Here is a 72,089-nt window from a genome sequence, read left to right as displayed (position 1 = left end):
CAACCATTCCTGTTGTGAATAATAGTGCTCTTAACCAATTCGGACAACCAAACGGTTCCTGTTTCAAAAAATTAAACCAATAGCGCAAAATGGCTTCCTTTGCCCACAGAAACGCCTATGCAAAGTTTCACCCACCTAAAAAATGAGCGATGAAATTGGTTGTCCTTTTTTGTGGAATCGCACAGTTGTGTCTCGCCTACTACATATAAGATGGCAGCTCCACCGCGAGACTAGGCGAAAAGTGAAGGTAGAATTCGCAGTCATCTGGGAAGTGCGGTGCCTCAAATTGTGTGACTCGTCAGATGAGAGAGTTTTCGAGAGGCTAGAGCGGCCGGAAAGAGACTCCATCAACGCAAGAAACGTGGGAACTGCGAACGATTCTTGAGGCCAGCGGAGGCCAGTTACCCCATGGACCTGCCGATCCCTGTCATGTGCAACGACAAGAAAGGGCACCTGGTAACCCATGAGACACTGGCCATATGATGGAAACAACATTTCGAGAAGTTGGTAAACGGTGACGTGAATAGAGCTGTCGACAAAAACAGGAGAGAAATTGAGGAGGATGGACAAGCTGTGGATCCGCCAAGCTTGGACGAGGCTAGCGAAGCTTGTAAAGAGATGAAAAAACACAAAGCAGTTGGAAACGAGGAAGTGGGCATTGTGTTGCGTGCATTGTACCAGCGGACTGGATGGACGGACTTATTTGTCCAGTCTAAAAAAGGGACCTCCGACTCAATTATCGAAGCACAACCAAATGCTTACAAGATTCTTTCCCGCATCGCAAGGCGCCGCATAAACTGAGGCCGTTGCAGGAAATCTTTGTCAGAGAGTACCAGTATGATTGCGGGAAGGGTGAGAAACAATTCATTTTGAGCTAATGTATTTCGTAATAGCTTTAGCTTCGGATTCCGCGTACATGGCTAGCTCTTCTGGTAAGAACAATAGTACAGGAGGCTAAACTAGGTTGTTTTGCCGCTTCTCCGTGACCCGCTTCTGTCCTCGATGCCATCTTAATGACGAATTTGTTGATGGTTGAACAGTTGACGGAAATCTAAGACACATCGAGCGCAACGCAGCCCAACCTTTTTTTTTACTTTTTTACATAATTCCGTGTGCGTGACCACGCCTATTTGTTACGTTAGCCCTGTCCGTTAATGCACGGGATTAGTTCATCACATTATCATTCATTCGTAAACGAAGGCGCACAGCCAGTCCTTAAGCTGCTAACGCCAGTCATAAGATATTTAAATTTATGTTGTATATCTTATTAAAGACGCGTTTCTAAGTGAAAAAAAGTTTGTTATTGATTATTAACAAAATGTTTAGTTTTGAAGTGAAATTGAAAATTGAAGTGAAATAATTAAAAAAAATTAAAACTTTCGGAACAGGTTATTTTCGTGATTTTTAATGCAAGCTTCGGTTTACTATTCACAATATCAAGCTTTGTTATTAATATGTCTTCGAGAAAGCATATTCTGTTATAATATTTTGCCACTTTACCAACTATATCAACCATATCCAAATCAAAATGAGATATTGTGATATAGAGTTATATTGGAACTGGTTCTGATAATATGATGCTATTTTCTTCTGCTCGGGAGTACCCGTTAATTATGCGAGTTGGTACAGGAGTACCTATCGATCTAGCGGCTGCACTGTACCTTGCTGCACTGCCGCTATTTACATAACAGTCCAATGTAAAAGTCCTATGTTTTCTTGTTTTTGCGAAAATGGGTCCATTTTGGCATGCTCTACAAGAATAGCCATTCAAATCGAGGTTGTGCGAATCAAACCTTACTTTTTCAATGGCTATTCTTGAAAAACATGCCAAAATGGACCCATTCTCGCAAAGTTTACATAGGACTCGAAAATTTTACTTAGGGCTGTTATGCGAATTGCGGCAGTGCAGAAGTTTTGGAATTAGCGGTGGAACGCTGCTAGAGTTGAAGGAACGAAAATCATCCTGCAAGTGACAATTCGCAATGACGAGAAACTGAAGGAGCTTCTAAACGGCGTCACTAATTACCCAGGGAAATGTTCTTCCGAATATCCAAGCTGTTCTGCCTTCGCAGGAACCAGGAAAAATGCATTATTCAATTGATTTCGAGCTCTGTAGAAAATTTAGGCAACCGTCCTTTCAAGGATGATCACTAGCTTTCAGTTAAAGCAGTTAACGAGTTTTTCACATCTCAGTAATTTACAGTACACGTGAGTGTGCTATCAATAGCAAAAATTAACGCAATTCTTCCATTAGGTACACTTAAAAAAGTCAGTTAAAAACATTGTAAATGTCAACCTACAAGGAACAATAATCTCAACACCGTGTCTGAATGCAAAAAGAATAAAACTTTATTTTTATAGATTGCCAACCAAAAAGCGAATTAATAATATAAAAGCGTTTATTCGTCATGTTTGCTCGCAAATTGGGCTGTTGAGAAATTTGCATCAGTTGCGTTGCTCGAAAATTGCGAGTTACACAAATTAAAATCCGTGTGGGCTATTCAATGAAGAGTTACTTGATTTGAATGACTCTTTACAGAAACACTCTCAAAATAGCATTTGGTGATACCAACCCAATGAACAATTGTGTCATATAACAGCTTATTTTGCTATAGTTAGGCTGAAATCCGTTAAATAGCAGGTTTACAAGCTATAAATCAACAAACATGTCGGAAAGTGTGCGTATTCTCGTCAATTATGCGGTAGTGTCTTGGATACAACTTCCTACTATTATTTTTTCAAATTGAGCATTGGGGCCATTTTTTTCGCTTCTATCGACCAGTGTTATCATAATAATTACTATTTCAGAGTAATTATACAGTTCAACGAACTCAAAATATTTAGTTTCAAGCATTCTTGCTAATCTCAAGCAGTTTGGCGCCTTTCAAATTTCTAGGCAGTTGATATTTAAAAAGTTAAATGGAAAAATATGAAACAGCATGTTATTGATATTTTAGGTTCTGCATTGCTAGAATTGCTGGTGTACAAGAGTTTCGTGTCGTTTGCCCAGAATATCAATTTTCTACCGCCCAGTGCCGCCTTTAGACGGTCTTCAGTTAAACCTCTAAAAAGCTTCAATAAATACTTAAAAATGTTTATAAAGTTTCATAGTGATTTTCTCAAAGTCCGTCTGAAAACTAATTTGGCTAAAATGGATGGTTCAATGAAATATGATTCAATTTATTTGTTGTCAATCATAAGTAGACCATATTAACTACATTTCATTCTTAATTCACCAACCTTGAAAAAATATAAAATTTTGAGTGTAGTTTTTACTTTGTTATACCGCTTGGTTCACAAAACCGATCAACCACTCTTTATGCACCTCTATGAGACGATAACAACTGAAATCAATCGATGTAGGTTCAAAACTAATCGATAGCGATCGTTTTCGTTTTATAAAGAAACTTAAAGAGTGGTTGGTCGGGTATTGGTTATAACATGACATCATTCTATTCGAAAATTCCTTTTGCCATAGTTTGTGCGTCTATTACTGATTTAGGAGTAGGAGCATAAAAGTTCAAATTCGCTAAAATTTCTGTGCTGTTCACTCTTTGCTCAATTAGATCGTTAATAAAAGCTTTCATAGCGAACTCTCGTTGCTTTTTAAGACCATCAAAATTTATTAACAACATGCGACTTATAAGAAGTTAAAGGTAAAGTGGTCCAACCGTAAGGTTTTCGACAATAAAAATTGCTTTTGTATCATGATATCGCGACCAGACTACGTTGCAATATTCCAGTAGAGGTCTGACGTGTCCAAAGTACAATATTCCGTTTGTGTATGGATTTTTAAAATCGAATCTTTCAGTAAAAAAAAATTCTCACAATGTTTTACAATACAGCCAACTAGCATCATTTCTCAGTCCCGATGACATCATTTTCACTAACAAAACAAGCCAAAAATGGAAGGGTGAATTAAACTCTCGAAAACAGATATTTGAGGATCTGGGTCTTCCCCACGCCTTTCGCGTCATGCTTGAGCCAAATAAACGTTCAAGTATTGAGATCTGCATTCACTTGGCAAACCTTGAAATTGCGATTTTAACCGAGTTATTCCACTCTTCGATCAGACATTTGCGTACAAGAGACACACATAGAGAATACCAGTTTGGTTTTCGTTCGGCATCATCGATAAGAACTACGACAAATTATTATGACAAATTATTTACATGAAAGAATATGATATGCATTACTGAAGGTATGATTAGTCTTACTTTTGTATATTGATGTAAAAAATTGCAACAATTAACCGTTACCCCACAAGAGATAGAAGAAGTTTGTGGTCCAATCCAAGAAGCGGTGGCACATTTTCTCCGACTAAAACGAAATTGATAACAATTTATAAAGCTAAGAACTATGTGTTTTTGAGCTATTACCGGTAACCACAGGATGATAACCGTTCTCATCAGCGCTATAGTCGACGGTATATTTCGTACCATCGGGAGCAATATAGCTGTAAGAGCCGGTGATCACCAACACCCTAGCGCCATCTTCCAATTCCTTTATGAAACCACTCTGAGATACTGTGCGACCATCACTCAACACGTAACTTAAATTAAAACGTTTCAAAAAATTGAAAAAGACCTTCGAGTAAAGTACTACTCACCTCCAATTAAATTTTTCTGGCTCTTGATCTGCGAATTGATCAATGACTTCGATCTGGTCATTAGAAGCTGGCAATGGAACACCCAGTACGATATATGAGTTTAATCTCAAAACCACAACCGCGACTAATATCAGCCTCATTGCATGAAGTGCTTGTAGACTAGAGGAATCTTCCGAACGAAGATGTTCTTCAGTTGAAAACCAAACCACTTATGAACCATCGAAACCATCGTAAACAGAACATGATGAGCATTTTTTTTAATCTCAATAACGCACAGGCGAATCTTAACAAAGCCGGTTTTTTTACGACGATATTAGCGTCAAATGGAATTATCATTTTGTTGCAGTTATAATCCACAGACTGGATCAACTGAGTTTGTTGTTATTTGCTGCCACTGAATCCTTACTGTTTACGTATTTAAAAAAAGAGTTATAACTTTTTGATTCAATGGGTTTTCAATGAATCATTTGCCTCTTACTAGCATGATCTATTCGAACCAGACTTTTTGCCGTCTACGGAAGGACGCCTTCAATTGACGCCACCAGACTTTAGGTTTTATGTTTGTGGTTTGAGCCAAACATGGCAATCGCAAGTATTCAGTTCGGACACCAGTATGTCGTATTTTCGCTAGCAGTCTTTGTTCAACAACGTTACGAAACGGTCGCAAACGACAATTGGCACCTGCGAGTGTGGGACGTGAGACGACTAATCAATCTAGCTGACGGAAGGCTTTGGTTTATACCGGTAGTAACTTTCGCAGGGTCAGTTCAAAAGTGATATAAAAATGAGGAATTTGCTGTTTTGTTGCTGCTTTCTCCTCGCGGTTACTATTTGGCAAGTGCTTTCGAGCCCAACAGGTCAGGATGATGAAAACGTTGAAATTGTATCTGTTCTCAGCGAGCAGAAAGGAAATGGAACTATTTACGCGTAAGTTGCACATACCAAATTTTAATCACTGTGATAGACAATTATTTTGCTAGTATGAAAATTTTCTAGGTAGAATAATTTCGTTTTCCAGTTCAGTATCATGAAGTTTATTCCTAGTTTATCAATTTTATCGGAGTATAGTTCTGTTCAATATTGCAACATTATTCCAGAAAACAATCAAACAATTTTCTATTTTCGCAGACACATCTTATCGGATAGCTCGACGGTTCTTCACAAAACCTATACGAAAATCGTAAATGGAGCTGAAATCATAGTTCAAGAAGGCTCTTACTCATTCATTGGAAGAGATAATTTATATCACAAGGTTTACTACATTTCAGACGAAAATGGATACCAAACCAAAAACACAAGTAATTAACTAAGTATGTGGAGCAGATAATTGAGTTAAACTTTTTTCTATTCAATAGTATCAAACACGACGGATTTCATTGAAGATTCGATGTTGCCCCTCAAAGTGTTGGAATCTCTACTCGGAAAATGATAATGCATATTTCTGTGCTACGTGGCAGTATAGACTGCCGATGAAATGTTCCTGGAATCTTGTGAGACGACGACAACTACTAAAATAAGATTTCCACTTTTAAACCTATTTATGTATAATATCAAATACTATTAATACTATTAATTTATTCTTAAAATCAAATACATTAATACTATTATTATTTTGAGCGTCCAAAAGATCACGACCTTATAATAAATATCTTTGGTGGACAGCTTTCACAGTCGAGAGATCTAAACTGAACCAGTTTTAACTTTCTTCTAAAATAGGATGCGCTTTCCAACTAACGATGGTCACACTCGTTGTGAAGAAGGTTAGGTTCCAACTTATTGAAATAAAGAGCACTGAATTCAAAAGACGATGTTCTATGTTCTAAGGCGAAAATGAAAGCTGCGTATCTTCAGAATCCAATCGAGCGGTTTTGAATTGGTAGCTCAAGTTTTAAGATATTCACCAAAGAATTTTTTAAATGTGAAACATTCAATTTTCGAGGCATTATCCAGGCCTTATCTCATTCGTTGTTTTGCTTTCGTCTCGATTAGACGCAAATTTTTTATCTCCGTTTGAGTTCGCAAAATTACAATACACGAGTTATCGTACGGGTTTTTTTTTGTCGATTAGTTCTTGTGTTGCGCGATAACAATAGCCTGTGGTATATCGGCAGAAACATCTGCACACTGGTAGGGGCAGGCTACCCCGCCAGTGATTCGATACGCAGCTGATATATCAGCAAGAATAATTCTCCCGCACCGCTGTTACCCCGCTAGCAGAACGGACCACCATACGATCGAGCGAGTGGAAGTCAACTACAAGTGGCATCTACAAGGTCGCGGGTAAGATACGGCCACTGTGTCACAACACGAAGCTGGATCGTCATTGTTTGTTCCGCGGAGACACTCGATTTATCCAACTATCAGCCGTGAGGTCGTGACTTAGACGTTCGGTGAAGTATTACCTTTAGAATTTTTACTATTATTATCAATATTATTACTATGTTATAATATTATTATTAATATTACTATTGATATTATTATTATTGTTATTATTATCATAATTACTACAATTATTATTATTATTATTATTACTATTGTTAATAGTATTAGTATTACTGTCTTTATTTATTTGATCCTTTGTAGATTGAAAAATTGTTTTTAAAATTTAATATCAACTACTTCAACCCCCCCCCCCCCCCATATTTGAATATTTATCGTTTGTGTGCGGTAGAGCGTAACGCTCCCGCAAAATGGACGACATGCAGGTGCAACTTTTCCTGGATGTGGAAACAAACGGGGAAGAAATTGAAATTTCTCCCATCAGCTCACCCCTACCTTCCCCTGTGCCCTCCCCTTTGCCAAGTCCTGTACCAAGAGTACCGGAAGTACGGGTAAAAGCTTACCCAGATGCCGCTGGCGGGGCGGTCCCTACGATGTTTTTTTCCGGCCCATAAAGAAGCCATCGAATATTATTCAAATTGGCAAAGACCTGGCAAAACATTTTTCGGCCGTAACCGAGATTACGAAGGTGAGGCCGAACAAACTGCGTGCTGTCGTGAGTAGCTTGAAGCAAGCAAACGAAATTGCTGGCTACGAGCTCTTCACGAGAGAGAATCGCGTGTACATCCCTGCCAAGGATGTAGAAATCGACGGTGTGGTTACCGAGGGGAATCTCACTGTCGATGACATTTTGCGTCATGTAGTTGGCTGTTTTAAAAACCCCTTGATGCAAAGTGTAAAGATACTGGATTGCAAGCAATTGCATTCAGTATCCATCGAAGAAGGGAAGAAGAAATTCCTCCCTTCGGATTCCTTCCGAGTAACATTCGCCGGATCCGCGCTGCCGAACTACGTCAGCTTGGACAGGGTTCGTCTACCTGTACGCTTGTTCGTACCGCGGGTCATGCATTGCCAAAACTGTAAGCAGTTAGGTCACACAGCCACCTACTGCTGCAACAAGGCACGCTGTAGCAAGTGCGGAGGCAATCATGCTGAGAACGCTTGCAGTGGGGATACTGAAAAGTGTCTTTATTGCGAGGGAACTCGGCATGACCTTCCGGCATGTCCCGCGTACAAACAGCGCGAGGAAAAAATTAAGCGTTCCCTTAAGGAACGATCAAAGCGCTCTTTTTCAGAAATGCTTAAGAGGGCTGAGCCACCCTCGACAGGAAACATATTTTCCTTCTTGCCAACTGATGAGGGTACATCTGACGATCCCGTCGAAGGGTGTTCCTATGCCTTGCCAGAGGTATCTAGGAAGAGGAGAATGCTCAACTCTCCTAATCTTTCTCGCAAAGGTTGTAAGATAACCCCTAGCGGAATGACCAATAAGACAACACAAAAAGGAAGCGGTGAAGAGAAACCGAAGCAAGTACCCCCCGGTTTTAATTTCAAATCAAACCAGGAGAACCCACCGCTTCCTGGGGCATCAAAAACCCCTCGTGCACCCATTTCTCGATCAGAAGATAAAAAAGAAACAGGGTTCATAAAATTTTCTGATATTGTGGACTGGATATTTAAAACATTCAACATACCAGATCCCCTACAAAATATTTTTCTTGCCCTTCTTCCTACAGTGAAAACCTTTTCGGAGCAACTAGCAGCAACTTGGCCCCTCATTTCAGCTATCGTATCTTTCGATGACTAATACGGCGAAAGAGGTTAGGAATTTTATCACTGTATTACAGTGGAATTGCAGAAGTATCATCCCCAAATTCGATTTATTTTCTCATTTGATGAATACATACAATTGTGACGCATTCGCGCTCTGTGAAACCTTTCTCAATTCGAACGATCAACTCAATTTCCACGATTTTAACATTATTCGTCGAGATCGAGGCTCACACGGTGGAGGGGTACTTTTAGGGATCAAAAAGTGCTATTCTTTTTTCAGAATCGACCTCCCCTCGATCTCGAATATTGAAGTTGTTGCCATTCAAACGAATATGAATGGAAAAGACCTTTGCCTTGTTTCGTTATATATTCCCCCATCCGCGCGGATTGAACAGAAGCAACTCCTTGATATAGCAGAATTGCTTCCCGCACCTTTTATGATTTTGGGAGATTTTGACTCTCACTGTTCGCTATGGGGGTCGCTGTACGACGACAACCGATCTTCTTCAATTTGTAACTTGATCGACGACTTCAATATGACACTTTTGAATACTGGGGAAGCGACACGTGTACCTAATCCTCCAGCACGTGAAAGCGTGCTTGACCTATCCCTCTGCTCGACATCACTAGCGTTAGATTGCCAGTGGAAAGTAATCAACGATCCCCACGGTAGTAATCATCTTCCAATCTTTATATCAATTGCTAATGGTTCAACACCCCCGAACCCAATCAATATTTCCTACGACCTTACACGTAATATTGCTTGGAAGCGTTATGAGTCTATTATAGCGGAATTTATCGAGACTCACGAGGCACTTCCTCCGGAGGAAGAATACGCGTTCTTAGCTGGCTTGATAATCGACGCCGCGACTCAAGCTCAGACGAAACCGATACCCGGGGTAACGATTAGACAACGCCCTCCCAACAAATGGTGGGACAAAGAGTGCTCTGAGTTGTACGCGCGAAGGTCCGCGGCGTATAAGGACTACCGGGAGTACGGCACTGTCAACCTACTTCGAAAGTACGAGGCACTGGGCAGGCAGATGAAGAGCTTAGTAAAGGCGAAAAAACGCGGATACTTGCGGCGGTTCGTAAACGCGTTGTCGAGGGAAACAGCGATGAGCACTCTTTGGGATACCGCCAGGCGCATGCGGAACCGTGACGTTTCGAATGAGAGTGAGGAGTATTCAGATCGCTGGATACTCGATTTTGCCAAAAAGGTCTGTCCGGACTCTGAACCGGAACAGAAAACCTTTCGCGACGCGTTTATAGTAACTACGGAAGAGCCTCCATTTTCGATGTTGGAAATTTCAATGGCTCTCCTGTCGTGCAACAATAAGGCTCCAGGGTTAGATAGAATAAAATTCAACATGTTGAAGAATCTACCCGACTCTGCAAAAAGACGCTTGTTGAATTTGTTCAACAAGTTTCTTGAGCTAAATATTGTTCCGCATGACTGGAGGGAGGTAAAAGTCATTGCTATTCGGAAACCCGGGAAACCTGCCTCTGATCACAATTCATATAGGCCGATTGCGATGCTCTCTTGCCTCCGGAAATTAATGGAGAAAATGATCCTCTTACGGTTAGACAAATGGGTCGAAACAAACGGTTTACTTTCAGATACTCAATTTGGCTTTCGCCGGGGCAAAGGGACGAACGATTGCCTAGCGTTGCTTTCTACTGAAATTCAACTCGCATTTGCTCGAAAAGAGCAAATGGCTTCTGCGTTCTTGGATATTAAGGGGGCTTTTGACTCTGTCTCTGTAGAAGTTTTAAGCGCGAAACTTCATTCGCAGGGACTTTCACCAAATTTGAATAACTTTTTGCTCAATTTGTTATCAGAAAAGCATATGTATTTCTCACATGGCGACTCGACAACCTCCCGAATTAGTTACATGGGCCTTCCCCAGGGCTCATGTTTAAGTCCTCTCTTATATAATTTTTACGTCAATGACATCGATGAATGTCTTGCAAATTCATGCACGCTAAGGTAACTTGCAGACGATAGCGTTGTATCCATTACTGGTAGCGAGGCTAGCGATCTGCAAGGACCATTGCAAGATACCTTAGACAATTTGTCTGAATGGGCTCTTAAGCTGGGTATCGAATTCTCTCCGGAGAAAACTGAGTTGGTCGTTTTTTCTAGGAAGCATTACCCAGCTCAGCTGCAGCTCGTACTAACGGGTAAAATGATCTCTCAGGTTTTAGTCGCTGAATATCTCGGGGTCTGGTTCGACTCTAAATGCACCTGGGCTTGTTATATTAGGTATCTGACACGAAAATGCCAACAGAGGATTAATTTTCTTCGTACGATTACCGGAACCTGGTGGGGAGCCCACCCAGGAGACCTTCTAAGGCTTTACCAAACAACGATATTGTCAGTTCTTGAGTACGGCTGTTTCTGCTTTCGCTCCGCCGCGAACACGCACATTATAAAATTAGAGAGAATACAATATCGTTGTTTGCGTATTGCCTTGGGTTGCATGCAGTCGACCCATACGATGAGTCTTGAAGTGTTAGCGGGTATTCTTCCGTTGAAACATCGTTTTTGGAATCTCTCTTACCGGTTGCTAATTCGATGCACAGTTATGAACCCATTAGTAATTGAAAATTTCGAGAGGTTGGTCGACCTTCAATCTCAATCCAGATTTATGACTTTATATTTTGACTATATGGCTCAAGATATTAATCCTTCTTCATACGATTCCTCCAATGTCGCACTTTTAGCTACTTCTAATAATGCTATATTCTTCGACACCACCATGAAACAAGACATTTCTGGTATCCCGGATCAATTGCGACCCCAAGAGATGCCTAAGATTTTTTCCAATAAGTTTAAACATGTTAGTTATGATAAAAGGTTTTACACTGACGGATCTAATCTAGATGAGTCCACTGGCTTCGGTGTTTTCCACGAAAATTTTACCGCCTCCTACAAACTCGATGCTCCTGCTTCCGTGTACGTCGCAGAACTTGCTGCTATTCAGTACTCTCTTGGAATCATCGAAACCCTACCCATAGACCACTACTTTATCTTCACAGACAGTTTCAGTGCTATTGAGGCTCTGCGATCGATGAAGACTGTGAAGCACACCCCGTATTTCCTGGGGAAAATACGGCGGTTTTTAAGTGCTATAACAGATAAAAATTACCGGGTTACCTTAGCGTGGGTCCCTTCTCATTGCTCGATTCCGGGTAATGAAAAGGCTGACTCTTTAGCTAAGGTGGGTGCTATTGATGGCGATATTTATGAAAGACCAATTGCTTATGATGAATTTTATAGCATTTTGCGTCAGAGAACACTCAACAGTTGGCAATCATCATGGAACTCAGATGAACTGGGACGGTGGCTACATTCCATTTTTCCTAAGGTATCGACGAAAGCATGGTTCAAGGGGTTAGATGTAGGTCGGGACTTCATTCGCGTGATGTCCAGACTTATGTCCAATCACTACACGTTAAACACGCATCTCTTTCGTATAGGGCTTGTAGACAGTACTCACTGCGTTTGTGGCGATGGCTACCATGACATCGAGCATGTTGTTTGGTCGTGTGCCAAATTCTGTGATGTTAGGTCCGAGCTTATAGATTCCCTCCGGGCCCGAGGAAAACAACCGAACGTACCCGTTAGAGACATTCTGGGAAGCGGTGATCTCTTGTACATGACACAACTGTACTGTTATTTGAAAAAGACTGACATTAAAATTTAATATTCTTTTGTCTATTTGTCAGAATACCCGTATACGACGCTGGAGACACGAACACGAAGAGCCTAAATCTATGTTTAAAAAAACAAAAAAAAACACCAGTCGAAACACAAATAGATCGTATATCTTAATTAGCTTTAAGCAAGAATTGTATTTCCCTCCTCTCACCTTAAATCCCCACTAGCTCGTAGTCGGCCGCGAGAATAAAAAGAAGTCTCTTTTCCTTGCTAACGTAGAATTAATACGAATTGTACTTGGCTCAGTAAAACAGAAAATGTATCGTGCCGTGTCAAATAAACTAATTTTAAACCAATCCAGGCCTTATCTCTTTTTTCTCTTCACACACGGTTACTCTTTCTCTTCCCCTCTTCCTCTTTCCGCCTCTGTTTTTCTCTATCTTTGATTTTTTCTCTCTCTTTTTTCTCTGTTTTTCTAGTTCTCTATTTTAGTTCTATAGTGTTAAAACTTTGTTGATTTTACTTCTCCTTTTTTAATAGTACACTGTTGAATACTTTTATGAGCTGTAGTTTTCTGTAAAAGAAATGGATCAATTGTAAAAACATTGTTACTCATTATATTGACAAATGAAAAAGAAATCCTATTTTCAGAGATGCATGATAAGGAGAGGGCATTGGGCGGAAAACTGCTTGATCTAACTGTTGGGGGGAATACTTGTAGGAGAGTTTTCGATTGGATCAGGTATTTTGAATGTTTCCTAAATGTATTCCACAATCGTTGCTGAGAATTCGGCTGTGGAATGTTCTGTGCGTTATTTCACACAACCTGACGTTTCGTCACTGATCAGTGACATCTTCAGGGGAAAATATATATTGTCTGTTGCTTGTTAAGATGCTTTTTTAAGCTTATCGTAGCAACACTAATTGGGGCCGATTTCGGGCACATTAAATCTACTAGCTATTAGACCAGTGCGTGCTTCCCAATCTGTTTGGCTCCGCGGCCCCTTTTGCTAAACACAAAGAGCTCGGCTGCCCCTTTTGCGTAACACAGAGAGCTTCGCGGCCTCCCAGAAGAATTCCAGACACAGATTTAGCAATACGAGGCTGCATTTTTCAGTCTCATATCGTACTCCAAGTCTAATTTGTTTCACGTCTTGGTCCTAATACGTAGTAGAGTGTAAAATCTGCTTCCCCCGCTAGTTACCCGTCAAATTTATCAAAAGCTTCGCGGCCTCCTTAGATGAGCCTCGCCGCAGACCCCCGGTTGGGAACCAATGTATTAGACCTATTGCGATGACGGAAGGTAACGTATAAAATAAGTCGTTCTGCATCTTTGAGATTGCTTAACCGAAAATACACCTAACGCACAGCGTCTACAAAGTCAGAAAATTTCACTAATCCAAAGTTTCTTTGGTTAGGCGTCGTACACAAATTACGTAACGCTAAAAATCTAGATTTCAGACCCCCTCCCCCCATGTAACTATTCGATTAGACTCCCCCCCCTAAAATTACGTAACGCTGAACAGCCTGATCCCCCTCCGAAATTTTCAATATCAAGCAAACATCACAGTTACGTACCTGTTTATACTACCCTCCCCCCTACGTAACAATAAGTAACGCAGACTCAACCTTCCTCTCCCGCCTTCATGCGTTACGTAATTTGTGTACGACGCCTTATCTGGATGTACAAAAGGAACATCTAGAGTGTTTAATGTTTCTGGAAGTGCTCGAAACTCGTTTTGGGACTTTAACTTTTCAAGCTCAAGAGCAGTTTGCTTTTTTCTGTGTTTTTTCGCAGCACTTTTTGTTTCGCAAACATTGAAGTTGATCGCCATATTGGATTTCTTCGAAAAAATCGATTTTTGAACAAGTGCTCACCCACATACTTCGAAACCTCTTGCGATGTCTCGTCAGAGTATAAAACAAGAGTTATATAAAAATGATTAAAACTTGTTCGACGTTATAGCTGTCATAGAATATATATTTTAAACTAACCACACATTTAATATATGAGGTCATTTTACACCTTTGGTTAAATTTTTGAAAAAAATCCACCATCTAGATCTCCAGAAATCTCGATTTTAGCGTGTTAGTTAAAAATTTTCAAAACAATCGAAATTACATTAGCGTAATATCACCAAAAAAACGTCCGAAAACTTATCCAAGTCCTTCTTAACCAGAATGTAGTTGGCGTTGTTACTTTTATGATTATTCACAACTGACTTAGGTCTCCATATTGACTTAAATATGTTATTAGTATGGCTTAGTGGCACTAATTTAGTTTAAATGTTGCTTCCTGAGGAGTGAATGGGAAAGAATGAAATTCTACTAATGGTGTTTTTAATGAAGAAAAGTAGGCGGGTTTTGAAACCTCAAAATGTTTCAACTGCCTATTTTCAACGTAAAACGATATTTTGAAATTACCATCCTATCCTAAAAAAACATATATTCATCAAGATGGTACAAGAATTCTGCGGAATCTTCGTGGTAAACCGTCTGTCTTCGAGAAAGTTGCGACTCGTTCAGAACCCGTCAAGAAACTGCGTTCGGATGTTTTGGTCGAGATTAAAAGCGAGAACAAACTAAGCATGAGAGAAACCCTGGGTAACCTGTTTGATGTCGTTCAGTTGTCCAAAATCACAGTAAAGGTGGGATCTTCGTCGAATCAGGTTGATGCAAATTGCACTGATGTACTCGAACTAATAAACCGAATTAAGCATTCGAGACCAACTGCTGGTGATGATTTTGCAGTGAAAATAGGAATTGACGGCGGTAGAAACTTTCTCAAGATAGTTTTTTCTGTGATTTCTCCACAAGTAGAACATCTGGCTGGCAAAAATAACATACTTAAGTCAATTTGGAGGGTTAAGTCTGTGGTAAATTATCATAATTGTAACAACACCAACAAGTATATCTTGGTATAAATATTTGGGCTAGCTTTTGGATGAATTTCGTGGATATTGCAAGAATCGAATTATTAACTAACACCATAGAATCGAGATTTTTTGAGATCTAGTCGGTGAAGTTAAAAAAAATTAACCAAAGGAATTGACCCTCATACTAGGATTTGATGGACAATTATTTTTATAATATCGGTCCAGTGGGTACGCTACGCTACGGTACCGTAGCGATAATTGTCTTCTTTTGCAATAATGGCAATAGTGGCGATAATTGCAAAAGAAGGCAATTATCACCTGCTTTTGAATAACGTGTTTGTTTGAGTAATTCCATGAAGAAATTTAAAAGCTTCATCACTTTTAGTGAGCTGAGTTTTGACGAATAGCAAAGTGTTCATAACTAAATGATGAATTTGAGTCACTAGTGGCTTAGTAAACGGCTGGGCAGTGTGTGCCAGCGGTACAACCCGTGCTAGTTGATATAAAATAGTCTCCAGGGTGGTCCAGAGCATACTGCCCAGCAACTCCGATCCCTACCTTCACGGCAAAACGATCGGCTACTACCCCGCCACTTCGACATCGTTGCGCTTCAGGAGCTTTGCCGGAAAGGATAAATGTACGGAGGTTTGAGGCCTCAAGACACGACATTTCCAGTGCGACGCACCGAAAATCTACGATAGTTGCTCGCGTCGAGAGCATCAACATTGTCATTGGAAAAATGAACTGACCACCAGGTTGCGAAGAAATACGCGCAACAGCTCGAAGTGGTACTACCTACATCGGAAGGGCTTGGCACATCGCCTCTCGAGGACCATAGCGGTGACACTAGAAGGTACCGATTGCAGAAACGACTGGTAATACTGAAAATGCGAGGCAGTGGTGAATGAGAAGAACCGGACCTGGGCGATATACCTGGATAAGTCAACAAGGGATAACATTACCAAGTACAAACGGGCATGGAACGACATGACCACAATTCTCAGCCGAAAGAAGCGCCAGCAATAGGATCGCGGAAGATCTGCAAGCTGCAAGCTGACGATGCGTAGATGGGAGTCTCCGCGCGGATGCCAGCGAGGTGGTCAACGGGTGGAAGAAGTACATACTTCGATGAACACCTAAATAGCGATACAGCAAGCAGAAGCTCGATTGGAACTGACCGAGAAGCACCAGCAGCAGATGACTGAGCAGCAGTCCCCGATTTTTATGAACTTTGTTGTGATATCGAGATGCAAAAACGAACTACCGAGCGAGCTCTTTAGACATGTGCACTTCTCTAGTTTATTCCCAGGATCCCAGGAGGAAAAGCTACCAGACGAGTGGATGGAGGGAGTTGTCTGCCCCATCTACAAAAAAGGGTGATAAGCGAGTGTCGCGATCACCGTGACATCTCACTCATTAATGTCTCCTACAAAATACTCTCGCAGATCATGTCGTCGTCGTCGTGCAATCTGGAAAGCGGGAATCGACACGAGGGGCACGATTTTTATAAGGTCGGGTCCGCTTCAGGGTTTTCCGGCTGACTTTGACATTATAACAAGTATCTCTGATAACGTCCAAATCAAAAATGAATTCAGGTATAAATTTGGTTTATTTTTCATGGAATAGAATACCGGATACAGAGGATCTGATATTCAATTTTAAAACCGCCATAGCTTTACAAAAAATTAATCAGCTTCAACGCAACAAGTTTCATTTTACTGGGAATGTTTTCTACGAACTGAATTTATATTTTTTAACAACGGCTTTTTCCCGTTAACACGCAAGTTCATTAAGCAGGCAGTATGTGAGTAGAGGAAGAACGAAAAATAAGCGAACTGGAAATATGATACAGATTTGGAAAAATATACCGCATCCCGACGGGACTTGAGCCCGCAATCTCCCTGTCTCCGGCATGGTGTTTTGACCAATTAAACTACGGGGGACGGTGGTACTGTTCCACAATCTATATCGTATCACATTCCGCTGTCGACTTATTCTATTGCTCATCCCTAACTACACACACTGCTGTGCAAGCGTTATTTGTAGACTGAAAGGAATGTCTCATCACACACAGAAGAGTCAGCTGATGCTGATAACTCTTATAGACCTGTGTGATCGAGACCAAAGTCAGTCTGCGTCGTGCTTGCAAGTGCGACACAACTACGGAAGGTGCTCCGTACGGCTAATTTTTTCGAACTGAATTTATATTTTTTAACAACGGCTTTTTCCCGTTAACACGCAAGTTCAATAAGCAGGCAGTATGTGAGTAGAGGAAGAACGAAAAATAAGCGAACTGGAAATATGATACAGATTTGGAAAAATATACCGCATCCCGACGGGACTTGAACCCGCAATCTCCCTATCTCCGGCATGGTGTTTTGACCAATTAAACTACGGGGGACGGTGGTACTGTTCCACAATCTATATCGTATCACATTCCGCTGTCGACTTATTCTATTGCTCATCCCTAACTACACACACTGCTGTGCAAGCGTTATTTATAGACTAAAAGGAATGTCTCATCACACACAGAAGAGTCAGCTGATGCTGATAACTCTTATAGACCTGTGTGATCGAGACCAAAGTCAGTCTGCGTCGTGCTTGCAAGTGCGACACAACTACGGAAGGTGCTCCGTACGGCTAATTTTTTCGAACTGAATTTATATTTTTTAACAACGGCTTTTTCCCGTTAACACGCAAGTTCATTAAGCAGGCAGTATGTGAGTAGAGGAAGAACGAAAAATAAGCGAACTGGGTTCAAGTCCCGTCGGGATGCGGTATATTTTTCCAAATCTGTATCATATTTCCAGTTCGCTTATTTTTCGTTCTTCCTCTACTCACATACTGCCTGCTTAATGAATGTTTTCTAGTTTCTGTATTTTACTTGTAGACTAGATATGACCACCGGATACCAAAAATGTTTTGAGTTTTTTGAAGCGTGTGTCTAAATGTACATTCTTGCAACGCGTGATATTTTTTAACATCTTGTTCTTTAAAAGTTTTTCAATTTTCAATAAACCAGAATTCATTTCGAGTTCGGTACCCAAAGATTGAAAATCCGTCAAGAAACCATCAAGATATGAATTCCCAAGTAACATTCAGAATGCTTCAAGAGTTTATTCTGGTTTTGTTTTTGTTTCAAGTTGGTTTGCATTAAAGCTTTCGATTGTAAATAGATTTTATTTGGTAGTCATGAAATATGTTCTGCAAATAGGCTTTACAAACCTTCATATGCCTACCATAATACAACTTAGCTTCACAGTTTTAAAAACGGTCGTAAATTTGTATTATACTGACTTTTATAACAACCAAATAAACCAGAAATACATAACCCGTGAAGTTATATGATAGTCTCTCTTAAAGCTAAGATGAATTTTCAAGCTGTAATTTCCTTTTGTTATATAGCTTGTATAAAACTTGGTGTTCGGAACAAAGCCAGACGAAGGCCATGATAGTTTTACTTAGATTATGATATGCTATGTTCTGATCAAATTATGAGAATTGGTTATGACGAAGTTTTTAAATTCGTCCGGGGTTTTATTCTAAAACAACATGTCGTATTAAACCGAAAAATTGCAAACTTTTGTAATTATATCTGAAATCAGCATTTTCTTTTACGAGAATAACAAAACCACACCATTGTTTTTAAAATCTAATGATAGATAGCGGCATACATTTAACAAAATACTCATAATCATGGCATTTATTTATTTATCACCTTAGTTTAGAGGAATTAAATTATAATAATATATTGATTTCCTACCGAATTCCTGCGGCGCGTATCATATGAAATTCGTGGCCGGTTTCACCATAAATTTTTCATGGCATGTGTTTTCACACGCACGGAAACAATTTAAAGGCAACAATATATTCATTAATCAGTCAAGATGGAAATTGAAATTTACACACTTTTGTTTTCACGACACTGCCGGAAAAACCCCCTGTCATAGAAAAATAAAGCCAAGATAAAGTTCAATGCATCACGCTTAATTTGGAGAATATATCTCAAATAAAATTTCGAGGCACTATGCGGTAAGTAAACCAGGTTGTTTAAAACATCTGGTCTTATGTTGGAGCGTATATGAAGTTTTGATGACTGCAATAAAGCTGGGCCAACTAGCCATAACACATGTTTGTAGCTGTTGTAAGTAGGTTGTTATAACAACATGGTCGGCTTTGAAGGTTTTATGTTGCAGTTGTATCATATACTAAACAACTTTGATATGACCAATTTTGTTACTTGGGTTATTCAACTATTGGTGTTGCTTATAACAAAAGTTCACATCGTTGGACAACGTAATTTTATCCACCTAGCAAAAAAATGGGTGTTGTTTGTTGGGTACAATTTTCTTTGGGCTGACAATACCCTCGCAGAACTCAATGAAACTTTGAGGGTGTGTAGGCTTTATTAAACCAAGCAAATATGCAAACTATTTTTTGAAATTTCATTTGTCACCTGAACCTGTGCGGTTGTGATTTTAGCATCAAGAGGAAAATTTCGTTAATTTTGGGTACCGCTACACGAGAGTGTGTGAACAAAAACTACCCTAATTTTTGATACTCTCCGTAAGAGCGTGTAGCCAACATGTCAACTGCTCACCATTTGAACTGGATATCTTTCACGTAAATTAGTTTAAATTCGTACGTTTTGCGTTTGTGAACAATATTGTCGCGTTGATTAGGTTCAATGTTGTGCCTAGTGGTGACTTCAACGTTTGTTTTGGTCGACAGCGGAGGCAGCCATCGCGGTATATTGAGTTTAGCTTCGACCACGTTCGTGTCTCGCGAAAAAGCGAAGGTTGTCCCGCTGGCTCGTGGATCGTGTGCTACCGTTGTGTGCTGCTCGCCGGATTGGTAGCCAGTGTTTGCCACCCCAGATAATCGAAAAGGAGTGAAAAACACCACCCACCGAAGACCATTGAGGCGGAGTTGACGAAGTCACCCGAATTTAAGAAGCCACCAATGTTTTGTTTTTTTTTTGTGCTCTAGTATAGATCCGAAAATCCAATAGAGGTACTTCGCCATCCTGTAAAATAGGGTCAAATAGGGTCCGGACAAACAAAGCAACCCGAATAGTAGCTATTGTATAACTTTTTAATTAAAATTTGAATTTTTGCCAATTTTCCATTTTGTAGGTACTTGCTTTACTTTACTTTGTACACTTGCTTTACTTACTGCCGAACGAATTAGAGATGTCCAGCTTCTTCTGTCTTAGGCTGCCGTTCTCCAGTCTCCTCGTACACCAGCAGATCGTGCATCTTCTTCCACCCCATGGTAGCTATGGGCCTGATCTACATACTTGTTATTATTTTGCTCTGTGAAAGACATTAAAACCATGCCAAAACTGTTTTCGTAGAATCACCGTTTTTAGGTCAGTTTTCGTCCAGTTTAAGATGTGTTATTTTTCAAAGATGGGTAAAAAATGCTATGATGTTGTAAGTATTCTCTTTGTTCCTCTTGGAACCACTCAGGGCGAAACAAATCAAGACGAGGAAGATTATCAGCAAGTGCACCCAACGCAAACGGGGAACATTTTATTACTTCAGGGCAATTTTTTATTACTTATTGTGTCTTATGACTGCGCATTATACACTAATAGTAATAACCGAAAAGTAACAAAAATCATGACGGGTACACGCTTGTATGTGTTTCTGCAGGAGAACATACAGCCAAGCACCGCAATGCATGTGTTAGCAAAACTTCACCCGCTGCATTTGTATTGATGCAACGATCAGATTCATTTTTGTTCCTCTCATCCACACATAATGAGAATCTCACCCGTCAACCTCAAATGTCTAATTAGAAACACTTTCGTTTCGTCCCCCAGTATTTACTTGAAATGAAAATATGTTATACTGTAAGAACAGAGTTGCCGAAGTTGCGAATATTGCTCTGGATGGGTACGAGTTTAGTATTTTCAAACAGGTGCAAATGAGTTTCCATGAACCAATGAGTATGTGTTTTAGATATCTTGCAAGAAAGCGAATGTTTTCGTTTTTCTCTAACGCAGTTTACAGATCGAGATGTCATTTAAAGATGCATTTCAAGTCTTTGAAATCATCAACGTTTGCATACTCTATGACGGGGAAAATGCTGCTTGGCAGCTCTTGTCATATTCTTTCTCTATTCCGTATGCATACAACGAGCGAACTAATACACGCTCACCGGATGAATTGGAGATTGAAGGAACTTGTAACATGTGCAACATATGCGACGGTGTGTGATTTTTTTTTACTTGAGATGGAAAGGGAGCAGTTTTTGACAGAAAAAAATCTTGCATGTGGTTGAAACGACCATTATTAGATAGTCGTACTCCCGTAACACGTGCTAAATATATGAGAGTATGTGTTGTTAATTGACTGGAGAAGAATTTTATTGCCTTTTAAGTAATAGGTTTGTTACCTGAAAGGCAATTTTGCGCTATTGCTTCTAGAGTAATAAGGAAAAGTTTTGCGTGTGGCTTTTTCGTTAAATTATCAGCGTTAAAAATATGTTCATTGCATTCACAAATCTATTTATTCATTTAAAATTACAATCTTGGAGGGGATTTGTTAGGAAAGTATAGTTATGGATTTACGAACCGCTTTTATTGCACTGATGACGCTGCGCACCACCCTAGTGGCCGTCGGACGAGGATAGCTGCAGACATCCTGAGACTGGTAGAGTTGTTGTCCACGGTTGTTGCAGCGTGAGGGCTGCCGTTTTCCTTTAGACGTTCCCGGTTGATGGCACCTGGCAACGCAGCTCGACTGGCATAATCTCGCCGAGGTTCAGACGGGCGATCTGTCCGAAGCGGTCCAGACGGAAAATCTCCACTTCCGGCGTCACCAGGCGAGGCGACTGACGTACGTTCCGGTGATCCGATCCGAGTAGCGTCCGCAGGCGAGGATACTGACCAGAATGGCTCCAGTTTGTATTTAATTCACTTCACTTTATCAGTTACCAGACGCTGGTAACGACGACGACGGCTAATCGATCCAGAGCAGTGTTTTTCGGGTCACTTCAAAATCGTAAAAGAGACCTTACCTCGGTCCGTACAAGGCATTATATACCGTGATGTCTGTGTTGGGCAGAGTTGACGTCTTCGCCGGATTTGACAACTCGTACGTGAAATGCGCCCCCCTTGCTGATGATCGATATTTACGGTCGAGGAATGGAAAAATGACAAATAGGGACCAAGGGGGTTTGGGTATTTTTATACGAGAAATTCAAATTGTAATTTGTTTAGAGTATAACAGTTACTTCAAATGAACAAGAATTATTCTAATAATAAATAAAAGGTGTATCAATTTAATCTACGGTATTTGAATGCCTATATTGAAATACTAGGAAACGAATATTGCTCTTATATTCTAAATTAAGTTTTGTAGCCTAACTGGAGGTTACAATGTGACATACTCTCAGAATTTTGATATTTGGGTTTGAAACATAATGGCGTCGAAAAAACATCGAATATTTTCGATTTCATAAAAATTAAAAATGACGCCGTTGTTGCCCTTTAAAATGAATGGATCCAAACTAGGGGAAATCTGATTCATCATTAAAACGTACATAGAAGCCAAGTCAAAAAAAACGTTGCATTGTGTTATTCTGAACAGAATCGCAGACCTAGGAAATGTTTTTTTCTAATGATTTATCAACTAAAAATGTTATGAGCGGGGGCCTAGTGTGGTTGGTAACGTCTCCGCCAACCACGCTCGACGCCTGGGTTCGAATCCCACCGCCGACATAGGTGTCGATGGTTGTGAGGTGGCGTGATCCACTCACAACCAACCCAACTGGTCTAGATTCAATCCTAGCCGACACCGGGAGATTTTCTGAGGCGAAAAATCTCTGGGATCACGCCTTCCATCGCATGAGGAAGTAAAGCCGTTGGCGCTGGTCCGTTAATAAACGGATCGTGAGTTAGGGACCTGCGTGTGGAGTCGCCTCTCTGGGCGTCGGTAATTGGCCACAACAGTGGCGGAAATAGACCGACGGAAAATAAGCGAGAATAAAAAAAAAATACTAAAAATGTTTTAGTTTGAGTGACACAACATCTTTCAATTACTATTCCATCGAATTGCGAGTTACATTGTTAACTACTGAAATTATATTCGTACATTCCAAGAACAAATGAAACCAACTTCGAAAACGCTAAAAACTACTTTGTGTAAAATCTAAATTATTAAGTTTAATAGTCGGATTTGATACATTTTTTTTCATCTTGTTACGATGAATGGCAATCATCGTTTCTCGGTTCCGATGACATCATTTTCGCTAACAAAACAAGCACCAGGAATGGAAGGTGGAGGATACAAAGGAAGTGAACTAGCGAAAACAAATTTCCGTGGATCTGGGTTTTTCCAATGCCTTCTGGTAAGCCAATTAAACGTTCAAGTACAAGTTGTTGATAACCACATTCACTTGGGCCAGACCATGCGATTCCCTTTCCAACCAAGTTATCCAACACTCTGATCAGTCGTTTGCGTATAAGAGAGACACGTAGAGAATTCCACTTGGATTTTCGTTAGGCATAAAAGACAAGAATTATGATAAATTATTCACACGATATGCAACATTGGAAATATGATCAATCGCACAATTGTATACTTTAAACAAGAATAAAATTGTAACAGTTAACCTTCGCCCTTCAAGAGATAGAAGCATTTTGTGGTCCAATTCAAGTAATGGTGGCGTAACTTAACCGACTAAAACAAAACCGTTCAAAATTTTTACTCCATAGACCATGAACTGTGTATTTTTGAGTTCTTACCGGTAACTACATGGTGATAACCGTTCTCACCAGCGTTATAAACGACGGTGTATTTCGTGCAATGGGGGAGCAATGAAGCTGTAATAGCCGGTAATCACCAATACCCGAGTGCCATCCTCCAATTCCTTTATGAAACCACTTTGAGATAGTGTGCGATCATCACTCAATCTGTAACTAAAGTTAAATCACGGTACAAATTTAAAAATGATCTTCAAATGAAACATTACTCACCCCCAATTAAATTTTTCTGGTTCATGATCCGTGGATTGATTCCTTAAGAGCTGGCAAAGGAACGCGGAGAACTAATATCAGCCTAACCGAAGTTGTTCTTCAATTGGAAACTAAATTACTTATGAGACACACAAGATGTAAACCGAAAATGATGGGCAAGGGATTTGAGTGTGAAACGCCGCTTTTTTCCTTTTCCCAAGAGAGAGAGAGAGAGAGAGAGAGAGAGTTCAATGGAATGGAACCAAGATAGCATATTCAATCTCAGAGTGTAAATTCCATTCAATTAGCCGCGTGTCAATAATTCGTTTTACAAGTACAATTTTGAAACATGATGTACGACAAACTTGCAGTCCTTAAGTAATGCTACAGGTTTGTCACAGAAAGCAGTGCTCTAGTTCTTATGTCTGAAGTATGAGGGCCCATATTCAGTTAAATATTCAGCCAATATTCACGGTAAACGTCATAATATTTATCACGAATATTGACTGAATATTGCTCTGAATATGGGCTCTCACACTTCAGGTATAAGAGTTAGAGCATTGCACTATTTGGCAACCTTGTAGTACTAAATTGAATATGCAACCTTGAATGGAATCGCAACAATAATCCACGAAGTGGATTCACTGAGTTTATGATTGTTTTCCACCGCTGAATCTCGAATGTTTTTACGAAGGTATGTTGAAAGATTAGTATTACAAACATTCGAGTAAATTGGCACGTGACCAGCTACAAACTCTGACGTAGTATTTGAATTTCCACTAAAGCCTGGAGTTTCAATGAATCACTTGCACGATCCATCGGAACGAGACTTTTAGCCGTCTACTCACATTAGCGTGCAGCAAAACCTGTTCCAGCCGGTATCATATTGCTATGTTGCATTTTGTCCAACGTAATAAAACACACCTTCACCACATGTTTATCCGTCGTATCAGTCGGCATTTGTTCGCAGTGGCAGATGATCTTAGCGAAACCCTGAACGCCTCCAACGGTCGCCACCAGACTTCAGGTTTTATGTTTGTGGTTTGATCCAAACATGGCAAGAGCAAGAATCTGATCCGAGCAGTTCGGGCACTAGTATACCGCCTTCCATATTGCAGTCCTGGTTTAGCATTGTTTCGAAGTGGTCGGAAACGACAATTAGCACCTACGAGTGTGGCGTGCGAGACGACAAAACAATCTAGCTGACGGAAGGCTCTGGCTATTAACGGTAGTGACTTTCACAGGGTCAGTTCTCAAGTGGTCAAAAAATGAGAAATTTGCTGTTTTGTTGCTGCTTTTTCCTCGCGGTTACTATTTGGCAAGTGCTTTCGAGGCCAACAGGTCAGGTTGATCAACCGGTGGAAATTGTATCAGTCCTCAACGAGGTTGAGGGAAATGGAACCATTTATGCGTAAGTTGTACATACCGAATTAAAATTACTAAAACAGACAGTTGTACTGAGCAGGTTTTTGTAATTATTCCGCCGGTGTGGAATCTGTCAAGGTCGAAATAATTTATGCCGACCTGTAGCGAGTTATCCAGATTCATCTAACGATAATCTAGTTTGTCGTGAGTACAGTTTCAGTTGATAGAGCGCTTGTCACATTGTTTCCAGATCGATTGATTTGATAATTAGGTAGTCATAGAAATCGATGGCATTTTTGCATTACGCTTCGCGAAACCGGTTCATTTTTTTTAATGATTGTTTATACACAAATAAAATTTTCATCATCAGTTTATATTCTGACGCAACCACATGTTATTCAAAGCTCATGCTAAAAGTTGTTTATGAACTAACACACTCTTATTATTCAAAATGGTTATTCGTTGTTACAACTAATAATCTACTCAACATAATCTTTCAAAAGTAATCAAAAATTTTTTTATAGGTTACGTGGTCAATAGGAGAATCGATTTTGTTGGTTAAATACCAGCGAGTTAAGTGATCTTCGAATCATTACGAACGGATTCATGGCATTGCACTGGTATTGAAGCAATCCTTTTGGATAATGCAAATATAGGCACCACAAAATTGTGATGGATGGTTTGTTTGACAAGAACATGAAGTTTTTCTGGCAAACTTCATCGTAAATGTTTCATACATTTCAAAGTGTTCAAGATATATACCGCGATGAAACTTTATTGAACAATTAATCTCGAGTTTTTTTTATTCTCGCTTATTTTCCGTCGGTGTATTTCCGCCACTGTTGTGGCCAATCACCGACGCCCAGGGAGGCGACTCCACACCCAGGACCCTAACTCACGACCCGTTTATTAACGGACCGGCGCACAGTGGGGAATCGCTGGCCATCAGCAAAAAAAATTTTTTTTCGTTAGCTGTTTCATTTTTTTTTCCTTTATTGCAATAACATTCAAGTGTCTAAATCCTAAATTTAGTGTCTAAATCCTTAATTCATTTTATATTGTAAAATTTGGTCATAGTAGGCCTGACACTAGAAAAAATAAAAAAAACGTGATTTTTTTGTAGAAAAGTAGCTTAATAGTTTAGTTGCCGCAGTTTGCCACGGTTGTGACTACATTCCAAATTTAGGTAAAAACGTAAGCTTTCAAATGCATACTTTCCGCTGCTGCGCAAAACTGCGCAAATTGTCACTTTACTGAAAAAAGCGATAGCAGATTTTTTTAGTTTTTTTTTTGAAGTTGAAATTTCATCTAGGATTAATTTTAATCATAACCATTATACCCGATCAATGAAAATTTATGATATCGTACTCAATCCTTAAGGATAAAATATAAATTTGGGCAAAAATCAATTTATCAATGGAAAGTTATAAAAAAAGTGTTAAACAAGAAAACAGTTAACAAATCTGAAATTTTAATTATCTCAAACTTTATCACTTTCTCCAAATTTAAAACAATACTAAAAACATTCAGCCCTTTTCAATTTATGATCATGAAATTCGTTAAACTGATTGAAGTGTCAAATATTAGCAGCAAATTCATACTATCAAACTCCGGCCAACAATAGCCTGTTTGAAGATTGCTTTTGCTTCGCACTCGTTTGCATACAAAAGTAAAACACACATTTTGCTTTATGAGAAAAAAACAAAGAACAGTCGTCGCTCTCCGCATCTTTTCGTATTCATTTAGAACGTTGTGTCATTCCAGTTTTCAAATTCATAAATTCGTTGAATTTTATTATGGAGCCTTCAACTTCAGCGGCACCACCCAATTCAATGTCTAGTAAGTTGTCAATTCATGGTGTTATACATGTATTTAAATGTCCTCTTTCAACCATAGAAACCGGATTAGGAAGATAACATATATAAGAAACAATAAAACAACGAGAATTACTAGAAGAAATGAAAATTGCAGCGAAAGACATTTTTCCTGCTGATAAGTATAATGAACTTCAAATTTTCTGGAAACAATTCAACACGAGATTTAAGCGATCACAGCGAAAGATGATGATGTTGTTGATGATTTTTTCAATTTGTAATTAGTTTGTTTTACTTATGTTGTTTTAGTTTATTAAAAAAAAAAAAAAAAAAAAAAAAAAAAACATATATATATATATATATATATATATATATATATATATATATATATATATATATATATATATATATATATATATATATATATATATATATATATATATATATATATATATATATATATATATATATATATATATATATATATATATATATATATATATATATATATATAGGCAAAATTTGTTTAGTTCGAGGGGTCGTCCATAAATTACGTTTTTTTCAATGGGAAGGTCGCCCGGTGGCACTACTTGTGGTCAAAGATCATATAATTCTAGAAAAAAGGAAAAAAGAGCCAAAAAAATATTAAAATTGGCTTTCGTGCTTTTTGGACGGCCCCAAACAAAAAATGGATGCCAAATTCGTGTTCAGCGCCCCAAAATTATGTAAATACCAAGTTTTTGTCGCATTTATCGACACTTTTTTTGCTTGGCCAGCCTTTGTATGGAGTCGCCCCACTGTGCGGCGCTAACGGCTTTACTTCCTCATGCGATGGAAGGCGTGATCCCCGAGATTTTTCGCCTCAGAAAATCTCCCGGTGTCGGCTAGGATTGAATCTAGACCAGTTGGGTTGGTTGTGAGTGGATCACGCCACCTCACAACCATCGACACCTATATCGGGTGGGATTCGAAACCCAGGCGTCGAGCGTGGTTGGCGGAGACGTTACCAACCACACTAGGCCCCCGCTCGAATCTCGAGTTCGACTCTTTTACATTATTACTAAAAAATTTGCTCAGATGAAATTTATTGAAGAAAATGATAATACCTACTCGAACAACAATAATAGTTATTGGTGATAAATAGAAAAAAAACCTTATAGATTTATCGAGGATGCTGTTGTCCCGTCTGCTTTAAGACTGTGCGAGCATAGCGTTTTTGTCTTGCCTTCGATCGCAACGTTTCGCTAGAGTTTATTTTCAAGATTCATATTCAACACCGATGAATATTCAATATGTATAATATATATATATATATATATATATTATATATATATATATAGTATATATATATATATATATATATATATATATTATATATATATATATATATATATTAATATATTTATATATAATATATATATATATATATATATATATATATATATATATATACATATATATATATATACTATATATATATATATATATATATATATATATATATATATATATATATATATATATATATATATATATATATATATATATATATATATATATATATATATATATATATCACATTCGATCTGTCTAAACGTGTCAAAAACCTTCCAGCTATTTTTTTTCGTCACTTGCCTAAGGGTCAGAGTTATGACGGAGAATGATAATTTAAGTTTATCACTGCAGATTAACATTTCATTTGAAGAGGGATTCCCTGAGTCGCCCATGCTCGAGAATACAAAAAAAAGTTGCTCATAATGGAATGCATAAGCATTGTTATGAAAATGAAGATTAATTAGGGGTCATTACATTCCACGTTGACGGATATTAAACGATTTTGGCACCCCCTCCCCCTTCGTGGAAAACTGCCAATTTAAATTCTAAAAATTTTGTATGGACCGTGGACATTACACAGACCCCCTCCTCTCCCACAAAGCTGTCCACGTGGTAAAGGGTGTCCACGATGAAATTGCCACACACAAAATTGATTCGCAAAATTCGAGTTTTCACCCGATTGCCATAAAATTTTCAGGGATTGAAAAATAACTATTAAACTTCATTTTACCATTTTACTCGTATTTTATTTACAGTCCATACGCAAATGCCCGCACCTTGGCCTTAACCCCGGCCATAAGATTGTGCACAACCTGTGAATCAACCGTTTTTTTGCATGTAAATCCATACTTTCTTCAGTTCCCTCGACTGTCTTCATTACCTTAGGTTGTTTAAGAAGGTGCTGCTTCATAATCGCCCAGTACTTTTCGATGGGGCGGAGCTCCAGAGTGTTGGGAGGGTTGAACATTTTCGGCACGAAATTGACCTTATTGTCCGCATACCACTTCAGCACGTCCTTGGAGTAGTGGCATGAGGCCAAAAGATTGTTGGGACGTTGTGGGCCTTCAGGAGAGGAAGCAGCCGCTTCTGGAGGCACTCTTTCATGTACAATTGTCCGTTCGTCGTGTCCTAGGTCACGAAAGGTGCACTCCGCTTCCCGCACGTGCAAATGGCTTGCCAAACCAGGAATTTCTTCGCAAATTTGGACATCTTCTGAGTGCGGACATGCTCCGGAACGCTGAACTTATCCTTGCCCGTGAAAAACAGGTTGCCGGGGATCTGTTTGAAGTCGGCCTTCACATATGTTTCGTCGTCCATGATGCAGCATTCAACTTTCGTCAGCATGTTGAGGAACAACTTGCCGGCACGGGTTTTGGCGGACTTGTTCTGCTTCTCGTCGCGATTAGGCGCCTTTTGTACCTTGAACATTCGAAGCCCAGCCTTAGTTTTGGCCTTGTAACCGTTGCCGGTCACAGCATAATGCAGTACGGTTGAGTTGGAAGCGATAAAATATTCTTACTATAAAAATTAGAATATAACACTTAAGTCCTGTAAATATTCACCTTGATTAGTGCTCAGTTGGGTTGTGTCTAAGGTAAGATCGCCAAAAGGTAGGCCACGCGTCGCAGATAGCCGAAATAAATTATATAAGGAAACCCGAGTGAGATTACTTCACATGCAGGTTCAAAACGAACATTTCTAGGAAATTGAAGGAAAGAGATGGCAAAACTGCGTGCGTAGGTCAAAACGAACCGAAAGAATTATTTAGCGAGTTCCGAGTTATCTCGAAGGATTTTCGATTATGTACTGACGTACTTCCGGCAAGTAGTCAGGTCTCCTAGTTTATCTGAGGGCTAAAACTGTACGATCACTTCGTTCCAAACCGCCAAACATAGTGGAAGTGAATAGTTTCGCGTTAGGTCACTGCTTCAAGGTAAAAGCAGAGAGTACTAGGGAAGTAGTTCATGAGCTAAAGTTTTTGTATTTCTAGGAGTTAGATAGAATGTGCGAATAGTTAAGTGTGTGATACCCGATCCGTGTGCATGCTAGGCGACAGAAAGGTAAGCACGTGCAAAAGCTAACGACCCGTAGCAAAGGCTAACGACCACTCGGTGGCATATGCCATCAGACTTTCTCACCCTAGGAATCGGAGAAACCGTACGAGAGCACGTTCTCATCACGCTTGCCGCGCCGTTTGCGCGCCACCTGTCATCACCGCTACCTCGCCGAGTCAGCACAGCCAGAATTCTCCGGATTGGCCCGAGAAACGATTCTGCTGGCCCGAATCAACCCTTTTCGGCCGGCACCTGCAGTTTAGTTGGCAGCAAATGCCGCAATCCCACTTGCGATAAGAGATCGCCCCCGCCATACATCTGTAACTAGGGAATACAGCCAGCATCCCGGTTCAACAGCAGCCACAGCAACTGATCTCATGAGAGATTCGGTGAGTCCGTTCCATTCTCTTTTTTGAAGTGCCGACCCTAGAAGCCGCCACGTGGCGTATGTAGAGCCGATTGACGGCCATTTTGTAATTCCCGCTTGTGACGGGTAGAAGATAGATCGATAGAAATTTCGAGCTCGAGTGACCCGATTGGTCACATGTAACCGCGATTACGGACGCCCCGTTACGCAATTGCGATCGCTCCCGGGAGATCAAGTTGATCCACCCTTGGCTCTCGGGAATAAAAAAGTCATGTAGTGAGATGGTCGTTATACCTGCACCCACAGGGAGAGAGAGAGAGAGAGAGGAAGAGTAAAGTAAGAGTAGATAGTTAGAATCGCACACGATACCGACCGAGTAGAGAAAACGAAAACCTGAATGTGTAAATATAGGATTAGTTAAACCGATTGAAATTGTTCCTAATAAACCTAGCCCTTAAGATTATACAGGATTTTGAGCTTGTGAAATGTTTCCTTAGTCACCTTAGTTCGTTCGCTCCGTTTTAGTTCGCAGCATGCGAAAATCTCAGGCATGCATATGTTCGGTTCCTCTCAAGTTGGCGCTGTCTTGTGGCGGGTTTTGTAAGTTTCCCGTGATGATAAAAGCTTAAGTGATTCCTATATCGAGAATTATGTACGGTGAGCTTTGGGTTCGTTAAGTTTCTTTCCGAGTTGTGCTCCTGTTTTGGCGGAAACTAGCTAGCGAGCTGAACCGATCTGAACTCTTTCTCCGAAGGGATTCAACTTGGACTTGCATAGAAAAGCAGTCTCTCCGTAAGGAGTGGCGCTTAAACAACTCGCTTAAGCATGATCGGTTCGCGACGGCTACAGCCTTCTGGACAAAACTTCGGTTTAGGTGCCTTCGGTTGAAGACCCCAACTACGCGGTTGTGATTTTTGGTGTTGTACGGAATACTTTTTCTTTCACTTCTAGGCTTCCCATCGGTGGTCAATCGTTCCTCGAACCGCTTAACCACTCGCGACACCGTGGAATTCGCGATTCCCAACGTATAAGCGATGGAACGATGCGAGAGATCCTTGTTCTCGTGATGAATGCGCAAGATTTTATCACGCACGGGCTGTTCTTTCGACTCCATTTCCGCGAGTCTTGATCACAGGACTTGCAGGATGTAAATAATGCACTATGAACTAAATCCACCCAAATTTTCATTAAATTCTACCCAACGGTTAAAAAGTTAGAGCAATTTCATATTGTGACAATTTCATCGTGGACACCCTTTATGTGGATACTACCTCAAAAAAAATTGAATTATATATTCAGTGATGAAGGAGCAATCTTGCGCACATAAGTATTGAACAAAGTTCTTATAGAAAAATGTGTTCAAAGCATCATTTGTATAATATACTCATTCAAATGCATCCAGAAACTTTTAAAAGGGTTAAGACACTGTCAAAAAATTAAGTGAATTGTTATCATAATATTTTTTTATATGAAAACAACTTTTTGAAGTGAAGAAATTTTTTCCTAAAATTGAAATTTCGTCAAACCTTTCTATTGGTGATTTCTTGACTATCAAATATTCAGCAGAGCAAAACTGAAATCTGGCAGAAAATACTGAATATCTTCTACCATCTATTTATCTTTATATCAGACATAATACGATTGTTTGATGACTCTGGCATCACTTCCTATGAGTTTGTGTTATAACTTCGCTTCTAGATTCAGTTATTTAAATCTGATTAATTGAATTCTGTTTCCGCAATGACATTGAAAAAAAAAAAATGTCTCATCGGGAATGCAGTCGTCTGAATTATCTTTAAAATTTCTAACGTACAAAAAAATGTCCAACTCCTAACTAAAGAAAAGATGGAAGGAAATTTTCATTTTATTTGTTGTGGTAAATAATGGAACTAACTATATTCTAATAATTGTATTAAAAAAAATATATTTAGCTTCACTAGGAAATAAATATACTTTGGTGCTCTTATTTGTTTACTCAATTTTTATGCGCGTTTGTTTTAGACCTACAAGCTAGCTCTGATGGTACAAAAAGATCGATGCAACAAAACTTGTTTCGTTGCCGATCTTTTGAGGTTTTTTGTTCTGGTGTGGTTTGAGTGATGTCAGGAAAAACTAGTATGAGTATTTGATTCATGTCACTAAGTTAAGTAGAATAATGTCACTCTCTTTTGGTTATTCTGACGATGGTGAAGAAAAGGGAATTGTTCCAAAATTCTTGCTCCACATCGATTTGATTGATTAATTAAGCTGAATATGTAAAATTTAATCCTAGCAATTTTACATTTTAAAGTTCAATAAAAAAGTTGAATTTTATAATTGGTTCCGTAAAACATTAATTTGTATTGTGCCGTGTCAAATAAATGTTGTGTGGGAAAAAAAGTTCAATTTTGAGAAAAGGTTCATATACGAGAAGTCTTAAAAAATCTCACCTTATAACCTTTGTTAAATAATCGAGGTCAAGTGGGTACATTTGGTGCCGGATTGAGTAGAACACAATAATGAACACTCAACGGAGGTGATAATGTGAACAACGAACGAGCAACGCCCAAAAAGAAAAAAAAACTAATAAACTGCCGACGCAACGCCACTGTAGCCGCACCTCGGCGGCGAATTCTCAAATCAGCAGTTATAAAAGCCAAAAACAGCAGGATGTGCGATATTCAGAAATACAACTTTTACTGTAACGCGATCTGTATCTCGATCCCACTGAATATGCATAAATTAAATTTGATGTAGAAATCAATGACCCTAATGTCAGTATACATAAACAAAACTTGATTCTTTCGCGTAGAATGGTAAAAAGTAAAGCGTGAAAGGCACCGACTAAGTAAGTGGTCGATTGACACCCGAGTAGATCTAGGTATGCAAATTGTTAGTCATCAAATCTTTAATGACTTTAATTGTTGTGGACGAAAATAGTAATTTTATGTAGGGTAGAGAACCTATTTTAGGCAGCTTATGCAGCCTCCTGTATATTCAGAAGGTGAAATACAAACATACGTTCATATCAATTCGTTTACTAACTTTCTCTCTGTCAGCACTTGTTTTCAGATTATAAAACTGATTCAGCAAACTTTACCAATAATCAATTAAAGTTTTCAATTGATGGACACTATTTCCATCACCTCGAACCTACAGGGTGAGGAAAAATTTTCCGTGTTCAATGTCTTAGTCATAACTTTTTTCTTTCAACATTAAACAACAACATATATACCGTCTGCCAGGGCGAGATTAAGCCACGGGGGTGAGATTGAGCCAAAACGGAAAATGTTTGTATGTTCAATGTCTTGAGATTTCTGAAACCTAATACCACAAACTCAATATTTTATGAAACGTGACATATTTATTTACAACTTCAAATGGAATATGGATAATATCAGTGAACTCTTTCACTTGAATAATGTTTCAAAGTACAGGGTGAAAAACATGCGCAAATAAAAATGTCCCAGGGAAACCAACCCGATCAAGAAATCACATCAACTTACTGTTCAGTTCGTACGTTAGGATGTCGTCTTCAATATTATGCATTGAACCTGTGTTGGCTTAGAAAATAATGTTTTTTCAAACTGTACACTTTTCGAGCCCTTTTGGGGTGAGATTGTGCCAAGCTATAATGAACGGTACAGTGTGCGGAATTCACATTCACGACAAAATTATATCAGTATAACGACAAAATTATATAGTATAACACTTGCATTGTTTGCATAGGGTATGTTTTTTTTCTTCACAGCATAGGGTATGCTGTCTAGCTATGGTATTATTTAAAATAATGACTAAAAGCTTAAGAAGCTTACTGTTCTCAACTGTTAGATGGAAATTTACAATGATTGACATTACTTATGGAATGTAACAAGTTTTGTAACCTATTCAATATAAACTGATGACTTTTAAAGTGAGGAAGGAGGGTTGTGGGTACGTTTCCAGCGGTTTTGAGTTCTCCAATTGAATATACAGTGGTCAATGACACATAATAATTGAAACGAAAAGTCTTCTAAGGCTTTATGTTCTAACGTTTTCCCTTTCTAAGCTACCTGGAGACTGGAGATGGTCGGGTATGGGAAATTTGTTACCCGTACCCGACCCGTACCCGACTCATCGAGAATTTTCAAACCCGTACCCGACCCGAACCCGAAGTCAGGTGTGTTTAAAATACCCGTACCCGACCCGAACCCGAAATTTTTTTTTCCAGCTACCCGTACCCGACCCGTACCCGAAACAAAAATGCCCTGAAATTGCCGATACCCGACCCGTACCCGACCCGTTCTGGATATTTTTTTATTTTATTTTTATTTTTTTTTAAATACCTGGTTACCTCGCACATCATCAGATTATCAGATCAGATGTGGTTTCTCGAGATGATGGCCGGAGTTAGGCTAGAACCGATCACAAGACTAAAATTTCTTAAGTAAGTTTCCTCGAATACTTAACCAAAAAAGACTTGTCCTGTGACCCGGAAAAGATGGCTGACATATCTTACGGTGCATAAAACAGTTTTTGTTTTTATTCATCTTCCTCTTGGAAGCTAACTTGACCAAGGTAAGCTCCCCGGAAGTAGCATTCAAATGGCTCGAATTTTGCCTAGAGCAAATGGTTCACAACGATAATCTCGCGGGAACTGTAGCTGATAGATGTAGCCAAGAATACTCACAACTATTGAGTATGCATTCGACGAAGGCATTGCTGACTTCCTTGATACTTTTTGTAGAGCGCTGCTTCAGGCAAGAAACTTCCTAACTTTACTGTGTTTATTAAGAAGATTCTGATTCTATCGCATGGCAATGCCACGTTGGAGCGAGGTTTCTCCGTGAACAAGGAGTGCGTAGTCATGAATTTGGAAAAAGACAGACTTGTAGCGCAGCGCTTGATGTACGATACAGTACAGGTTGCCGGAGGAGGACACAAAATTGATATTGATGAGGAGATGCGTGAGCTGCTGAAGTAACGTGTTTTGAGTGTTATGAAAAGACTCTTTTATATATTACTCTTTTATATATTATTTTTTTATATATTGAATCTTATCTGGTTGAGGTAAAAACGATTCCTTCAAACTTAATTTGGCCTAGAATTTCTCGGTAATGAGTATAATATGCGTTGTTTATAAGATAAATGTAGACATCTCCTCTCGGAAAGGTGACAACCGTCGCATTTTTCGATTTTTTGCGACTATATCTCTTGATTTCAATAAGGCTGAACACGTCAAGAAGTGACTTAGAGCATTTTGAGATGTAAATCGAAAGTCACGCTTTTTTATTCTTTAACTGCATGCAAAACTACAGAATTCAAAAGTACAATTAACCAGGAAAAATATTTGAACAAACCGGGAAAAACCGGGAGAAAACCGGGAATTTAATTTCGGGTTTTGAGTGGCCACCCTGGTATTGGTTCACCTAGAATCCAGCGTAGCATCTGTCACTGAGTACGTCCGCTCGTCTGTTATAGAAAAATTTGACCATTTTATCACGCAGCAAAATATCTATTCGTAACTGTGTACGGAGAATTTGGGCTCCATTTTTCCTGTTAGTTACCCCATAATAAAATTGATCTGGGATTTCAATTATTTATGTTGTACGCATACGTATGATTCATATAAACTGCTGAAATTTTTATTTTGTTTTCGAGAGATTAATAAAAATTTTAATAGAATTTTTTTGAAAGATTTATTCAGCATTCAACCGTGATGAAGTTGTTACCAAAAGATATTTTTTTTTGATTTCTTTTGATACCCGAGTAATAATTACAAAACTGTCACTACATAAAACAAAAGTTGGTTAGGCAATTTCTCAAATTTCAAAAGAAAGCCGGCTTTGACCGTGAATCCATAAAGCTCAAGTTTAATAACCGAAATACGCTGGCAGGATTATTACTGAAAGTTTATGAAATTTATTATTTCACGTAAAAATAAACCAAATTTTTTTGTATAACCATACTAAATACAAAAAGTGCTTGCGTTGAATATTTTTTCAAGTAATACTTTCAAGTTATTACTTTCAAGTAATTACAATACCTGCTACAAAAAGATGCTTTTTTCTACTGGTTAAATTGACAGCTCATTCTGGTTCATTTGACACTCCCACAGCTTCGTATCCGTTTCTCCCTCCGAAAAAAAAACACCGAGGCTTGGCAAGTTAATAATTAAATTCTCATAATTCACGAAAATCGAGTTACCCGTACCCGACCCGTACCCGACGAGTTGAGAATTTTTCAAACCCGTACCCGACCCGAACCCGAAGCCTTGGTTTTTAAATTACCCGTACCCGACCCGAACCCGAAAAATATTTTTTGGCGTTACCCGAAACCCGACCCGAACCCGTCGGGTACGGGTCGGGTACGGGTATCGGGTAAAAATACCCGTACCCGACCATCTCTACTGGAGACGCCACTATGTATAAAGAGACTGTCTATAAGCCTCGTTCTCATAACTGGTTACTCCAGATATCGATTTGATCCAGTGATACCTTTTTTTTTGTAATTCATATAAAACGTAGTTTCTGGTCAACCCCCTACAGCCCCTTAATCGTCCACGTTGTTTATGGTCGTCCCTATATCTACTATTTTATCATATAATTGATGTGGATTATTCGTAGCTGCGCTACTGTTTATTTAACAGGAATTATATTTAACTTTTTGTTTTTCGCACAATCTCACCCCACAGAAGGTGTGAGGTTAAGCCAAAGTTTATTTAATTTTAGCAACATTATGGTTTATTGTAACTTAACCATATTTACGGTAGTCGTTATTTTAACATTTAAGTGTGCATTGACGTGGTTTGGATCAAACTCATTGCTCAAATGTGTGCATTACAAGCCAAGGAACAAAAACATATCCTTTTTTGTCACAATCTCACCCCGGCAGACTGTATACAAAATGTAGATACATGACCATGGTTTGTAATATTTACATCACGGACTCGAAATGTCCACTCGACGATGGACGATAGTTCTTCCACAGAAATGGCATTCCAGGCTTTGGTTAAACTAGCTTTCAAATGATCCAATGATTTGTGTGGTTCAGTACAGGCGCTGGATTCAACATAGACCAAACGGAATAGTCCACTGGATTTACACTACCCGTCATAAGTTTGGAATCACTTTACTGAGTATTGCAACACCTCCTGAAAAGTTTAGCATCACCTGGAATAGGCGGATATCTCGTGTTTTTGACAATCTAGAAAGTTGCGGTTTTCAGTAAACTTGTTCAGAAGGTCAAAGGCTACTGTATTTCACCGCTATGTGGCGCTAGTGGGCACACAATTTGTCGTATTTTGAACTTAACTAATCTCACGATTCCGACCTGCTAGAAAGTTACGGTGTTCAGCAAACTTGTTCAGAATGCTAAAGACTTCTACATGGTAGACAATTTAGTACTGAATTACCCCAATGCGGCGCTAGGGTACATGTGCTTCTTCGTATTCAAACTTCAACTTATCGCGCGAATATTACTAGCCAGAAAGTTGCGGTCTTCGGCTGGTGCCACCAGTTGTGGTCAAGCACGTCGAAACACAGTATACCGCCGCATGTGTGTCCCGAACTATTCCATTGAGGCTATTTTCATTACAATTCAAATGTCAACACAAATCAAAAACACCCAGTGTCCTAATTGAAATACGACTTCGATAACTTCGGCAACCACCAGGGCGAGGGTTTTTGACTTCATGTCTACATTTCGGATGTCTGCTCGTTGAATGGAGCTTACACGCGCTTTCTTGAATGCACCATGCACTAAAGTCAGAACCATTCGGCTCGCATGTAAGCCGACGGCGTTGCGTGTTCGATCTCCAGCTTGCAGCGAAAGGTAATACGAAATGCTCCCTGTGCTCAGCGTTGCCAGGTCATTTTTTAAAAAATCTGGAAAAGGCAAAATAAAAATCTGGAAAAAATCTGGCAGTCATTTCGTGGGGTGAAAGGTTAATTTTTCGGATAAAAGGGGTACGCAAAATTTGAGGTGACAAAATTGCAAAATTTCGCGCCAAAATTGAAGTGGTGACCTTTTTGCAGAACAGAGAAAATAAAATCTGGATAAAATCTGGATCATCCATGAAAAATCTGGATAATTGGACAACAAAGCTGTTTACCTGGATACATGTTCAAAAATCTGGATAATCCAGCTAAATCTGGATACCTGGCAACGCTGCCTGTGCTAGAAAAATCTTCAATATCGAATTAGAGGCAAGTCTATTGCAACTCTTCGCAGCCGAGGTAATCAATTCAGTCGCGATATCGTCAATTTTCTCATAGTAAAACGGGTTGTGTATATTGCAAACTGTCAACATACCAACACAGTCGCATGCTGTATGTTATAATCTCCTAAAATGAAAGCACTTCTCTAGAATAAACACACACAAGCTTACGTATTGTGTGTGGCGATCCAATTGTCACCATTCAAATTGGTTTCACTTCGTCATGTGTAAACAATCAGTGTAAATGATGCGATTTTTGAGCTAAACTAAGTTCGAAACACTGAAAACTATATGCACACTAGCGCTGCGTTGCGGCTGAATTCCGCACTATACTGTCCGCCAATTACAAGCCCTTGACTTCTTGAGTAACTTTGCTGGAAATCGCAAATCTCTAAATGGTGGGATTATTGAGCTAAATAGCGTTCAAAACACACAACACTTCTTGCACACTAGCGCTGCGTTTTGGCTGAATTCCGAGCTAAACTTTCCTCCAATGACAAGCCTTTGACCTTCTGAGCAACTTTGCTGAAGGCCACAACTCTCTAGGTTTTCAGAATCAAGAGATAGAGTTACATTAATCTGCTCATATCAAGTGATGCTAAACTTTTCGGGGTGTTGCAATATTCAAACTAGGTGTTGCAATACTCAGTAAAGCGATTCCAAACTTATGACGGGTAGTGTAAATAAGGAGAGTTTGAAAGCCATTCGTCTTTAGTTTTTTTTGTTCACACAACATTTATTTGACACGGCACAATACAAATCAATGTTTTACGGAGCCAATTAAATCTAATGCCTTATGGTCTAAAATATCTTATAAGCTAAAGGTAAATTCTTTACCCTCGCTGCCGACTACGAGCTGAAACTAAATCTAATACTAAAACTAACATGTTTTTTTTTGTTTCGCTGTTAAATTGGCAACTTGATGCTGTTCAAGTAGCTATAAACATGTAGCATGTATGGCAAGTTTCGCTGAGCGAGAATATCACGAACTGGCACATAGGGTATTCCTGTATTCCTCGGGCCCTGAGGGTATCCAAAAGTAGAGATCTGGCGCCGCAGAATTCAGCACACACCCAAACCACGTGTTCAATGTCTTGATACCCCAATCCACAAACGCATTGATTACTGCTCGCCATCCCGACACGCAGGAGATGTGCATCTAACCCGTAGTGGTTGGACATAATCCGAGACATCATGCGAATGAAATCTCGTCCTACATCCAACCCCCGAAACCAAGGTTTGGTGGAAACCTTGGGGATGATGCTGTGTAGCCACCTCCCCAGTTCTCCCTTATCCCACGAGGCCTGCTAGTTGACATGTGTACTCTGACGTGAAAATTTTAAAAATTCATTGTGGGCAATTGGTCTGTTACAAATATCACCGTTTGTTGCGCCCACCTTAGCCAAAGTGTCCGCTTTCTCATTGCCCGGAATGGAACAATGAGAAGGGACCCACACTAAGGTAATCTGAGAAGATTTTTCGAATAAAGCACTCAGATGTTCCCGTATTTTCCCCAGGAAATACGGAGAGTGCCTTACATCCTTCATCGATCGGAGAGCCTTAATAGAACTGAGACTGTCCGTAAAGATGAAGTAATGGTCCGTGGGCATTGTTTCAATAATCCCTAAGGTATACTGAATTGCAGCCAATTCTGCGACGTAAACAGAAGCAGGATTATCGAGCTTGTAGGAGGCGGTAAAACTATTGTTGAAGATACCGAAGCCAGTGGACCCGTTGAGAAGTGATCCATCAGTATAAAACGCATTGTCGCAGATGATGTTTTTATTTTTTTTTTATTTTTTATTCTCACTTATTTTCCGTCGGTCTAGTTCCGCCTAACTCACGACCCGTTTATTAACGGACCGGCGCCAACGGCTTTACTTCCTCATGCGATGGAAGGCGTGATCCCAGAGATTTTTCGCCTCAGAAAATCTCCCGGTGTCGGCTAGGATTGAATCTAGACCAGTTGGGTTGGTTGTGAGTGGATCACGCCACCTCACAACCATCGACACCTATGTCGGCGGTGGGATTCAAACCCAGGCGTCGAGCGTGGTTGGCGGAGACGTTACCAACCACACTAGGCCCCCGCTCTGATGTTTTTATATTTGTTATAAAATATTTTAGGGATCTGCTGCACGCGTAAATGATCCGGGAGTCCACGAGTTTCTTCCATCATGGATGTATCGAAAAACACAGTAGAAACAGAAGTATCTAATAAGTTAACACGATTGGAGGAGTATGAGGAAGGATTTATACTTTGAAACATGTGATTGAAATACACAGTCATGAAACGGGTTTGAGAATTAAGTTCAACTAGCCTATCGAAATTTTCAATTACCAAGGGGTTCAAAACCTCACATTTGATGAGAATACGAGTAGTCAGATCCTAAAAGCGGTCTTTTAATAGGAGAACGCCCGCCAAAACTTCCAAACTCATCGTATGGGTCGAATGCATGCAACCTAACGCAATACGCAAACAACGATACTGCAATCGTTCCAGCTTGATTAAATGGGTGTTTGCAGCGGAGCGGAAGCAGAAACACCCGTACTCAAGCACCGACAATATCGTTGTTTGGTAAAGCCTTATGAGGTCTCCTGGGTGGGCGCCCCACCATGATCCAGTAATTGTCCGGAGAAAATTCACTCTTTGTTGACATTTTTTCATCAAATACCGAACGTGACAACCCCAGGTGCCTTTCGAATCGAACCAGACACCAAGATATTAAGATACCAAAACCTGAGAAATCGTTTCACCCATTAACTGTAAGTGGAGCTGAGCAGGCTCGCGCTTCCTAGAAAAAACTACTATCTCAGTCTTCTCCGGAGAGAATTCGATACCTAGCTGTAAAGCCCAAGCAGACAAATTGTCCAAGGTATCTTGCAATGGTCCTTGCCAATCGGCAGCTTTGGCTCCTGTAACAGAAACCACGCTGTCGTCTGCAAGTTGTCTTATCGTGCATAAATTTGCCAGACATGCGTCAATGTCATTCACATAATAATTGTAAAGAAGGGGGATTAAGCATGAGCCCTGGGGAAGACCCATGTAGCTAATACGAAAAGTTGCCAAATCGCCATGCGTAAAATGCATATGCTTTTCGGACAACAAATTATGCAAAAAATTGTTCAAAATTGGTGAAAATCCTTGTCGGTGAAGTTTGCCCGAAAGAATGTCAATAGAAACGGAATCAAAAGCCCCCTTAATGTCCAAGAACACAGATGCCATTTGTTCTTTGCGAGCATAGGCTAGCTGAATATCTGTAGAAAGCAACGCAAGACAGTCATTCGTTCCTTTGGCACGGCGGAAGCCAAATTGAGTATCTGATAGTAGACCATTTGATTCGACCCAATGGTCTAAACGACGGAGTATCATTTTCTCCATCAATTTCCGGATACAGGATAGCATTGCAATCGGCCTATAAGAGTTGTGATCAGAAGCTGATTTTCCCGGTTTTTGGATGGTGATCACCTTCACTTGCCTCCAATCCTGCGGTACAATGTTTTGCTCCAGGAACTTATTGAACAAGTTCAACGAGCGCCTCTTGGCATTGCCGGGTAGATTCTTCAACAAGTTGAATTTGATTCTATCCAACCCAGGCGCGTTATTGTTACAGGACAGGAAGGCAACTGAAAACTCTGCCATCGTAAAAGGTGATTCTATCGCTTCCCGGAGACGTATCGCGAACTAAGTTTTGCGCAGGAACAGAGTCCGGACATACTTTCCTGGCAAAATCGAATATCCACCGACTTGAAGACTCCTCGCTTTCGTTGACCGTTATACGATTTCGCATTCTTCGGGCTGTGTTCCAAAGAGTGCTCATCGATGTCTCCCTCGACGTTTCGTTTACGAACCGGCGCCAATATCCACGTTTCTTTGCTCGGACCAAGCTTTTGAACTTGGTCTCAAGCTCCAAATACCGCTTAAAGTCGTCGGGTTGACCTTTCACCCAAAAGAAGGCCTTAAACGCGTCGGATTTTTCCGTGTAGACATCGGAGCACGCCGGGATATTTCTTCGTTTGGGCTTGCAACGCGGCGTCGAGAATCAAGCCCGCGAGGAGGTTGTATTCTTCAAGTGGTGGGTGATGATGAATCGACTCGACAGCTTCTGATATCATTTCCTCGTATAATTTCCAATCGATATTCCGTGTGAGGTCATACGGAATATCAGCTGATCGCGTGCGAGTTGAACCATTATCAATTGAAATTTGAATAGGCAAATGATCGCTACCGTGGGGATCATGCCCAAGTAACAAAACTGGTTTTATCAAAGTTTTATAGCGCTGTTTTGGCTGTATTGAGCGCTATAAAACTTTGATAAAACCAATATTGTTACTAGGGGGACTACCTTCCATATGCAATCCAACCGTAGCGATGTTGAACATAAAGATAAATCTAAAGCACTGGGGCGCGCTGGAGGTTTCGGAACGCGTGTCATATCCCCGTTGTTTAATATTGTCATGTCGAAGTCGTCGCAGAGGTTATAGATCAAAGAGGAACGGTTATCATTAGAAGGGGAACCCCAAGCCACGCCGTGAGAGTTAAAATCTCCCAAAATCAAACGTGGCGAGGGAAGAAGTTCTATTAAATCAAAGAGCAGCCGTTGCCCAACCTGTGCTCTGGGAGGAATATATATTGAGGCAATACAAAGCTCTTTACCTTGTATTGTCATTTGACATGCGACAGCTTCGACGCCTGGGACCGTGGGGAGGTTAATACGATAGGAGGAATAGCACTCTTAATCCCTAGAAGTACCCCTCCGTAAGGGGTGTCTCGGTCGAGGCGAATTATATTAAAATCATGGAAGCTTAGATCTACATTTGAAGTGAGCCTAGTTTCACAGAGGAAAAATGCATCGAATTTATGCTAATCAATCAAAACTTTAAATGAATCAATTTTGGGGATGATACTTCTACAATTCCACTGTAAAATAGAGATAGAATCCTTCATCTTAGCCGATGAATTAGCCATCGAAGGATACGATCGCTGCAAGGAGGGGCCATTTAGCAGTCAACTGCTTCAAAAACGTTTTAACTGTTGGTAGAAATGCCAGCAGAAGACTTTTAAGAGGATCAGTTATGTTGAAATTTTCAAAAATCCAGTCCACAATATCTGAAAACTTCAGCAGTCCAGATTCTGGCTGAATCTTGGACGAAAGAGAAGGAACAGTTGGGTTTTTTGATGTTCCTGGAAGTGCCGGAAACTCCTTACTTGAATTCAATTTTGCCAATCCCGGAGGAGTTTGCTTTGGATTTTCTACAGCACTTTTTTGTTTCTTAGTATCAGTCACTTCAGATTGAGACCTTCTCTGTCCTTTCCTAGGAAGTCTTGGGGAAGAAAGGTTTTTCCTCTTCCTAGACTTCCCGAGTTCAACAAAAGAAGGTTCCCCAACTGAATAGTCAGAGTCAGACTCATCGGATGACAAGACCTCAAAAAGATTCGGGGAAACCAGTTTGGTAGCAGCGGCCTCTTTGAGCATTTCTGCGAAAGTGCGCTTAGAGCGCTCTTTAAGGGACCGCTTAATCTTTTCTTGGCGCTGTTTGTACGCGGGACATGCAGACAGCTCATGCGGAGTCTGCCCACAATAAAGGCACTTTTCAGCACCCTTATTACAGGCGTCATCCGCATGTTGCTCTCCGCACTTGCCACAACGTGCTTTATTGCCACAGTGGGAGGCCGTATGGCCTAACTGTTTGCACTTGAGGCAATTCTTTACCCGCGGTACAAACAAGCGCACGGGCAGACGCACCTTGTCCACGAGCACATAGCTCGGCAGAGCAGACCCGGCGAAAGTCACGCGAAAAGAGTCTGAAGGGGTGTAAGTTTTTACACCCTTGTCGAGCGATACTGAATGTAATTGCTTACATTCAAGTATCTTGGCAGGTTCAAGGCTAGAATCCTTGAAAAGGCCTTTTCCAGCCTTCAACAGGTCCTCGACAGTCAGACTCGATTCGCTGACCACACCGCCAATCTCAACTACGCGAGCTGGAATGTACACGTGGTACTCCCGCGTGAAGAGCTCACAAGCAGCAATCTCGTTTGCCTGCTTGAGGTCGGACACCAAAACACGCAGCTTATTCGGGCGTACTTTGGTAATTTAAGTCACGGCTGTAAACCGTGCCAGATCTTTTCATATTTGCATTGTGTTCAATGCTTTCACTTTCGGCCGGCAAAATACAGCCCCAATACCAGCTTTGCTCTCCGGATACTGCTTAAGCCGATGGGTAGCTTCCTGCGGGGTTCGATTCTTAACCCTTGGAACTTTGTATCCGGGAGGGCTAGGCGGTAGAACGAGCGGGTTTTCATCCCCGCGTTCGTCGTCCATGTTGGATGCGTAAGCCACACACGCAAAATGCCAATCAACAAATAATATTGTAGAAAAAAACCAAGAAAAAAACTACTTATCTTCTGCAGCCGCTCTTCACCGCAATCAACGCACGGGCAATGCCAATCTCCAGTCCTTCACACAAGAGTCCGGTAGCAAAAGCTGCAGCCGCTCCAGCCACACAGCAGCACCAGTACAGCCAAACAGCAGTACGCCGGGTACTGGATCTCTCGCAGTAGCGACACAACGTACAGTCTGTGGCGTACGGTAGCAATAGGCGATGATGCGTTCCTTTGTCTTCAATAGACGACGGCAACGAGCAGCAGTGCACACGCAATACAATGCACGGTGACCTTGAAGGCGATTAACTGGTCAGCACTATCGGGATCGAAATGAAATTGCGACCGAACACGACGAGAGCACAACTCGGAATGATTCGTCTTTAGTTAAATATCTCGGGAAAAGTCTGCTACAGAGTTCCAATGTTATTTTCGCTTCATGCGATGGAGCCCAACCTTGTTGTAATGTCCATTTAGTTTTACCGAAATGTTCACGTGCCCAAGGTAAGCAAATTGATTGATTTTTATACACTGTTTAATGAATATTAAGAGAATTTTACCGGTAGCCGTAATTACCGCCCATACCATCACCGAAACTGAATGATTTGATCGAGCTATGTTCATACGCTTAGAAGAGCCTTCAGACAAAAGCTGACGGTCATTTTGGTGGTTATGAAATTGCTCCACAGTGAAAATTCTCTCATCGGTGAATAAAATTGTGCGATGGTGACCATGGATAAATTCTTTCAACAGAATCTTTGATTTTTGGTACCGATTTTCATCCTGTCATTTAGGTAATAATTTTTTGAAAATTTTAAACAACGTAATCTTAAATCCTTGTTAAAAATAGTTCGTACAGATTTCGAGTCAATTTTTAATGATTTTGTCATTTTTCGAATTAACCTTCTAGAATCATAGTTTATCCGGTGACGAAGAATTATCCGATTCTCAGGGGTCCTAGCGGTTCTTTTTCTACCTCTTCCGGAACGGTCCTCTAAATTTACCTCATTATATCGTTTATAGCGTCTTTAATGGTTTGTATAGGCATTTTTAACATACTAGCGATACTTACTGGGCGCTTTCCTTGTTTATACAACTCAATCACCTCACTGCGTAATGGACTTGACTTCATTATGACACTTAATGCAGGATAAAGCAGATTTTGTGGTTTTGTTTCCACATAGCCAAGGTAAAAATTGCATGGGTCAGCTCATTTCAACATCTGTCAAATCTTAGTTATACACTGAAACAAAAAACACGGGTAATATTCCTCATCCTGTATTTTAAGCAATTTGCAGGGGATTTTCTCCAGCGCTCAAATCGTGTCTGAATGGCTACAATTTTGAATGATTTTTTTAATTGATGTTTATTCGAAGGTTTTTCTATGTTGAACGATATTTTATATATTCGTAAGACAGCTTGTTAATCAGCGTTTTCGTTCATCAGAGTTCTGCCTAGGCCGTTCCTTACCCTACAATATGCTAAACTGATTTCAATCGTGATCGGTTATATTCTGCTGAGAATGCAGAATTCGCATACGGAAACGATTGTCGTAAAAGATGATGATGCATTCAATATTTTTAGCTCTGATATTAATTTAACCCACCGCTTCCTGGTGCACCAAAAACCCCTCGTGCACCCATTTCTCGATCAGAAGATAAAATAGAAACAGGGTTCATAAAATTTTCTGATATTGTGGACTGGATATTTAAAACATTCAACATACCAGATCCCCTACAAAATATTCTTCTTGCCCTTCTTCCTACAGTGAAAACCTTTTTGATGCAACTAGCAGCAACTTGGCCCCTCATTTCAGCTATCATATCTTTCGATGACTAATACGGCGAAAGAGGTTAGGAATTTTATCACTGTATTACAGTGGAATTGCCGAAGTATCATCCCCAAATTCGATTTATTTTCTCATTTGATGAATACATACAATTGTGACGCATTCGCGCTCTGTGAAACCTTTCTCAATTCGAGCGATCAACTCAATTTTCACGATTTTAACATTATTCGTCGAGATCGAGACTCACACGGTGGAGGGGTACTTTTAGGGATTAAAAAGTGCTATTCATTCTTCCAAATCGACCTCCCCTCGATCTCGAATATTGAAGTCGTTGCCATTCAAACGAATATGAATGGAAAAGACCTATGCCTTGTTTCGTTATATATGCCTCCATCCGCGCGGATTGAACAGAAGCATCTCACTGTTATAGCAGAGTTGCTTCCCGCGCCTTTTCTGATATTGGGAGATTTTAATTCTCACTGTTCGCTATGGGGGTCGCTGTACGACGACAACCGATCTTCTTTAATCTGTAACTTGATCGACGACTTCAATATGACAGTTTTGAATACTGGGGAAGCGACACGTGTACCTAATCCTCCAGCACGTGAAAGCGTGCTTGACCTATCCCTTTGCTCGACATCACTAGCGTTAGATTGCCGGTGGAAAGTAATCAACGATCCCCACGGTAGTGATCATCTTCCAATCGTTATATCAATTGCTAATGGTTCAACTCCCCCGAACCCAATCAATATTTCCTATGACCTTACACGTAATATTGATTGGAAGTGCTATGAGTCTATTATAGCGCAATCTATCGAGACTCACGAGGAACTTCCTCCGGAGGAAGAATACGCGTTCTTAGCTGGCTTGATAATCGACGCCGCGACTCAAGCTCAGACGAAACCGATACCCGGGGTAACGATTAGACAGCGCCCTCCCAACAAATGGTGGGACAAAGAGTGCTCTGAGCTGTACGCGCGAAGGTCCGCGGCGTATAAGGACTACCGGGAGTACGGCACTGTCAACCTGCTTCGAAAGTACGAGGCACTGGGCAGGCAGATGAAGAGCTTAGTAAAGGCGAAAAAACGCGGGTACTGGCGGCGGTTCGTAAACGCGTTGTCCAGGGAAACAGCGATGAGCACTCTTTGGGATACCGCCAGGCGCATGCGGAACCATGACGTTTCGAATGAAAGCGAGGAGTATTCAGATCGCTGGATACTCGATTTTGCCAAAAAGGTCTGTCCAGACTCTGTACCGGAACAGAAAACCTTTCGCGACGCGTTATTAGTAACTACGGAAGAGCCTCCATTTTCGATGTTGGAATTTTCAATGGCTCTCCTGTCGTGCAACAATAAGGCTCCAGGGTTAGATAGAATAAAATTCAACCTGTTGAAGAATCTACCCGACTCTGCAAAAAGACGCTTGTTGAATTTGTTCAACAAGTTTCTTGAGCTAAATATTGTTCCGCATGACTGGAGGGAGGTAAAAGTCATTGCTATTCGGAAACCCGGGAAACCTGCCTCTGATCACAATTCATATAGGCCGATTGCGATGCTCTCTTGCCTCTGGAAATTAATGGAGAAAGTGATCCTCTTACGGTTAGACAAATGGGTCGAAACAAACGGGTTACTTTCAGATACTCAGTTTGGCTTTCGCCGGGGCAAAGGGACGAACGATTGCCTAGCGTTGCTTTCTACTGAAATTCAACTTGCCTTTGCTCGAAAAGAGCAAATGGCTTCTGCGTTCATGGATATTAAGGGGGCTTTTGACTCTGTCTCTGTAGAAGTTTTGAGCGCGAAACTTCATTCGCAGGGACTTTCACCAAATTTGAATAACTTTTTGCTCAATTTGTTGTCAGAAAAGCATATGTATTTCTCACATGGCGATTCGACAACTTCGATGAATGTCTTGCAAATTCATGCACGCTAAGGCAACTTGCAGACGATAGCGTTGTATCCATTACTGGTAGCGAGGCTAGCGATCTGCAAGGACCATTGCAAGATACCTTAGACAATTTGTCTGAATGGGCTCTTAAGCTGGGTATCGAATTCTCTCCGGAGAAAACTGAGCTGGTCGTTTTTTCTAGGAAGCATAACCCAGCTCAGCTGCAGCTCCTACTAACGGGTAAAACGATCTCTCAGGTTTAAGTTGCTAAATATCTCGGGGTCTGGTTCGACTCTAAATGCACCTGGGCTTGTCATATTAGGTATCTGACACAAAAATGCCAACAGAGGATTAATTTTCTTCGTACGATTACCGGAACTTGGTGGGGTGCTCACCCAGGAGACCTTCTAAGGTTATACCAAACAACAATATTGCCAGTTCTTGAGTACGGCTGTTTCTGCTTTCGCTCCGCCGCGAACACGCACATTATAAAATTAGAGAGAATACAATATCGTTGTTTGCGTATTGCCTTGGGTTGCATGCAGTCGACCCATACGATGAGTCTCGAAGTGTTAGCGGGTATTCTTCCGTTGAAACATCGTTTTTGGAATCTCTCTTACCGGTTGCCAATTCGATGCACAATTATGAACCCATTAGTAATTGAAAATTTCGAGAGGTTGGTCGACCTTCAATCTCAATCCAGATTTATGACTTTATATTTTGACTATATGGCTCAAGATATTAATCCTTCTTCATACGATTCCTCCAATGTCGCACTTTTAGCTACTTCTAATAATGCTATATTCTTCGACACCACCATGAAACAAGACATTTCTGGTATCCCGGATCAATTGCGACCCCAAGAGATCCCTAAGATTTTTTCCAATAAGTTTAAACATGTTAGTAATGATAAAAGGTTTTTCACTGACGGATCTAATCTAGATGAGTCCACTGGCTTCGGTGTTTTCCACGAAAATTTTACCGCCTCCTACAAACTCGATGCTCCTGCTTCCGTGTACGTCGCAGAACTTGCTGCTATTCAGTACTCTCTTGGAATCATCGAAACCCTACCCATAGACCACTACTTCATCTTCACAGATAGTCTCAGTGCCATTGAGGCTCTGCGATCAATGAAGCCTGTGAAGCACACCCCGTATTTCCTGGGGAAAATACGGCGGTTTTTAAGTGCTTTAACAGATAAAAATTACCGGGTTACCTTAGCGTGGGTCCCTTCTCATTGTTCCGTTCCGGGCAATGAAAAGGCTGACTTTTTAGCTAAGGTGGGTGCTATTGATGGCGATATTTATGAAAGACCAATGGCTTATGATGAATTTTATAGCATTTTGCGTCAGAGAACACTCAACAGTTGGCAATCATCATGGAACTCAGATGAACTGGGACGGTGGCTACATTCCATTTTTCCTAAGGTATCGACGAAAGCATGGTTCAAGGGGTTGGATGTCGGTCGGGACTTCATTCGCGTGATGTCCAGACTTATGTCCAATCACTATACGTTAAACACGCATCTCTTTCGTATAGGGCTTGTAGACAGTAATCACTGCGTTTGTGGCGATGGCTACCATGACATCGAGCATGTTGTTTGGTCGTGTACCGAATACTGTGGTGTTAGGTCTGAGCTTATAGATTCCCTTCGGGCCCGAGGAAAACAACCGAACGTACCCGTTAGAGACATTCTGGGAAGCGGTGATCTCCAGTACATGACACAGCTATACGTGTTCATAAAACACGCTGGTATTAAAATATGAAACTCTTCTATCTATTTGTTAGATTACCATTCCCGCTACACGCTGAAAGAAGATGATACACTAAGCTGGAGACACTCAAACGAAGACTCGGCATCTTTATGTTCACGCAGACACCTCAGTCCAAACCGCTCAAATAGAACATCACTGCTTAGCCATGTACAAATAAATAAATCGTATAACTCAATATAGTTAAAATCAAAATTGTAACTCCCCTCCTCTCACCTTAAATCCCCACTAGCTCGTAGTCGGCCGCGAGAATAAAGAAAAGGCCTCCCTCTTTTCCCTGCTAATTTAGAATTTAAAAAAAATGTACTTGGCTCAGTTAAACATAAATTGTATCGTGCCGTGTCAAATAAACTATTTAAAAACCAAATCAAACATTCATTTACTGTTTTCTGTTCAGCAAATAGTTTTGCTGTATTTTCGCGAATCACTGAATCAATTACTGGTTTCCAGTAAATTTATCAATGAAATACTGGTTTACAGCAAAAATAAAATTACTGAACGAAATTCAGTAAATTGTAGAGCTGAATTACAGCAAACTTTTGAAAAAAATGTTGTGATTCAGTAAACAAATGGTTTGCTGATACACTTTCAGCAATGTACTTTGCTGAACCATAAAGAGAAATTCTGGTGTGTAGGCTTATGTCTTCCAATCTGGCATCGCTGGGTGTGAGACGACCAACTAACTGCCTGACACTTTCAGTATCTGAATAATGTCAGTGCTAATTATTCCGTGCAAGAAAAAGTGTCATTTTGCTTCACAGCAGTGTTCACAGCAAGTGAACTTTGTTTTCCATTTCGGTTTATGATTTCATTTTAGCTGCGTACTAGCTACCAGAAGAAATTTCATTGCCTGATTCAGTGCCTGAATTTTACATGGGATTGAGATAGGAAAATGAATTCCTTTTTGAACTGCATACTGCGCTTAAGGGAGAAAAAGAACGGAAAATAGCTCGAATGGAGAATACTCCAGTGTGTGATATCGGTAGCAATGAGAACATCACTTGAGGTTTTGTATGCGGTTTATGAGCGAGACTAACAACACTGCTCTCAGCTGGAAAATCTCTCTCTTCTTCGTCTTTTACTCTTTTCAACTACAGCAGATGTGCAAAAGTATATGCGAGACGCACGAAGACGACAGACGCACAAATTTTTTCATTCACCAGCGGAAATATATTAGGTTTTCTACACAAATACGTGTCTAAAGTTTCATATAAATGAAAAATGGGAATTTGCATGGCATAGATAAATGGCTTTGAGATTCTAGATAAAAATATTGATCTGCACAGAATTTGATTTTTAATCAATAAATATTAATTGTAGATTCTATTATTTATGAGTAACAGTTTGTTTTAAGAGACGGCAAACATTTAAAATCATCAATTTGTTGTTAACATTTGTATTTTGCGGTCTGTTTGTAAAGCGTTTCAGTTTTATCAAAATATATGAAGTTTTTTTCAATACTGAAAAATTTATTCTAGAAATCATTCAAGCTATTTTCTGTTTTGTAGACACATGTTATCGGATGGTTCGACGGTTCTGCAGAGAACTTACACGAAAATCGTGGACGATGCTGAAATCACAGTTCAAGCGGGTTATTACTCATTCGTCGGATCGGACAATTTAATCCACAAGGTTGAGTACATTTCAGACGAAAATGGATACCAAGCCAGAAGCACAAGTAATTAGCTAGACATGTAGAAATGATGTTGTTTTTACCTTAACTTTTTTTCTATCTTTGATAGCAATAAACATGACCAATTCCATTGAAGATTCAATGTTACCGCTTAAAGTGTTAATATCTCTGGTTGGAAACGGATAATGCGTGTTTTTGTGCATCGTAGAGTATAGACTGCCGATGAAATGTTCCTCGACTAACAAAAATGTTGATATTCTCACATTTAGACCTATTTATTTACAAAATTAAGCACACTTAAAGTCAAGTAAAGCGCTTGAAAGATCATGACCTACGGAACGTTTCCCCTGAATACACATCTAAACTGGACAGCTTCCACAATACGGTCAACCCCAGCCAACAGATCAAAACTGGACCAGTTTCACCTCTCCTGACTGCATCACTCCCTAGTTAACATGGGGTGCCGTTTCTTGTGAAGAAGATCATGTTCCAACTAACCAAAATGACCACTGCTGAACCCAGAAGGTGATGCTGCGTTTAATACCGTGTCAAGCAGACCAACACGTCAGATGACCTGGCGACTGTCAAGAGGTCAATTAACTTCTCGCATCACCAGCCCGGCAGCTATACGAATGGATGCTGGTTTCCTCCTGGCTCTGGCCAGTTTCATCGTCTGAATGCTAATTTGAATTCACACAACGATTAAGATCAAATCTGTAACAAGAATACCTGAATGTACGTGCGAGGCAATGAACCGGTAATGATCAGCAGGGAAAAAAACTGGTCAACAACCGGTGACAATTATCGTGAAGGGAAAAATTATCTCCAAGTGTATGTTTATTCTGCCGCTCACTGGAAGGTAATTGCAAACTGGAAATCCTGTTGCTGTTCGGTTTGGTAAGTGGACATTAACAGGGCTTGATGGATTTGATGCTTCGGAGGGATCGTCCTTTTTTTTCTATATATAAACGAGTTCGGGAACAAAAAATTAGTTTTTACAACGGAGGGATGAAAATGAATAATTTGAATAATTTTCGGAATCACAATCTGATTTTAAAAGTGGATGATATTTAGTTTCAAATAAGAACTCGCGAGGTTATGAGTTTTATTAATTAAGTACTACCAGACTTGAATCATTGTGAAACAAATCATAATCATAAACATGCAATTAAAACAAAAGTATTCGAACTTGCGATTGTATACAGAATATTTTTTAATCACCAAACGATCAGTTATTATTATTTATCATACCCAACCTCTACTTTACTACCAGGTGAAAAGAGTTATGGATATCTATACTAATATATGTAGATAAATCCTTCACTACCATCTATCAATCAGTAAATCTGTCGACCTTGTACCGCAAAACTTTGCCGAACTCCTTTCGATGATTTTCCTCGTACGTATTCTACTGGGAAATACCAGATCATATTCTCGAACGAAACTCACTCTTTTGCGTCCAGTCTCATTCGAAGGTAAGCAGATTTAATCAATTCATAAACATAATCCTCTTGTGCCTCAATGCATCATATTATTATACAAAAATTTCCCAGAGATAAATCCTTTCTCCAGCCGCGATGCAGGAGCCAACCGTAAAGACTCGTTTCGCCCACTTCTCCCGTTTTGCTAGTGGTTCTTTTTTCCACCGGAAATCAACCCTTCTCCGCCGCCGATTGCCTTGCGAGCGTCTTTCCCATAACATACCAGACCGAACTCCGGCTGCTGTGCCAAAGATCCCTGCAGCGCTGGGCTCTGGCGGACAGGATGAGGAGCTTGTTATAACAAAATTCCATTCTCCGCACACAAATGAACTCGTGTTTCTTTGAAGCAACAACAAGCCGAAAATTCCCCTGCTAACCATGTCCTGTTTCCTTCTCCTGCCGCATGTTACTCCACAACCGATTAGATACCGTTGTCTACCGCACTGCACCTCCCCCGTGATGTAAATCCAAAACTACACATCGAATGGCGCAAGCAGCAGAAAGGTATGGACCAGCAATTTCTCTACCGTAGCACAAAGAAGGGACAAAGTGGGAGCGAAGGTTTTTCAATATAGGTAAAACTCGAGCCAGCACCGAGATCAGAAACTCATCCAGAACCACCATAGGTTCGTCCACCATCAGGAACGATTGTTATTATAACAAGTAGAAAGAAAATTGGCAGGGAAGAGACCGACCACTGCTTCGAAGCTAAGTAAAATTGAATTTCTTCAAATATAAAATTAAACCGGCTAACCGACACATACACATACACACACATCAAGAAAGGCAAGCAGTTCGGTCAGGATGACATGACCAGCAGATCTAATACGGTTGGCCAAACTGCTCTTCATTATCTATTCCACCGGAGGATAAATTGGTACTTCATTACAAATTCCAATCACAGGGGTCAAGATAACGAGCGTCCATTCAACTTGGGATAAACGTCGACTTCATCTGCGGGGTGTAAAAAACTTCGATTGAATGACATAGCATAGAAATTTAAAATTTAAATTCGAGTTGGTTTTTCGCAATATTTGTAAATTGTATATTTTTTATGTAACTGTTATGTCTAATTTTTACCCGTTATGTGCTCGACAAAGCACCACAAGTAAAAATTTCGATAGTTTTAGCATTAAAAGATTCAGCAATTTCGTCACTTTGAAATCATTGTCAGCGGTACCCCGAATAATTTTTTTCAATCCCGGAAATCTGGTATTTCAGGGAAATGTTCTGAAACTGAAGAATTTTATGAATATTTAAACAGAATCCTACAATTATTGATGCAAAGTTCATAACATTACTTCTATAGGCCATTTCTATGCTTTTGAGTACTTTGTTCTCGAAATGGTCCTTCCGGACCAGACTCCACGGGGGATTCTAGTGGCCATAAAATAATTAAATCGATCTAGGGCAAATACCATTTCTTATGGGAAATTCCCATATAGGGTTTCTAGAAACCAGAATTCACCATTTTTTAATCCAAAATAGCGTTTGGGGTTGATTTCCGGTCTTTGGTATCATCCAGATTTCAAAAACATCATATTGGGTCAACCGTATTAGGTTATTTTCCAGAAACCGGAAGCCACAATTTTGGAATCCAATATGGCATTTGGAGTCGTTGTCCGGTTTCCGACATTATTATTGTTCCGTAAATACTTCGACCTTGTTTATTTCGACCTTGTTTTATTCAATTGTATTTATGGTTATGTGGAAGTAATTTTATGAACTTTGAACCAATAATTGTTAAATTCTGTTTGAATATTTATAAAATTACTCAGTTTCGAAGCATATTCTTACAAACTAGATTTCCGGGAGAAAGAATATTCTTTCAAGGAACCACTGACTTGCAAAGTTAAAAAAATTTCATATTGTGGGTACCCAGGTACCCCGTCAGACACGTAAGAGGTAAAAAAGTTCTCCCCACTCACCACCCTTTATTGCTACATAAAAACCAATGTTATTTGAATTCGAAAACATCCAGCTAATTTTTGAGGATTAGGTCAGCAATACAGCGCAAGACGACCGCAGGAACCACACGCAACGGGTATTCGACGTGGAACGTTAGGAGTTGAAGAATGAGAAAAACCGAAGTTTAAGCGGTTGGGAAGAGACTTCATAAATGCAAAAACTGCGAGAATTGCGAACGATTTCTTGCGAAAGCAAAACTATGCTCCTCCAGGCAAAACACGAGAAATTTTTATAAAGCGCTGCGAGCTGTGACAATTTCTATCATGTGCTATGACAGGGAAAAGAATCTGATAACCGATGAGACACTTGTGACCATGCGTTAGAAACAGCATTTTGAGGTGATGTTGAACAGCGGAGAGGGTAGAGCTAACGACAGAAACAGGAGAGGAATAGTTCTTAGTTGGCTTACTTTACTGCTACAGATCGATTATCAATCCAGTGTCGAAATCAGCATACGAGACCATATTACTCAGTCTTGGGCTGCTATCCCCCAGTCGCTTCTAACACCTATTACGCAGGCATCCTCGTCGACAACACACATCCAACGAGTGCAAGGTCTGTCCCGAATATCTAGTTTTTGCTGATCTTTACTCCGGCATTCTAGCTACATGTGCAGCCCACTGAAGACTACCATATTTTATCCGCTTGACTATATCCACCGATTTGTATACATGGTACACTTCATAATTCATGCGTCTGCGCCAGAAACCATTTTCCAGTTAGTCGACAAGGATTGGTCGCTAGATTCTACGCTCAAAACACCAAGAGCTCGCCGATAAACCGGTTTCAGTGCCCATGCTTCATGACCATAGAGGGCCACCGAGAGAATCAGTGTTTTATAGAGTGCTAGTTCTGTACGGGTTTGCAGGCTGCGCTACGCAATCCGTAGAACCTAACCTCATTGTCAAAGTACTAGGTTAATAAATTCATCGACTATTTCAAATAATTCCCCATATATCACAACCGCAGCACGAACATCTGACGGGCTACCACGATCTCTACCAGCCACCATGTACCTCGCTCTGGCAGATATTATGACAAGCCCAATTTTCGCAGCTTCCCCCTTGAGAGGTCCAAAGATCTTTTCCAGCACTCTACGTTTAATACCAATGATGTCGATATCTTCCTTAAAACCTAGGAGCATGTGAGACTTCGTCATGATGGTGCCGCTTCTCTGCACCACAGCCCGTCACCCTGCTTCAAACCATCAAACGTCACGGAAGCGTCCGATAGCTCACTTGCTACCCTAACGCTTGATACCAATAACTCATTTCTCTTAACTGAGCTGTACGCTGCCCTGAAGTCTATGAACAGATGATGAGTCTGCTAGTTGAAATTTATCGAGAATTTGTCACAAGATAAACGTTTGGTCCGTGGTAAAGCGTTTCCCTCGAAAACCACGATCGGGAAATTCTTCATCAGCCCACACTTTCAGCATGACCCGATGACACGATATAACTGTTTGCTCCCGACTTTGAAAAGCTCGGTAAGAATGTCGTCCTTTCAATCTGCCTTGCAGTGCTTCAGCTTTTTAACTGCTTTTTTCACCTCGTCCATGGTTGGTGGATCCACAGCTTGTTCATCATTCTCAATGTCCATCCTGCTCCTTTCGACGCCTCTGTCTTCCTCGTAAACAGGTTCCTCTCCCTGTCGTTGCACATGACAGGGGCAGACACGTTTCGATTCCTGATTCCCGTTAATCTTTTTGTAGAAGCTCCTCCCAACGCAACGTGCCTGTAGAAGCAACACTCCGCCTCCCCAAGAGCACGTTTTCAATGCTGACGTTTCTTCCGGAGATGGACTCGTTGGGCGGGGTTTTCACAGCAGTACCCCACACTTTTCGTGCTGTGGGGCTGATCGTGCTGTAGATATATCTCCACTGGTCGTTCAGGTCCCCTCCAACTTGCTCGTTTATCCGCTCATCATTTTTTTGCGAAAACTCTGCAGCCGCTTCTCCAGTTGATAACCGCTGGATGTTCAACCATATCTTTCTTGTTGTCCTTGATTTCAATACGTTGGACAACCGGGAGCGAATCTTGGATACCACGAGATTGTGATCCGAGTCAATGTTTGGTCCTCTGAATGAAGATCGATTAGAACATGGTCGATCCGAGAGTAGACCACCCCAGTTGGGTGCATCCAGGTGTACTTATAAATATTCCACCGTGCAAAATAAGTGCTACAGATAGCCGTGCTTTCGACTACAGCGAAATTAATAAGCCTCAGACCATTATCGTTCGTAAGAGAGTGAAAGCTTTTTCTACCAATTACGCTGAGGAAGAAGTTCTCCTGCTTATTTGCATCTCCGATGACGATCTTGATGTCATAACTGGGCACTCACTAGGGGCCTTCACATCGAGCTCGTATACAAATACTCAGCCGTAAACTGTAGATCTTCCATTACTCGTCAATGGAGGTGAGTATTTTTACGGCTGGGATTTGTATACGAGCTCGACATGAATACCCTTTTTTTAGCTTTTTTTCCGTTATTGGGTTTATCATTAGTCAGTGTGTACACATTGATTAGTCTCTGCTCTTAATATTCAACGCACATATACGGTCATTGATCGGCCGTCAGCTAATGACACGCTTTCATCTCCGACGGGGCTGTCGTCTTAGATATAGCTGGCGAGGCACCACATTTCATTCTCCAGCCGCCCGATCCGAATCAGACGCTGTTTAGTGCCGCCCTTAACATGGAGAGACAGCCGAGTACGACTTCCAAGTCAGGTCGCCGGAGGTTGGTTACCCAATCTTCGCTGAGGTTACTCGTATCCCGGTTGCCACCTTGTGGAGTTTGGGATAGGAGCTGCTGAGCAGAGATGTATGGCCACAATAGGGTCTCAAGTGACACTTGCGCATTCACCAACCAGGTGAAGGAAGAGGAGGATTGATTAGTTATGGATCCCCTGAGTTTGGAGGAAGTCGGAAGTGAGCAGCTGTTGGGTGCCATCTATCAGTTCATCTTAAAAGCTTGGGCCGCAGACAAACTACCAGCGCAATCAAAGCGTTGGTGCTACAATTGGATTTGGAATTCGACCATACCTTGAGACGATCATGACATAATACTGCACAATTCTCATACAAGATTTTCTCCCGCATCCTGTTTCATAGTCGCAGGCCTTTGCGGGACGCTTTGCTGGAGAGTTTATAGACATCAAAGCGGCGTATGATTCAGTGAGGCACAAAGAGTTATGTCAGGTTATGGTTGAACCAAAACAAAGTACATACAAGTACAAACTAAGTAGAGAACGTGGAAGTTGGTCGAGTCTTGGGACTGAGATAGTAGTTGATGGGAGTATCTATGAAGTAGTCGACGATTTTGTTTATCTTGGTATTCTCGTGACATGTGAGAACGATGTTAGCCGCGAAGTAAAGGGACGGATAGCAGCCGCAAACCTTAACTTTTGTCGTTTACGTAGTCAGCTGAGATCCTGTAACATGCAAATCCGCACGAAATTTACGCTTTACAGAACGCTGAGTCGCGATTGAAGCATACTAGCTAAAGATCGAGTAATGGAATTCTGAATTCGGCAGTGGGTCGTCAACGACCTGTCGCCATAAGAGTACATATTTTATATCCTCATTGAGGTACGTGACGCTAGCCCCGCAATTGTCTCGGACACTGAACAGTTGGCTGCGATGTCTGTGTATAAGAACAGACAGAAAGTCGAGTTCAGAATCAGAATGTAGCACCAAGGCTTAACTAGATGAACATTTTTTCGCTGAACATTTTACCTCGTTATAGTTTGAGTATGATTGAGAGTGCTACAAGTTCCGCTTCGTTAAAGTGTCTAGTTTAAATTTTTCATAACGTTGATAATTATCTGTTTTGACAATTATTGCTCTAACCGAAGAACCACTTTATAGGTAAATGGTCCTCTCGAGCCTTGATAAAGAATATATATTATTTGAAATGTTGGTGTAAGAGAAAAATATCGTTTTCTTTTCACATTTTAACGACTGCGAAGCCGAAAGAAGCTCCTATTTTATAGTTCAAGATGAAAAAAAAAATCAATCATTATCGGGTTTTCAAGGATTGATTGAACTTTAACTCTCTAGCGTCCAAGCCCGCCTTTGGACGGACTTCAATAATATCACTATAAAACTTTACAAACATTTTTTAAGCATTAAGCGGATTTGAACACTAGAGAGTTGAGATGCTCATTGGTATGCAAAAAAACGCAGATAAATAAACAATATTCTGAAAGGACCTATGTTCTACTTCCTAAAAATATAAAATCATTTGTCCAATAGAAGCTTATTCGCCATGTTGAATTTTACAATGGTGTCTGGGGTCGGTTTCCGCTTCTGAGAATCATCCCGGCTCTGGATATATTCATTTGGGATGGTATTGAGCTGATCATTTAGACTCTTTCGTAGAAACCGGATGTCGCCATCTTCGATATCCAAATTACGTCTAAAGTTTCATTTTCGAAAGTATTGGAGATGTTGTGCTACAATGTTTGTAGTAAAGTAATAAAAACATCTTCATCTGCTTGAGACGTATTGCATATATTTCATAAGTTTCGGATGTTATAGGTTCTCCAAGTCATTCTTGAGTTAAGGTTAGATGATCTACACATTCACAAATTTTTGTGCCATCTAGACTGAGAGACTGGCAGCACCCTTTCAGAATTCAATCAAACTTTGTGGGTGTGTAGGCCTTATGGGCCATCCACATACCACATGGACCCCCCCCCCCCCCGAGGACGACTGCTGAATTCTAAAAATTTTGTATGGACCGTGGACATTACACAGACCCCTTCCCCAAAGCTGTCCACGTGGAATGTAGATGGCCCCTTATTATCCTATGCCCCATTGATAATTTTTTTTTCGAAAATATATTTGTATGTTAGAAAAACGGCCTGAGGTTTTTTTTTATAAATCGAAATATCTGAATGATGACAAAAGATAGAAAAAAGTTGTCTGGGGATAAATTTCAGAAAAAAATGAATTTTATAAACAAAATAAGTTAAAAAAATAAATGTGAAAGTCTGAACTGAAAGGAAAAATCTTTTTAAAAGCAATTACCAATTAGACGAAGGCTCGTGTGGCCTTAGCTGTATCTAAGAGCTGACGCCATTGTACTCGATTCATGGCTGCTCGTCGTCACTCTTGCAGACTGTGTAGGTTGCGAAGAATACCTTTCACTTGGCCGATCCAACGTGCATGTTGCGTGTCATGACGCACTGTGGTCCAGAAATGAAAAAAGGTGGTCAAAAGTTCAAAAGATGCATCAAAACGTAAAAATGCAAAGCTTGCTATGTTTTTTCCAACAAAGATCCGCCATTGATCAACATGACATAAATAAACTTACGTTAAAGTTGTTTTGTTCCATGATTTTATAAGTTTCTGCAAATTTCTGCAAGAAATTTTAACTGTGTGCAGAGCACATGGACAACCCAATTGGTGGTAATCTTGCCATGGGATGTGTTAAGAAACAGCAGAAAATCGAAAATTACTTGTCAAAAGTTAATTTTTTAGCAGGAAAAATGAACGGCAAAAACTTTTTTTTTTAAAACATAATTGAACTCAATCAGATAGCTCAGTAAGATTGAGAAATAGGTACCTAGTGTCTTCAGCAAAGTTTTTTGTTATGTTATTTTGAAAAACTTTACCAAAGACAGCGATTAAAAATATTGATTTTTAGAGAAAATATTCTTTTCATCTCACTTGTAGGGGGACTTGTAGGGAGAAAATGATTTTTGACCATTTTTTTTATTTCTGGACCACAGTGCGACGCCTTGGGCCTATTGGGTTGTTATCCAAAACCATTTTGACTGGGCTTTCGTCTAACATCCTTACACAAGCCCAGCGCGCCGCAGCCAACCGATTTTAGCCGTATTGACGTATGGACCCCCAGCAACTGTTACAACTCGTGGTTCGTTCGTCGTCTCTTTATCCCATCTTCCATCTGTACCCCACCGTAGATCATATGCAACGGAAGGTTCCTTTCGAAAACCGCAAGGGCACGCTGGTCCTCCACGAGCATGGTCTATGTTTCGTGGTCGTAGATGACTACCGGTCTAATAGATGTTTCGTAGATGGTCGAATTTTGTGCGATCGACGTGTTTTCCGCAGTCCAAAGTATGCGCGATTTTTGGTCATAACGCGTCTTGATACCAAGTATACGACACAATTCCGGAAAAGATAGTAAATTCGGGTTTCTGAAAACCAGCCTGTAGTGACCAAGGATCATCCAAAACAGGTATTCCTGGCACCGGGATGCTAAGAAGCCAGAATGAACTCCAGATATTTTGAAATCCATTTCCGGTGTCTTACACAACAAGCTTAAATGGTCATACTTACTTACTTTACTTACTTTGTTGGCTAACGGACCGTTCACCGGTCTAGGGCCGAACGAATAAGAGATGTCCAGCTTCTTCTGTCTTGGGCAGCCGTTCTCCAGTCTCCCCGTACACCAGCAGATCGTACATCTTCTTCCACCGCGCACATCCACCGCGTGCGAGGCCTACCACGGAGTCGACGGCCTCTTCCTGGTTCTCTACTGAAGATAGTTTTGGCGGCTCTCTCGTCAAGCATCCTGGCTACATGTCCAGCCCACTGAAGCCTGCCCCGCTGTATTACCTTCACTATATCAGCATGTTTGTATACCTGGTACAACTCGTGATTCATGCGTCTGCGCCACACTCCATCCTCCAGTTTACCGCCAAGTATCGATCGCAGAACTTTATGCTCAAAAACTCCGAGCACTCGTCACTCAGCTTCCTTAAGCGTCCATGCTTCATGTCCGTAGAGGGCCACCGGGAGTATCAGCGTCCTATACAGCGCTAGTTTTGTGCGAGTTTGCAAACTACGGGACCTTAGCTGGTTACGCAGTCCGTAGAAAGCCCAGTTCGCAGCAGCAACTCGTCGTTTCACTTTACGGCTCATATCGTTGTCACATGTCATAAGCGTACCAAGATGAACGAATTCGTCAACCACTTCAAATCGTTCCCCATCTATCTCCACCTCAGCACCTATACCACGGGGACTTCCACGCTCTCTGCCAGCTACCATGTACTTCGTTTTGGCAGAGTTAATGACAAGTCCCCATCTCGCTGCTTCTCTCTTAAATGGTACGAAGGCCTCCTCCACGGCCTTACGGTTGATACCGATGATATCGATGTCGTCCGCAAAGTCAAGAAGCATGTGAGATTTCGTGATGATCGTGCCGTTTCTTTCGACGTTTGCTCTTCGTACTGCACCCTCAAGAGCGATGTTAAACAGTAAATTGGAGAACGCATCCCCCTGCTTCAGTCCATCCAACGTTACGAACGCGGCTGATATCTCGCCAGCTATCCGCATGCACGATTTTGATCCCTCCAGTGTCATACGACTCAGCTTAATTAGTTTCGTAGGGAAACCGTGTTCCAGCATGATCTGCCACAGCTCATTTGTTTTCACTGAGTCGTATGCCGCCCTGAAGTCCACAAACAGATGGTGAGTCGGTAAGTTGTACTCTAGGAACTTATCGAGGCTCTGTCGCAGGGTGAAAATTGATCGGTCCCCGAAAAGACCTAACATCAGTAACATCCAAAAAGTGCCGACATCAATCAGTACGTGATCGATCTAGGAGCAGGCTTCTCCATTTGGATGCCTCCAGGTGTGTTTCCGAATATTCAAACGTGGAAAATAGGAGCCACATATGGCCATTCCTTTGGCCGCAGCAAAGTTTATCAGCCTCAGGCCGTTTTTATTGGTTGACGAGTGGAGGCTATGCCTTCCAATGATCGGACGGAAGGATTCTTCCCTGCCAACCTGTGCGTTTACGTCTCCGATGACGACTTTTACGTCGTGTTTTCGTGTACTCGTCATGGATTCGCTCAAGCTTGTCATAGAACTCATCTTTGACTTCAACGGACTTGTCGTTTGTCGGTGCGTAGGTGTTGATTAAACTACAGTTGAAGAATTTGCCCTTAACCCTCAACACGCATATACGGTCATCTACGGGCCTCCACCGGATGACTCTTATTTTCTGATTTCCCAGCACTACGAAACCGACGCCCCGTTCTGCTGCTTTGCCGCCACTGTAGTAGATGTGGTACTTGAAAGAAGTGCGTGCAATAGGGTCTACTGCACGGAATTCCCTTTCTCCGGAATTTGGCCACCGAACCTCCTGAATCGCTGCGATTTCGACTCTCTCCCGTGTAGTTCTCGAGCAAGCAAACCAGCCCGCGCCGGTTCATTGAGAGATCGGACATTCCAAGTACCCAATTTCCAATCGTTTACCTTAATCTTTTTTCGTGTTCGTAGCCTAGGTCTTTGCCGATTGATCCGTTCCGTATTTCTAAATTCGTTGTTCGTGGTTGAAGAAAGGTACATCCTGCTGATGGGGCTGCCATCTTAGGTGTAGCTGGCGGGATACAGCATTTCAGAATTCAGCCGCCCGCTCCGGGTCAGACGCTGTTGTACGCCGTCCCTATGGGGATACAGCCGCGTACGACCCCCTTCCCAGTCAGCATACGACCATAGTTTCCACCGGGGTTGGTTACCAGATCTCCGCTAAGGTTACTCGTATTCCGGTCGGCACCACGTGGAGGTTGGGATAGGAGTTGCTGGTCATATCCCGATCAGAAAGAAAAAACAAAAATGTAACAGAAGTTGTTATTTTGTTACGGAAAAAAACTGACAGGCTGTGTTTTCAGTTTGATCCCGTTAGATGTTAAAACAACAGAAATTATAACAGAAATGATTCTACTAGTATCAAACACATATCAATATTTGTTACTAATGTATCAGCTTTCTAACAAAATAAGATAGTATATAGAACAATATAATAACAAACATTGTTAGAAACAACAGGTTTTGATGAAAACGAAAAATTAGTTAGACTTGTTTCAGAACTACTTCATTTCACGTTTTGTTACTTTAACTCATTCAGATTCAATTTTGTTTCTAAAATTATATGGAAAAATACAAAATTTTATCAAAATATGTTATTTGTTTCTAACGTTGATAGAATTTTGTAATTTTTTAGTTATGCTCTTCTGATCGTGATACCTCCTTATACTTAACTGGTCATATACCTCCCTAACTGCTTAACTGGTCATATACCTCCTAATACGAGTATTTCTAGAGTCAGGATGATATTCAGAGGCCGGTAAGCGACAGCAAATGTCATTTTGAAATCCTAGATGTTGACTTCCGATTTAAATTATGGTCAAACACCATCCAGTTTGGATATTTTAAGAACCGGGTTGGAGAAGTTGGTTGAAATCCAAGATAGTGACTTTCGGAGTCTTGAAAACAACTCAAAAGAGTCAAATACTATTTAATATCGATATTTCTGGAATCGGAATGATACAAAAATCGGAAATCAACTCTAGATCAATCCAAAATTGCAAAATTAAATCCAAAACGGTTGTTTCCTCTTCATGCGTTTTATGAATATTGCATTTTAAGTCACTACACAGTGCAACAAAAATTTACATTTTATTCGCCCTTGGCTTTTATGTATGATTTTTTCATGTATTTTGACGCAAAAACAAATTTACCCCTGTTTGAACAGATTTCACCTTAAGAGGCAACAGTGGCGCCATTTTAAACTTTTGAGAAATCGGAAATTTTCGATGTTTTTTCGACGCCATTTTGTTTTGAAGCCAAATATCAAAATTCTAAGAGTTCGTCCACATATTAGCATTTTCTCACCCATCTTTAAAAAAACAGGTCTTAAATCGAACAAAACCTACAATACTAAAATAGGTTTATCTCGACGTTATATTAATTTATTTGAAATCTGTTAAATGTAATATCAAGAATGTAAAAGATACAAATTTGAATAACACAGTGCCAAGGATTAAAAAATTTTCGCACTGAGTTATTCAATTTTGCTATTACCGAACATAAATTAAATATTTTCTTTTGTTATTTTTCTTGTATGATGCAACCAATAATTATTTCTGAGGCGAAAAGGGGTAAAATCCTAAGAGATTATTATTATTTTCACTTAATTCGTACATGTCCCAAACATGCCGGAAGTGACAGAAATGGTAACAAATATGCTAAAAGAAATGGTAACGGTAAAATTTCGAAATAAAAAATAAAAACAGACACCGAAAAAACAAAATTCCGGATATTCGAGTTTAATATTCCGGATAATCGAGTCCGACTTGTACAGCATAAAATGGCCAAAGATCATCAAGTATAAATATCTACAGAACCAAGATGATGCTGTGAGGACGGTGTTAATTGAAATCCGAGATTGTGAAGTTCGGAGTCTGGAAAACATCTTGAAATAGTCAAATGCATCCAATATCGATATTTCTGGAACCTAAATGATACTCAGAAAATCGCAAATCAACTCTAGACGTCATTTTAGAATAAAAAATAAAACTCTATAGTTTGTGTAAAATAATCCAAAATTACTAAATAAAATTCAATACGGTTATTTTTTCTCTATGCGTTGAATATTGATGTTGTATTTCCAGTGACTATTGCAGTATAAGATGTGAAGCGTAGCTTGATGTTTTTGAAGTGGATTGGGCTAAAGAGGCAATTAAATATAAAAAATAATGTCTAATTTTGAAACCTTCGATCCCGAGCCACACCGGAAATATTCAACTTGTTTTTTATATTTGTGACATTTTGATAAGTATTTTCTTTTTATTTCTTAGATTTTTCGAAATAACCTATATACAACCTTTCCTGTACACAATATTTATGATTATACACATTTTTTCGGTTGTCATAGTTTCATACATTGAGTAGTAATAATTTGTTGGGACTTTTAAAAGTTTTGTTAGATTTACTCTAGCTGTTTAGAACATAAGCTGTACTACTTTAAGTGTTTCAGATGCGATAATGGTGAGAAATAACTTTTCAGTGGAGTAACAGCCTGAAGTCTATTAGAACACTGATTTTTTTTTTTTTTTGACAAAACCAACAAATCAATTTATTATGGCGATTAACGAAGCCAATTGCTTAATGTGATAGCTCCCCTGCAGGATCCTCGTCACGCTGTATTTCGTACTTTTGTCACAGATGAGTAGCTACCGAATGGCACAGAAGTACGGTGATCACACCGGATTTGGAAAACGATAGCAACTAATGCCGAGGGCTGCAGGATTCGAACAGGCCTTTGTACTGGTCCAATCCACTCCTTACATGATTCGAACATCGCCAACTACTGACATCATCATTCTATTGTGCTGATGTCTGACGAGTCGGGCGGTTGTTGGACGTAACATTCTTCAGTATTTTTTCTTCTTCTCCTTACCATTCCATCCCACCCACCGACTGTTGTGTGCACGTTTCCATGGCAAGGATCCGGTCACAGCAAGGAACGGTGTGGCCAGGCAGGATGTGTTCGTCTGATTGGAATTGGCATTCGGTTTTTATGTTCCCTATAACATTGGGATTTTGGTGGGCGCGATATTATAGCGCACATATAGTAGCTAACTTGACGGTCCCTCTCCCTGGTTGCGCCTGAATGGACAGTGAGCATATAAATATATATCAAAAGATAAGTACGTGGATTTATTTTTATTATCCCCAGCGTATTTTCCATCTTCGATTTTCCATTTTTGTGCAATAGGAAAGTCCACGATGGCCGTGATTTCCCCTGTCGATTGGCCTTCGAGTGGCAGAAGGAACGAGTTTACCGGCTGTACTGCTGCTGTGTAACCTGATGACAGCGATCAGTGACGGAGAGCCAGAAGGAGACAAGGGAGACGACGAACACACGTGCAAGGAAGCGTTCGATTTCAAAGCGGTAATTTCCAACTCGTGATTGGCCTGTAGTCCGCTGAATACCACGGCTTTGCGAGTCCTTTTTATGAAGTTAATATATTTGGGGATTTGGTTTTATCATTCTAATTCAGGCAAGGCTCCTTCTCGTGGCTTTTCTGCGGTCTGCTGAATACGACATTTGCTCGATGGTATTAGCATGTAAGTCATAGGCAATGAATGACTAATGTGATTATGGCTTATCTACATTTTTTCTGTGCTTTAAAGAAGAAACCTCTTTTTTAGTTTAAAATAGAAACAAGAGACAGGATGAAATAAACAAACGGCTAGTTTTTCTAAGAAACTAAAGATAATACTTTCTCGTTGCAAAATGCCGTTTCTCATTCCCGGAACCATCATCGGCACACAATAAATGTCATCGAGGAAAACTTACTCTTTCGAGATACGTGCACGGAAGAAGTGGCCACTCTTCTCCCAGCAGGCAGGCAGACGTGCTCGAATGTAAATAATGTCCTACTTAGAAGTGGCCTAGGAAAACATCGCTCGGTCTGACCCTTTAACGATAGCGAAGCTGCCCTAAATCAAAGCCAGCTTGCCTGGTCATCAGACATCCTTATAAATCATACAGCCAACAGCCGGGCGAGGGTCGAGGCAACACAAGGAGGCACCATCAGATAGAGAAAGAGAGAAAATAGTTTGCACAATAGCCCCCTTTGTCACAGTGAAATTCCGGCATCCGGACAGAGACCGAAGCATACACTACAGAACCACGCTCTAACAGTTTTGGTCATCTACATTATATGTTCCGGATTGAACTTTGCATTTTTGAATACGAAATTGGCTCAATTCGGGCCGATGATGTAGGGCAAGAAAGGACGCAGGAACGCAGACAGAAGTGACAACGTCCAGAACGGTGACATCCGTCTCTGGTCCGGGAGAAGGGATTAAGTGATCTTTCCCAAGCCCCCTTGACATGAGCGATAGCAATAAGGGTTGACATGGTCGAGAAATCAGAGCAATTAATATTCCTGATGCTTAAATCCCCTTCCTCCCTGCGGAAACAGAAAACCCGAGAAGAGGCCACGCTCGACATATTTAAGACTTCAAGTGATGCCTCTCGGAAGGGAATTAGAGACCTTTCAACCATGCGACAGGAGTACGCACCTAAATCCGAAACAGAATCGGAGAAATCGGTGTCCTCTGTCAGTTGAGTGACTTCAAAGTTTGGGTACCAGAGTGTGACGAGATGTAGATTTTACTATAAAAAATCAACAGTTCCTCTTTTATTCACCCGATTTTGAAAGTTATGGGACTTAGAGTTTGCATGAATAATACACGTACAGCAATCGGTAAAGCCAACGACGCTCAACCGGAAGAAAACCGGGGGACGTTAGTTAAATCAGGTCGGGTTGACAAAGTCAGATTTCTTCGTACGATAATAAATTTAAAGTACGGTCAAGTTTGTTCAGTCACGAATAAATTTATTATTATTAATTTTATTCAATTAAGTTTCTCGTGCGTTGTGGGTGATGTTTACCGTGCGGCCTGGCTGAAAGTTTTCAGGTGTGACAGGCGGAGGAAAGTTTTCGCACTGGCCGTTGAACTTCTGGCAGGGACCAATGCCTATTGTAACTGAGATAGTGCTCGGGGTTTCTCTGTGGAGGGAAGAAAATCTACAGATCAGCGATAGCCATAATTACGTTGATGGGTAGATTAATGGACATCGGTCGGAAAACTGACAGTCTTTGTTATGATACAGCAAATCAGAAGGAAGTGTTTCAGTATCAAGAGAGGTACCGATAATATTGTCTATAGCAACAAATTTTTGATTGGATTGGTGCATGCCTAATTTTCAGGGTACAACTAAAAACAACAGTTGTTTTTTTTTTTCTAATTCACTTTTTCATTTGTCGAATTCGATGGCACTCTAGATCTCCCAGCTGTAATTTGCTTCTAAAACTTTTAATACCATTTAGAAAATTGTTTCTACGATAACAGTCTCTGAAATCAAAGCTCTAACAATATTTGTCGTGTGGACTAATTGTAATTGTAATGAACGATGTTATGTTTGTGCACTTTCGTTTGATTAATGAATGTTTTTATTTTAGGTACTATTAATAGTGAAAAAAAAAATATGTTTAATTTATTTACTCCAATCGTACACCGCATAGCACATAATTCACCAGAAGTTGATAGTCAATTTTTCCAATCCTTTAACTTTCCACCGTTCCATTTAGTGTGAGCGGCTTACGATAGGTCTTAGCCCCTGATTATCCTGCTCAAAACATATAAATTTCACTTTTTCACTCCATTCAACTCTTCGTCACGAGCGTCATTGTCTATTCGGGATGTGTGAGAAAGGTCCTTCCTTTTCTTTTCCTCGTTATTGTATTCGAGAAATGGAAGCCGTTGGGGAGCGAATTGGTTAGTTTTGCTCAATCCAATCTGTTCGGGATGAAGAATACCTTTTTTTCGCCCTTTTGCCTTTCTCCTAGAAAGGTATAGCAATCACTTGCAAAACCGAAGACATAAAAGTGCTCTAAAGGGCCGAATGGCATATATCACTCTACTCGGCTGAGCATTTTCTGTATGTGTGTGTGTATGTGTGTGTATGTGTGTGTGTGTGTGTGTGTGTGTGTGTGTGTGTGTGTGTGTGTGTGTGTGTGTGTATGTGCAGATTTTTATTCTCACTCACTTTTCTCAGAGATGGCTGGACCGATTTTCATTAAATTAATTGCAAATGAAAGGTCTTCTTGCCCCATAAGACCCTATTGAATTTTATTGTAATCGGATTTATAGTTTAGAGGTTATGTTTAAAAATGTGAAAATCATGAAACATCAATATCTCAGAAACTACACAACTGATTTGAACAAAATTGGTCTCAAAAGAACGGACTACCTAGAAAACCCTTAAGTTTTGAATTTCATAAAGATTGAACATGTGGTTCAAAAGTTATGAAAAGAAACGTGTTCTGAAGACTGTTTTATCTCACTCATGTTTCTCAGAGATGGCTGTACCGATTTTCAAAAAATGGAAGTGTCAAATGGAGTGTCAAATGGAAGGTCTAATTGCCCCATAAGACCCTATTGATTTGTTTTGCAATCGGACTATTACTTTGCCTGTTATGTTTAAAAATGTGAAATCCAGCTATGCAAAGGAACATATTCCGGAGACTACTTGGACTCACTCACTTTTCTCAGAGATGGCCGACCCGATTTCCACAAAGTTAGTGTTGAATGAATGGTCTAGCTGCCTCAGAAGACCTTATTGAATTTTACTGTAATCGAACTGTAACTTCATTTGTAAAGTGCCGACTTGTGAAAATCACGAAACTTCATTATCTCAGAAACTACACAACCGAATTGATTAATATTATTATCAGATGAGCGGGCTAGTTAAGGGTTAACTGATGAATTATGATTGAACACGTGGTTTCAAAGTTTGGCTGCCCTACACGTTCCCATTTCATTTGATTATAATCGAACTCAAGCAACCGTTATGTATTAAATTGTTAATAAAACAACGAAAGTCTATTATACGAACGAGTCATCTCTCAAACTTACAAATAACAAACTTCATAACAATTTGATATGTGGCTCAAAAGTTATAGAAAGAAGAGAAATCCAAAGACTGTTAAAACTATACCTGCTTTAATTGTTATATGTGGCCGCAACATAATTTAAATGTGGTGTCGTATTATTTGAACGTTCCAAGTTCATTGATTCCTTGCGGTTTGTTTGAAGTCTGCAAATGCACGACGAATCGGCCATAAGATATGATCAAAGTCAAATAACAAATCGTTTGAAATGATTGGTTTTATCGTAATGACAACATCCTCGTCTATTGGCTTCTGTACATCGCCTTAATTCTGAATATATTCATATTGGGTGGTATTCTGTCATTATCAGCAGACTTTCTGGTATCAATCTGACACCGGAAATACCCATATTGGGAGGTATTTTTGGTTGTTTTCCAGAAACTAAAAGTGGTCGTCTTCAAATTCAAAATAGTGTCCAGGGTCAATGTTGCCATCTTACAATCCAAAATGTTGTCTGAGGTCTATTATGGAACATATCTGTTACCACTAGAAACATTCACCTGTCAATATGGTTCCATTTAGTTGATTAGTTCGCGAGATGTGCAGAAATTTGTACTTCCAGAAGAGGGAGGGGCGTAAACCATTATGGACATATTTGTTACCTATACAAACAAT

The 72,089-nt window shown here is 40.3% G+C and overlaps 2 protein-coding genes and 1 long non-coding RNA gene across 3 annotated transcripts; 1 reads left to right on the top strand and 2 right to left on the bottom strand.

The window, feature by feature from the left end:
* Positions 1–4,151: 4,151 nt before the first annotated feature.
* LOC129731173 (larval cuticle protein 9-like) lies at positions 4,152–4,841 on the bottom strand. The gene is made up of 3 exons (XM_055690981.1): positions 4,610–4,841; positions 4,380–4,552; positions 4,152–4,320 (listed from the first exon to the last, which is right to left on the bottom strand). The coding sequence occupies exons 1-3, from the start codon at positions 4,747–4,749 to the stop codon at positions 4,256–4,258; spliced, it is 378 nt and encodes a 125-aa protein (XP_055546956.1). The 5' UTR covers positions 4,750–4,841; the 3' UTR covers positions 4,152–4,255.
* An 18,586-nt stretch (positions 4,842–23,427) lies between these two features.
* LOC129732321 (uncharacterized) lies at positions 23,428–24,323 on the bottom strand. The gene is made up of 3 exons (XR_008729232.1): positions 24,189–24,323; positions 23,958–24,131; positions 23,428–23,892 (listed from the first exon to the last, which is right to left on the bottom strand). It is a non-coding gene; the product is annotated as an uncharacterized LOC129732321 (long non-coding RNA).
* Positions 24,324–25,134: 811 nt separating this feature from the next.
* Positions 25,135–54,006, top strand: LOC129726731 (uncharacterized). Its single transcript, XM_055683771.1, has 3 exons — positions 25,135–25,578; positions 52,611–52,780; positions 52,845–54,006. Exons 1-3 carry the CDS (start codon positions 25,436–25,438, stop codon positions 52,919–52,921), a joined length of 390 nt encoding a protein of 129 aa, XP_055539746.1. The 5' UTR covers positions 25,135–25,435; the 3' UTR covers positions 52,922–54,006.
* The last annotated feature ends 18,083 nt before the right edge of the window (positions 54,007–72,089 follow it).

This window comes from Wyeomyia smithii, chromosome 3 (genome assembly GCF_029784165.1).
Source record: "Wyeomyia smithii strain HCP4-BCI-WySm-NY-G18 chromosome 3, ASM2978416v1, whole genome shotgun sequence".
Classification (NCBI taxonomy): Eukaryota; Metazoa; Arthropoda; class Insecta; order Diptera; family Culicidae; genus Wyeomyia; species Wyeomyia smithii.
Note: the sequence above shows the minus strand (reverse complement) of the source record. Positions and strands in the feature narration are given on the sequence as shown.

What these genes read in the sequence shown, in the direction of transcription:
- LOC129731173 (XM_055690981.1), bottom strand. Translation starts at nt 4,749, where the DNA reads ATGAGGCTGATATTAGTCGCGGTTGTGGTTTTGAGATTAAACTCATAT. An exon ending in CCAGAAAAATTTAATTGGAG is followed by an intron (nt 4,553 to 4,609) that starts GTGAGTAGTACT and finishes TTTTAATTTAAG; the next exon opens with TTACGTGTTGAGTGATGGTC. An exon ending in TTATCATCCTGTGGTTACCG is followed by an intron (nt 4,321 to 4,379) that starts GTAATAGCTCAA and finishes ATTTCGTTTTAG; the next exon opens with TCGGAGAAAATGTGCCACCG.
- LOC129726731 (XM_055683771.1), top strand. Translation starts at nt 25,436, where the DNA reads ATGAGAAATTTGCTGTTTTGTTGCTGCTTTTTCCTCGCGGTTACTATT. An exon ending in GGAAATGGAACCATTTATGC is followed by an intron (nt 25,579 to 52,610) that starts GTAAGTTGTACA and finishes TCTGTTTTGTAG; the next exon opens with ACACATGTTATCGGATGGTT. An exon ending in ATACCAAGCCAGAAGCACAA is followed by an intron (nt 52,781 to 52,844) that starts GTAATTAGCTAG and finishes TATCTTTGATAG; the next exon opens with CAATAAACATGACCAATTCC.